General features: G+C 48.4%; 2 protein-coding genes across 2 annotated transcripts in view; one reads left to right on the top strand and one right to left on the bottom strand.

The window, feature by feature from the left end:
* Positions 1-15,220, top strand: part of KLHL40 (kelch like family member 40) — a 17,221-nt gene extending 2,001 nt beyond the window's left edge. The window contains exons 2-6 of the mRNA XM_065399739.1: positions 5,859-6,019; positions 8,815-8,922; positions 11,524-11,709; positions 13,237-13,383; positions 15,109-15,220. Of these exons, the coding sequence (XP_065255811.1) occupies positions 5,859-6,019; positions 8,815-8,922; positions 11,524-11,709; positions 13,237-13,383; positions 15,109-15,220 (714 nt within the window). The remainder of the gene's footprint in view (positions 1-5,858; positions 6,020-8,814; positions 8,923-11,523; positions 11,710-13,236; positions 13,384-15,108) is intronic.
* Positions 15,221-35,953: 20,733 nt separating this feature from the next.
* ZBTB47 (zinc finger and BTB domain containing 47) lies at positions 35,954-62,748 on the bottom strand. Its single transcript, XM_065399888.1, has 5 exons — positions 61,381-62,748; positions 51,266-51,413; positions 48,698-48,813; positions 36,879-37,023; positions 35,954-36,309 (listed from the first exon to the last, which is right to left on the bottom strand). The coding sequence occupies exons 1-5, from the start codon at positions 62,671-62,673 to the stop codon at positions 35,954-35,956; spliced, it is 2,058 nt and encodes a 685-aa protein (XP_065255960.1). The 5' UTR covers positions 62,674-62,748.
* Between the last annotated feature and the right edge of the window lie 9,019 nt (positions 62,749-71,767).

Below are 71,767 nucleotides of genomic sequence, written 5' to 3'. Positions count from 1 at the left end.
AGCAAAATATGCAGCTAACACGAGGAGCCTGCCTCTCTCCCACTTCCTATGCTCCGGGCTTACAGACACCCAGCAAATCCTGTATCCTCCCTCCAGCACTGACCAATCCCTGTAACTACAATCAGCAATACTCTACAGCTGATGCTCCAGAGGAAAGTGAACAAAGATCATAATGCAAGAAGTAGTTGTGTATAATGCTGCACAAAGCAGAGGGTGTGAAACAAGCCCCTCCCTCCCCCCAATCGGGAACCCCATAGGTATAACGGGCCTGATTCTCCACTTGCCTTCGCCATAGACACCTGCACAGGGTGAGTGTGAAATGTTACTATTCTGACCCAATAGGGTTTTACAACCACTGGGCTCAGGTGTAAGTGCAGGGCCGGCTCTGGCTTTTTTGCCGCCCCAGGCAAAAAAGCCTCCGCCCCCCCCCCGCGGGGGGGGGGGGGGCGGGACCCGGGGGGGGGGGGCGGCTGGAGCCCCGGGGCGAGGGTGGCGAGCCCCGGCGGGGGCTCCGCTCTCCCCCCGGCGGCCGGGGGCAGGGCGCGGGGGGGGGGGAGGGCGGCGAGCCCCGGCGGGGCTCGGCTCTCCCCCCCCCCGGCGGCCAGAGCGCCGGGGGCAGGGCGGCGAGCCCCGGCGGGGTCAGGGCGGCGAGCCCCGGCGGGGGCTCGGCTCTCCCCCCGGCGGCCAGAGCGCAGGGCGGGGGGAGGGCGCGGGGGGGAGCCGCGGCCAGAGCGCCGGGGGGAGGGCGGCGAGCCCGGCTGTGGCCCCGCTCTCCCCGGCGGCCCGAGCGCCGCGCCGCCCCCCTCCAGGTGCCGCCCCAAGCACCAGCTTGGTTGCCTGGTGCCTGGAGCCGGCCCTGTGTAAGTGCCACACACAGAGAAGAAGGCAATGAAGAATCAGCCCCATCCTAGCTGAGTACTTGGGGCTGCCTAGCTTGTCCACTGCATACCAGGGCAAGGACTAAAGGTGAAACAGAAGTGGGGAAGCCAAGGAAGGGGGGAAATTCCACACCCATAGCCGTTTACCTCTTTGCACCGCTGTTCACACTGATTGGAGACATTGATAAGCAGAGAACATAGGCAGCGTTTGTGCTCAGCCTGGGAGAACTAATGAACAAACATTCAAGGGAGCACATTTCTGCTGAGCAATGCCGACTAGTACAGTCGCTGGCAAGGTAATGCCCAGAGATCCCCTCCAGAGTGCCCTTCCCTGCAATTAACAGCTACGCCAATTAACAACCTGTTAGTCTGCTGCTTAGGGAATAGAACAACTCCCTCTTTCCAGTACCAGCGAGTGTGAGGAGTGTGAGTCGGCCCTGCATAGCAAGGAAGGGCCTGTTAAATCTTCATGTCTCCCTTGCCTAAAGCCAAACCTTAACAGCAGAGCTTAAGTCTCTTCATGGTCCTGTTGGCTAAATCGCAGGAGACAGGAGTTCTAGATTTCTAGATGCTGCTCCCAGCTCTGCCACTGCCTGTCTGTGGTGCCTTGGGCAAATCACATAACTGCTCAGTTTCCTCGCCCATAAAACGGGGGCACGGCTAAATTCATGTTTGCGATGTGCTTTGAAATCCCTGGATGGAAGGTGCTATAAAATTGCAAAAGTATTCATTATTACTATTGAACTGTTCCTGTAGCTGACGGTGCCCTTATGAATACAAAGCAGTTTCCAGTCTTTTTCAGTCAGACCTAGAGAGAAAGTTATACCTAAAAACATTGTAACCATACACATATTACATATATGTATCCGGGTCCATCAATATAGGGCAGTGCGTCTGCTGATACAGGCTTCTAGGGGCCCAATTCTTCTCACTGAAGCCAATAGAGTTAGACCAGGGGTAGGTTTAGTCATACAAGTTGGACAGACAATGATAAAAAAGGAAAGTTCAGATGCTGATTACAAAAAAAAAGGGTCATAAATCCAGAAGTCTTGCAAATTTTAATATGAATGGTTATTCAGCTAAAAATTCATATCTGGAAGTGCATTGTTTTCTCTTTGCCATTTGTTATTCTCAAGTAAAATAAACTTCAGTCACCCAATCAGGAAGAAGACATAATAGCATGTGACTGGTCACATGCCATAAATAACAAATAAATAGGCTGAAAATGTATAAATAGGTAACATACACAGAAATTAAGATCATGAGAGGTACTCAGATGCTTTGGTGATGTGGGCCATATTGAATCTGGGTAGATAGCTGGATCTGGATATGTCATAGTTAAAGCAGGTCAATATTTTTCCAATGGAACAGTTTTCCATCGGAAAATACTGATTTGACTAAATCAAAATGTTTCATGGTAACGTGTTGATTAAAAATTTCAACAGGAGATTATCAAAAAATTTCATTTTGAGAACTTTGAAATGTTTTGTTTTGATTTTATCATGTTGACTTACGTGCTATGTTAATAGTATTATATCATACCATACTGCAGGTCATAGTGAAATGATAGAGTCAAAATTAAACATCTCAAAATATTTAATTTTGCAAAAATTTCCAAGAATTTTTGACTTTTTATCCCATTTCAGAACAAATCCAAATGTCAAAATCACAGAATTTCCTGCAGAAACAGAAATCCCATGTATTCAGTCAGCTCTAGTCACAATTCACAATGAATATTAGGGGCAGGACCTAGGCGCTCAGGTACTACAGTGATGAGAACATATATAGACTGGAATAAGTATTATTCAACCACCTTTACTCTTGATGCAAAACCCATTAGCGCTCTTTGCAGTAACTAGCATCTCTCCAGGTGTGGTGTGAGGGTCAGCTGAGCGCAAGAGATCCCCTAGCCCCTGGTTCTTAACCCATGGCCCAATCAGGACACAGCTGTGGCCCATGTGACATCCTCAGGGCCATACAGGTATTATATATATTGTGTGGATGCAGCCCACAATGGTAAATAGGTTGAGAACCACTGCCCTAGACAATACTGTCTGCTCACAGGTACCACATTCTGCTTTTGTACATTAATTCCCACTGCTCATCTCCAGCATGGCACCATCTCTTCCCCTCTCACACCTGATCATTAGAAAAAAACAACAAAGGAACAGGGGAAGCCAGTCAACTTATAAAGTGACATTTATTTTCAGTGGCCACCTAATGTATTGGCAGAAACTGGATGCCTTGAGGGAGGTGGGTCTTTAGCTACAGGTCTAACAAAAAGGTACTGGTAACCTTGGAAAGAATGTATACTGGGCTGTCAAGACAGGTCATTCCTGTAGATGGCCCTCAAAGCCTTTAGCATTGTATATACTATGAAAAATAATGCCTTTCCCAGAACACTCTCCCTCTTCCCTACTCTTTATGCCATTATTCCATCTTCTCCTGTTATTTGTTTCCCACAAACTTTAGGCTGTAAGGCCCTGGGACAGGGGTGGGGATGGGGGGGGGGGGGGGGGACTGCTCTGCTCACTACTCGGCAGCTCCTCCTTGTGGCCCCATCTGGGGAATTAGCTCTGCCACCTGTGGCTACTCAGTCTGTTGTTCCCCTCAGCTACTCCATGGCCTCTCATGCACTCGGAGTGGCAGCAGTGTCCTCTTCATAGCTTAGCCCTCCAGCCAAGTCACATTAAAATCCTTCCTGCTTCCAGAGTATCACAAGCCATTTGAGGCAAACTGTCCCAAGGGGTCTGCTCCCCACTGCCTGGTCTGCACCACTCCCCCAGTGGCTGGTAGGGGAACCCGGGCCCACCCTCTACACCAGATTCCAATCCAGGGACCCTCAACCCAGCAGCTCTGGGCTTTGACTCTCCCTGCCCTTACTGCTTTAGTCTGGAGATACAGCTCCATCTTAAGGCTAGGTCTACACTACCCGCCTGAATCGGCGGGTAGAAATCGATCTCTCGGGGATCGAATTATCGCGTCTCGTCGGGACGCAACAATCGATCCCCGAATCGACGTGCTTACTCCACCAGGGGAGGTAGGAGTAAGCGCCGTCGACGGGGAGCCGCGGAGGTCGATTTTGCCGCCGTCCTCACAGCGGGGTAAGTCGGCTCCGGTACGTCGAATTCAGCTACGCTATTCGCGTAGCTGAATTTGAGTATCTTAAATCGACCCCCCCCCCCGTAGTAAAGACCTGCCCTTAGTCTCTCCATGCTTAGTCTGGAGAGACCCTGAAGCAACAGCCCATGACAAACAGGGCTTCAGGCAACAACTAAAGCAGACGCTCCCTGCTGCGGAGTCCCACAACGCTGGCTGGAACAACCGCTGAGCAATGCAAGGTCACTCGCCTGCCCCTCTCTGTGCTCAGCAAGGCTCAGAATAAACAAGCTGCTCCCCTGGTGCGGAGAGAACTGGACGAGCTGTGCTCTAGCACCAGCGTGAGCGAGCGAGCAGCGCCACACTATCAACGGTATCTAGCTGGGCCCCCATCAGCCCCAGGGTCTGGGCACCTCCCAACCTTTATCCTCACAGCACCCCGAGAGGTAGGGCAGTGCCACTGTCCCCAGGGGGCAAGGAGCGGCGCAGTGATTTGCTCAAGTTCACACAAGGAGAGCAGGGAAGTGAACCCAGGTATCCTGCTCCCAGGCTGGCAGCCTGACCACCGCGCCCCGGTTTCATCCAACCCAACACAGCCTGTCACCAGAACCAGACGCTCAGACCCGGGGCCCTGTCATTTTGGGTCCCCTCTTGAGCTGTAGTGAGCACCACCAGCTCCCATTGACTTTAGTGGAAGTGATGGGTGCGGTGCACCTCTGAAATGTTGATCAATCAGCTCTCTGTGGCTCAGTGCCCCATCTATAAAATGGGGATAATACACATCCCTGTCTGAGTCAAGAGCTTTGATCTTTGCACCAACACACCAATTTCATAGAAATATACATTTTTATGCACGCACACGCCCCCTACCCCATGTGTATATAGGATCAATACCAATATCTTATGCTCCCTCCCCCTGGCTCTGCAGCTACAAATAATTAGCAGACATTATTGCCAGTGCAGTGTTGCGATTCCCCCGGCACAAACAGGGAAGCAAGCAAAGAGAGCCAGATCGGTTTCCGATTCCAGTAGAAGCAAAGGACGAGAGTGCAAATTGATCATTGCCAGGCGGGAAAAGCACGGAACCATCATTTTATTCTTACGTTACTCAGGGGAGTGGGCTGCATTACGGACAACACACAGTTAACTCCCATTGCCGAAAGCTATTCTGATGAAATCTCTTTTGGAGGCTGGGAGACGGAGCTAAAGCTGAGGTGGTTGTGGCATGTGAGCTCCTCCTGGCACAATGATTGCTCAGTAACTGAAAAATCCGAGACCAGCTTAGCCCAAGGAGACTGAGCTGTATATAAATGTACCAAGTCATCGTAGAGTGGCCTTCCGTGAAAAGAACAGAGGCCATTCCTACAGGTCACTTGGGTCCTGTTTATCGCCATACATGTAGGAGCCCCCATCATGGAGCAAGACCCCCCTGTGCAAGGCGCTGTACAAGCCCCAGAACAAAAAGACAGTGCCTGCCCAAAGACTTTGCAAGCTTAGTATAAGACAAAAGCCAGCAGGTGGATACAACTGGAGCACAAGGAAACAAGCAAGGAAAGGACCCACAGAGAATCTCCACCCTGGGGCTGCTTGCAGGAGGCTGCAGAACTGGGCGTGCCCTTTGGTACCTGTAGGAATGGGCTCTGCGCTTTGTCACTGCGCACTTGGCCCCTGATATTTTATTTTAATTTAGCAAATTGACAGAGTAAGAGTAAGCAAATCCATTCTTTATACGTCAGCGAGGGACTGGCACATAGAATCATAGAATACCAGGGTTGGAAGGGACCTCAGGAGGTCATCTAGTCCAACCCCCTGCTCAAAGCAGGACCAACCCCAACTAAATCAGTGCATACTGTACCCTCATGGCTATTCGTTTCCTTGCAGTATGATCACCTGGACTCTGACTGGCTGGGCATGCCCCCTCTGCCTTCCCCCCGCTGCCTCTTTGGCCTGGGAGATGCAGAAAACTCCATTTTCGTGGTAGGAGGGAAAGAACTGAAAGAAGGAGAACAGACCTTGGACTCCGTCATGTGCTACGACCGACTGTAAGTGCCTGGGAAGCAAAGCAGCTGGGCTGGGGTGTAAGAATGAATCAATCTATACAGGGCCCTAAAAATTGAAGTAACATCTAGAGACAGTCTCCGAACGCTAGATCCAGTCACCCCAGCAACTGGAATTGTCCCAAATCCAAATCCCTCCCTTGTGGCTCTGATCCATCTCCGGTACCATCTGTTGGGTTTATTGCAATTGAAACCTCCAAGGAAAAGGGGATTGAGGCCATTAAGGGGCAGCCAATCAACACTAATTTTATCAAGGGCCAGACTATGCCTTTGGCTATGCTCACACAGGAACTGCCCGGAGAGCTCAGAAGGCAGGATATGGCCCTTAATGTTTTGGGCGCCGGGGCAGTCTCATAGGTGTAACAGCCCTAAGAGGACAGCCGTCAGCAAACAAGCACCTGGTAGATGGCCATGGGCAACAAAACTGGGCTCTGGTCACAACCGCAGTTTAGGATGATGCCGAAAAAGGGATTCAGAGTCTCTCAAACCCAGACCACTCAAGGGTCCAGATTCTCCAAGGTTTTGTGGAGGATACTCAGAGGATCAGGCCCACTGAGAATTTGTTGGCCTCTTTTTACAACCAAACTTGAAATGAAACGTTTTCTGGAGGACTGCAGCCCCTGCCCCCAATACACCCCATAGTGTGCTATTCTGTGCCACCCAGCTGTTGAGCATCATATGCTCAGAAGCATGAACATCAGTTGCCCTTGCAATCTCAATCCCAGCGAGCGTAGCTGTGGACAAGAATAAGTGATGCAAGTGACTGCTTAGGGCCTCAGGTGTTATGGCGCCGTGCACTGATCTGGCACCAAAAGAACCAGCCTGATTTCCCTCCCCTCTGGCAATGAGACCAGAAAGGGAGAGCCCATGCTACCAAATTCTCCTTTGTCTCTGGGAGCAGAGAAGGTGGCGTCATACCAGTCATTTCCCTGTAAAGCTCGTTGCCTCATTACTATCATGCAGCAGTGAATTCCCAGGGTTAATTATACATTGCGTAAAGTATTTCCCTTTCTCTGTTTCGAGGTATTTGCATTCCAGTTAGGTTGAGAACCATGCTGCATGGTTCGAAAAATTAAAGCATACACCCACCCCTCCGGCTCTTATATTTTCCATAATCCAGTCATCCAGTGCAACCCATTATGGACTCAGCTGTTAATGAGCAAGAAGCAATGAGTCGTCTGGGAAGATGGAGGTTCACCCACTTCCATCCAAGACTAGGATAGCACATAAAAGATATGGTCTAGGTCAAACAAGAATTATTTGGGGGAAGTTCTATGGCCTGTATTATACAAGAGATCAGACCAGATGATTACAATGGTCCCTTTGGGCTTTATCATCTATGAATCTGTGAATCATAACATCTCCATTCCCAATACTTAACTTTAATCTACCCTGCAGAAAGCCACATGTCCCATGTTCTTCTCAATGGAAAAAAGCATCAAACTGTCTTTTCCCACTAATCTAGCAACCACTCCTGGAAATACAGGAGCTGCCCAGCTTCCCCACAGTGGTTAAGACTAATCTTAGCATATGCTTTGTATCGTGCACTATGAACTGCCTGAAGTATTAAATCTCACTGAAAGGCAAACAGAAATGCCAAACAATCCTTCCCCATCTGCCTGCAATAAGCTGGAATAGCTAGTGAGCTGGAGTCTTTTGCTCAGTTTATATTTAGACATGTCTGCACTGTTTTATTTAGGCATGTCTGTTTCATAGGCAGAGATTTCAAACCAATTCCCCTTCCTATCAACCATGGAGTTTATCTAAAACTCTCTTGGGGAGGAGGCTCTCTTTGCTAAGTGGCCTGAAGTGCATTTAGCTGAAAAAGACGATAACCAGGAAGAGCTTTCAGATCCTCTTCTAGGCAACTGGGTTTCAAAGTGACCAGCACAATAATCATACACAGCCCCACTTTATTGACAGCTGAAATTTCAGCAAACAGTCTTATCTATTGATAGATGGATTATTCCTGCTTGAATTAGGGGTTAGACTTGGGAGCTCTAAGGCCAATTCAATCCAGAACTTTTCGGTTTCTATGGAAGTGCCTTCCACTGGTCTTCAGTCTGTGGAAAGAGACATTTGTCGGTGTGTGTGAGGGACTGTTTGGAGTGGTGTGTGCAGTGTTTGTATAGCATGGTCGAGTGGCTACAGGATGGGGTCCAGAGATCTCCATTCTAATCAGGGCTCTGACTGTGACCTGCTCTGGAAATGCAGGCGAGACACTTAGGTCCAGATTTTCAGATGCGGCCTCGAATTTTAGGTGCCGCCATATTTGGGTGCCCAACATTAGAAAACGAGAGCCTGATTTTAAGAAGTGCCGAACACCCAACACCCCAACTGAGTGTCACACTCAGTTACCCCCAAATTAGTGGTAACTTCTGAAAATGTGACCCTTAACCTCTCTGTACATCAGCGCCCCCCCCTGTAAAGTCAGGATAATGCAGGAATAGCTGCCTTACAGCGGTCTCAATCAATGAATGTTTGTAAAGTGTTTGAGATCCTGGGATAGAAGGTGCTGTATAAACATGAAGCCAAATACAACAAGCTAAGCGGCCGAGAGGATGCTACAGAAAAGAACGGGCATTATAGCAAGTATCCCGTATGTCGTTTCTTTTTCTTAGTGGTCGACTATGAATTTGTTAATGAGTTTTTAGACTCCATGCACTTTGGGCAGGAACTCCATCCATCCACCTACGGGGTTGGAAAACACCTCGTGCCTTCTGGATGCTACCACCCAACTAAACAATATAATACCCTTGCTTTCCATAATCCTTATACAGGTCATTTAAATGGGGCGAGTCAGATCCGCTCCCCTATGCGGTCTATGGCCATGCTGTGGTATCAGACAAGGATCTAATCTACGTCATAGGAGGCAAAAGAAGTGACAAGTAAGTGAAAGAACAAGGGATATAAAAGGTGTGGGAGGGGCAAAACATCTCTGATGGCACATGGGTTGGGCTGTTTCCACATCCTAGGTCATGTCTAGAAGAAGGAAGTCGCGGAGGGAGCTCTGTTGGGTACATAAGTAGCGTTCTAGGGTAACCAGCAGATTAAGGAGTGGAGGGGAACAGATGGATCAAATGGGGCTGGGGGGCTAAGACGTGGAACCTTTCACTTCCAGGCCTCTGGTCTGAGTCCAGCCTTGATTGTGTTGCTAAAGTTTCCCTCAGGGCCCTTGGGCCCCCTGTCTAACTCCATTGAGATCAATGGGAGATCTGCACAAGGATCAAAGACGATATAAGGCCACAAGGCAGAAAGCATATCCTCCTCCCTCCCCATATAAACAAGCATAACAAATAGCAGGAGAGGACAGAAGAGACATGAGAATCCCCTTAGCAGGGAAGCTGCCTGGCATCAAACCAAGGAGCTCTGCCCGGGAGAAGGCTGGTCTGGCCCAGCAAGGCCCAACTGTCGCAGCCGCAGCAGTAGTCAACAACCTCACCAAACATTCCCTCAGGCCCAGCTGCCACTTATTATCTGCAGGGAACAAGGCCTCAGCATAACCTGCTGCCTTCAATGAAAATTCCAGCCATTGTAAAATAGCAAAAATAAATATTGACAAAATAAGCCTGGCCTACCACAGCAAAGATCGGCCCTGCGCCAAAGAGATTACAGGCTGGAAAGAGGGTATATACACAGCCAGATACCTCCTAGATTGGAAGCTCTTTGGGGCCGGGACTCTTTTTAATTTCTGGTACAGCATCAAATTTCATCATCAGTACGTAACAAATAAGACCTGCTGCCGGGTGCATGCATGCAGATCCCTGATTTGCATATAGCTAGACAGACACATAGCTAGCAATGATGGGTTTGGGCCCTTTGGGGCGTCACCTGATGTGCTGGGGTGCCACTCAGTCAGCCTATTCTGCCAGCCGGGGTCCCCTTTATCTGGGCAAGGCTCACAAGCCTCTTCCAGCCAAGCACACAGGCAGGGCCATGCCCAGCTGCACAGAGAGACAGAGATCGGCTCTGGAAAGATTCAGCCTTAGGGGCTTGCCCCGACACTCTGGTGCCCACTCCCTTTAAGGGGTACAAACCCAATGGTTTTATGAAATTCGCCCCCTCCCTCAATGTGGAGGGAGATATGCACAACTTCTTGCCCCCCCCCCCAGTTAAAAATTACATCAACTGGGTTATATTATAAACAAGAAATAAGTTTATTAACTACAAAAGGTGAATTTTAAGTGACTAGAAGAGATAACAGAGAGAACAAAGCAGATTACTGAGCAAATAAACCAAAGCACGCAAACTAAGCTCAATATACTTAAGAAACAGGTTATAAAATGTAATTTCTTACCCTAAATGCTATTTTAGGCAGGTTGCAAAGTTTCTGGGGTTCAGAGTTCCAGTTCTATTTCTTTTCAGACTGGACCTCTGTTTCCCTTCCAGTGGAAAGTTACAAGAAGTCCCAGGTAATGTTTAGTATCACGTGACAAGACCACCTGACTGTAGAATCAGAGCATCCATGAGTCAGTGGCAGTATGGAGCGTCCGCAGGAAGGCCAAGCCTTTTCACAGTCCATTGTCCTCTCTGATGGGCCATCAGCCCTGTCTGGCTTTTCCATGGTTGTACCTGAAGTGTTGGCAGTGGGCGTCACCCAAAGTAGCATAGTTGAAATACAGACACACAGTCAATATTCCTAATTTCAGATATAGAAATGATACAGGCATACACATTGGATAATCCCATTCAGTAAATTATAACCTTTCTAATGATATCTTGCAAGATCCATCTTGCATAAAGTACATCTCAGTTATGTCATTCATATCATAAGCATATTTTCATAAAGAATATGGAGTGAAATGTCACATACACAACATCAGGGTGCAGAGGCGCTGATGCCATGGGTGCTCTGGGGCTGGAGCACCACGGGGAAAAATTAGCGGTTGCTCTGCACCCACCGGCAGCCAAGCTCCACCCTCCTCGCCTCCCGCCCCCGAGCACGCTGTGTCCCCATTCCTTCCCCTCCCTCCTAGCGCTTTCCACCCCCCCACTGCCTAACAGCTGTTTGGCGGTGCTTAGGACTTTCTAGGAGGGAGGGGGAGGAGCGGGCACGCAGCAAGCTCAGGGGAGGAGGCGGAGAAGAGGCAGGGCAGGGGCAGGGACTTGGGGGAAGGGGGTGGAATGGGGGTTGGGACTTTGGGGAAGGGGTGGAATGGGGGCAGGGCGAGGGCAGTGCAGGGGTGGGAAGAGGCGGTGCAGGGGCGGGTCGAGCACTCACCAGGCAGAGGGGAAGTTGGCGCCTATGCCAGTTGTGTTCATCGTCAATAGCGTGTACTCAAGAAAGGTGCCTGTTGTACAAAGGAAAGACATCTATTGATGTGGGCTCAACAGTAAAATGCACTGGCCCCAATTTCAAGTGTAGCAGCAGAGTCTGTAAGTTACAATCAGCTGCTGACTTAGATCAATACTCCAGAATCCCTCGGCACAATGGAACAGTTCCAGGTAATAATTCTGTGAGGTTGCTTTTCCCTCTTGCCCTTTTTCAGGAAGTGCCTGAACAAGATGTGCGTCTACAACCCGAAGAAGTTTGAGTGGAAGGATCTGGCTCCCATGAAAACCGCCCGTTCTCTGTTCGGAGCAACCGTACACAATGGCAAGATCTATGTGGCAACTGGCGTGACGGACTCTGGCTTGACTGACTCGGTGGAAGCGTATGACATTGCAGCTAACAAGTACGTACCATGGCTCATCCTCGGGATGAAAATGCTATAGCAGAGGTGGCCAACCTGTGGCTCCGGAGCCACATGCGGCTCTTCAGAGGTTAATATGCGGCTCCTTGTATAGGCACCGACTCCGGGGCTGGAGCTACAGGTGCCAACTTGCCAGTGTGCTACAGGGTGCTCACTGCTCAACCCCTGGCTCTGCCCCAGGCCCCAGCCCCACTCCACTCCTTCCCCAAGCCCCCACCCCCTTCCCCTGAGTCTGCCACACTCTTGCTCCCCCCTCCCCCGAGCCTCCTGCACACCACAAAACTGCTGATCCCAGCAGGCGGGAGGCTCAGGGATGGAGGGTTAGGTGCTGATCGGCGGTGCTGCTGGCGGGTGGGTGACACTGGGGGTGGGGCGGAGCTGATGGGGGGCTGTTGATGTGTTACTGGGGCTCTTTGGCAATGTTCTGGCTCTTTCTCAGGCTCAGGTTGGCCACCCCTGTGCTATAGGGAGCAGCTGCAGGAATGTATGAAACAACCTGCCCCCAATCAGCCAACGATTTGGAGCTGTCTTAGCTCCATCCATCCAGTTCCCTGTGCAACTGATGCACCTCTTCACCTGGTGTTAGTTATTGCCAATTGCCAGTGCTGGGCCAGGGGCATTTGTCTAGCACCAGAGGCTTGCTGCAGTATCAATAGCTTGAATGCACGGAGAGCCTGGAGAGTGGGATCACTCAACCAGGACAGAGGCAGAAGGTCTGAGCTGTTGCATCCCCAGGCATTGGGATGGGGTAGCCTCCCTGTCCAGATATCCAGATATATCGCAACTTCCAAGGGCGACTTTCACTTCTCAGCCTGGCGAGGGTGTGAACGAAACTCAGCTGGGAGGGGAGATTTCGGACTCCTTCCTGCTCACTAACAGCTTGATCCCCACTGGCTTCAACGGGCTTGAGATCAACCGCTGAAAGCGCACCGGGCACAGGCCATGTAGCTCTAGGAACTCGGAAGGGAAGGAATCCTCCCAAGGGCTGTAGTAGTCGTCATACTGACCGTGCTGCCCCTCCATGGTTCTGTGTAGTCTCCGTTGCCCTACCCCAAAAACCCCTGGTGAGTCTGGTGCTCTGTAGTATGCAAGGTGGTGCAAACTCTCCCCTCCTACACACACTCAGCATAAGCCCACCAGTCACGTTGTGTAATGCATGACTGGTAGGCACTCAGATGCCCCAGTGAGGAGTGCAGCATAAGAACCTATACAGATAAGAATAGGATCGATTGTTTCTGGTGGTATCCAGGGTCTTCTGCATCTCCCGAGGGGAGTTCAGCATTCCCGAACATCAGGCTGTGGAAATTGGGCACCCCAAACTGGAGGCTGCTTTTGAAAAAACTAGACCTAAGCAACTTGCCTGAGGGCCACACAAGCCGGCGAGTCACACTACTGGGATTAGCACTCAGAACTCACCAGATTCTAGGCCCACATCCATGCTGAGATAGCTGCCCTGATAGAGCGCGCCCAGAACACTTTGCTAACCAGTCTAACCTTTCTGCCCGGCAGGTGGGAGCCCTTCACTGAATTCCCCCAGGAGCGCAGCTCGGTCAGCCTGGTGAGTCTGGCTGGCAGTCTGTATTTACTTGGTGGATTTGCCACAGTGGAGACGGAGTCAGGAGAACTGGTGCCAACCGAGCTCAATGACGTTTGGAGGTAAGAGACATCGCCACTGCGAGCGAAGGGCATGGCTGGGGGCTGAGTTCTTCTGGAGTTTTAACCAGAGGCGGTTTAAAATCCATTCTCTTGCCTTGGTTTTATTGCTGTCCACTGATTGCTCACTTCTCCCCCGTGATTTTAAAAAGATTTAAAAAATGAAGAGGGGACAGAAATGAGGGCCACAAAAATGATTCAGAGGCTGGCGAGAATGCCTGACAGTGAGCGATTTAAGGAGCTCAGTCGGTTTAGCTTATAGAAAAGAAGACTGAGAAATGACAATCACAGTGTATCACCTTCCTGGGGAGAAAATACCAGGTCCTGAAGGACTCTTTAATCGAGCAGAGAAAGACAGAATAAGAGCCAATAGCTGGAAGTTAAAGCCAGACAAATTCAAACTGTAAATAAGGCACTTTCTTTTTAACAGTGCGGGTGATTAACCACTGGAACAAACTAGCAAGGGAAGTGGTGGATTCTCCATCTCTTGGTGACTTCATATAAAGACTGAGTGCGTTTCTGGAAGATATGCTTTAGCCAAACATAGGTTATTGGGCTCAAAACTGGGGTAACTGGGTGAAAGTATATGGCCTGTGTTAGACAGGGGGTCAGACTAGTTGATCATAAAGGTCTCTTCTGGCCTCGAAGTCTATGAAACTGGAAATTTTAAATCACCCTTTAACCAAGGCCTTGTCTGCACTGGAGAAATTTTGCACAACATTTCCCGCTAGTGCTAACTTTGGGGTTGAGCCACTGGTATGTGCTTAGTCTTGGTGCCAAAAGGCAACTCAGTGTTCCAAGCGCCATGCTGACCAAATCTGCTTTGAACCAAGACAAAATACGAGACCACTTCCCAAGCAGGTTGACTGTCAAAACCTAACAAACTTGGGAGGAGAGGGATCTATGGGATGAGATCCTCAGCTGTGTAAATTCCCTGAGCTCCACTGACTTCATTTGAGCTATGGCATTTTACACCAGCTGAAGATCTGTCTCTATCACTTCTCTGGCATGGGATCATAGCAAAGCTAGGTGTGTATTTACCGAGCGATGGTGGTTGTTTAAGTCTTGGGGGCCTCAGTCCAGTCTCCAGTGGAAAAATACCTACTTCCGCAAGACCTCTCTAACTGGCACCCTCGTCAGCAGTCTCAGCAGAGAGACCACTGCCATTCAGTCCTTGGGAAGTGACCTATCCCTCCCCACTAAATGTGGGGAAAGTTGCTAGTAGATGCCTGTACTGTAGCAGTTCTGTGGAGTGAACTTAAGCCTCCAGAACTGTCAGTCTGGCATTTTTCATCAGCTCTAAGAGCCAAATTCAAAGTCTGTTGACTTCAATGGACTTTAGATAAGGCCTAAGTCCATATTCAAATGACAGAAACTGACCAAACAAGTCCTACCTACCAATCTTGGGAGCTGCCATGATATATGGAATCATAGTCCTTAAACAAGAGGCATGTATTAAAGAAAACAAACTACAGCTACTGACACAATCAAACAGGTCTCCACACAGCTTGAGTTCCACTTCTGTCTCTCTTGTTTACCAGACACCACATCCTAGCTGGAACTCTACACACAGAGACATCTAGTGGCTGAATAACATACTGCAAGTAAACACATCACTAGAGCAGCACTGAATCTGACTATTTGTCATAGCCAGAGCTGGGATAGGGAACACAGTTGGTGAGAATAGAGTTCTTTGCTGACCGTAATATTTTGTCTCCCTCCCTTCAGGTATGATGAAGAAGGGAAGAAGTGGGAAGGTGTCCTCAGAGAGATCCAGTATGCCTCAGGCGCCACCTTCGTTCCTGTGCGCATGAATGTTTTACGGTTAACAAAAATGTAAATGACGCGATGATTTATGTTGTTCCTGGGTTTTTCTAAGTTCACATTTATTGATATAAATGGGGTGGGGAGGGATTGTATTGGTTAAGCCAGAGAAACATATCTGTGATTTGTTGCCATTTTACTTCACCCAGCAGGGAAAGAGGAAGGGAAAGAATTAGAATGGATCCTTATAGGAGTTTAAAAGCTAAAGCACTACTTAGAACCCAGATCTGGAGACCGCAAGGAGCTGTGGTGGCCTGAGCGCTGGACTCATTCTATCTCTAGGAGCAGATTTGTTTCCCTCTTCCTGGTCAGGAAAGGAACAGTAACCACATTTTTCCTTCAGGGCAGAATCCTCTGTTTTCCAGGAATTCACATTCTCCCCTTCCCCATTTTCTCCCTCCATCCAACAAGGCCCTTCATCATCTCAACCACTCTTCTGACTGGGGAAGGCTGGAGGCCGATCCCAAAAGAATGAAGCAAGCCAGAATGGCACAAGGGTCACCCATGCATGGGAATCTCAAACTCAGCTCCTCCCCACACCCGGTAGCCAGCCTTACCACATGGGGGTCAGTTGTCTGCAGCAAGGGAAGCAGATCTGTGCTGTAGGCATTTGGAGCTGGTCTGAAGTATGTAGCGCTAAGCAAGGTGAGAAGCCTTGGCCATTCTTTTGAGCGGAACTCACGCTAGAAAGAAAAGAGTAAGTGTGGGAGTGGGTAGGGGGATTTCGCAGGCTGGAACAGCAAACAGTGCACTAGAAAGACAAGGCTAAAAGGAGTGAGCACTGAAGAACAGGTACAATCAGACCAGACCATGATGATAGATGTCTCAGACAGACACACACCCTCGGACTGACCTCCACACCTGCCTTTTGAGTTTTATTTCCTTGGCCTCATTTAATCTTTACATTCAGGTGCTTTCTGCTCCCTTTGAGCAACTGTTACAGAGGCAGAAGGGGGGAAATGCCTTCTTCATGTCATCAGGTATTAGCTCTCCTTCCCACTAAGTAGAGGACCTACACTTCCCTTCATCTTTCTCTGATTCCTAATGTAATTAAATAACCTCTTCTTATTGTCTTTTATGTCCCTTGCTAGGTGTAACTCATTTTGTGTCGTAGCTTTTCTGATTTTGTCCTTACCTGCTTGTGCTATTCTTTTGTACTCCTCCTTAGCCATTCATCCATGTTTCCACTTTTTGTAGGATTCCTTTTTGATGTTCCGGTCATTAAAGACCTCCTGATGGAGCCATATTGGCTTTTTACTATTCTTCCTGCCTTTCTTTTGCATCAATGGGTTAAAAAGTAAAGATAAAGATCTATAACAAGTTGATATATCTATTTGCTTAAGAGCAGTACTTTGATGCCTGCTCCAAGGAGGTGAGGGCTGCAGCCTGGGAGAAATCCTCTTTTTGTGCTAGCAGCTGCAGAAGCAGCTGACTTGTCCCTATAGTCCTGGTAGTTTTATTTCTGTTCAGTTTGATTCATTACCTGGAGTCTGCATCCCCCCACTTCTTCACAACAACAGAACCAACAAGTGCAATGATCGCACACAGAGTTTTGAAAGGCTTTGTTGCATCAAATTTCATTTTTCATAGGGTTGTTTTATATTTACAATGTCACGGAAATGTGTAATGTCCTTTCCTTGTTTTTTCTTAAATCATAGTTTGCAAAATAGATCAGTAAACCTCAAGATCTCATCAGCTTTTGAATCAGTGGGAGCGTCCTACCAATGAAATGTGCATTTTTTAGGCGCCAATAACAGTTTTTGATAGAGAGAAACACAACTGTACTTCTAGTAGACACAAACCTTTGTTGAAGTGAAAGTGTAAGGACTCCAATGTTACCTGACCAGTGTTTTATTTTACAATAAAAAAAAAAAGTGAAAGACACACTGTGTTTATGAGTGTGTGTGTGACAGAGAGAGATGACCATTCCATAGCAACTAAACATTAGAATCAAATTGCAGCTGCATTGAGCAGGTTTGGAAACTAGTTGTCATGAGCACAGCAAGCCTGGGTGCTAGGCAACCCAGCAAGCTCAGCTGATCCCCCTGAGCCTTCTCCAAATGGTCCTGCTTCCTAACTGGGCGCAGGAGCCAGCAGCCCGCTACTTGAGTCTGGCAGCTTCAGTGGCCGCTCAACGTGTACCATGCCGGCAGTGTTTGCCCTGTTTTTGCCTCCGCTTCCTGCTCCAGCCCTGTTCCTGCCTTGCCCCCTGCCCACTTCAGTCTAGTCCTTCCCTTCCTGCTCCCATTATGACTCAGGCTACATCTACACTACAGGGGGGGGTCGATTTAAGATACGCAAATTCAGCTACGCGAATAGCGTAGCTGAATTCGACGTATCAGATCCGACTTACCCTGTTGTGAGGATGGCGGCAAAATCGACTGCCGCGGCTCCCAGTCGACGGCGCTTACTCCCACCTCCGCTGGTGGAGTAAGCGCGTCGATTCGGGGATCGATTGTCGCGTCCTGACGAGACGCGATAAGTCGATCCCCAAGAGATCGATTTCTACCCGCCGATTCAGGCGGGTAGTGTAGACCTAGCCTCAGGCTCTGACCTTTGGCTTTGCTCCTCGCCCCCGACTCTGGCTTCATCCTCAAGCCGGTACCTGACTCCTGGATCTACCCTCACCATTCCTCCAAACTACCGCCACACCCACCAGGTACGGCCCTGCTCCACCCACTAGGTCGGCCGCCTACACCTGGCAGCCTACATTAGTATTACAAAAGTCAGTTCTGTGCATTGGTTATTGTGCCAACAACCTTGACCTTGATTATCTGAGGTCACCCTTCCTCCATGCACACATTAAGGAAAACACATAATCTAGCTAAGCTTTTATACCAACCTAATTCCTATTATTATATTTATCGTTGGCATCATATGAGCACCTGGAAGCTCCCGTGGAGCGTGGGGCTTGCCGTACATAGTTGGAGGCAGTCCCTACCCTCAAAAAGTTTGCAATCTAAATAGACAAGACACAGGGCTGGAGGGGGAACTAGTAGGTGGAGTATCTTGCTCCCAGACCTACAGGAAGTCAGTGGCTGAGCTGGTGACAGTGTCAGGCCCTGCCTCTGACAATCAGGCCTAGTGGTTGGAGCATGGGTCACAGCGAGGTGTAGGGTTGGGCCAAAACCAAGGGTGGACCTGGAATCGAGATCCAGGGACAGGCCAAAACGGTACCGAAACCAGGGTCCAGATACGTGCCAAAGGTCAAAAACCAGGGAGAGTCCGAGGCAGTGATGAGCTGCCAAAATCTTAACAACCAGTTCCCTACCGGGTCTTTGGCGGCACTTCGGCGGCGGGTCCTTCAGTGAAGGACCCGCCGCTGAAGTGCCGTCGAAGACTCAGAGCGCCGCCCGGTGAGTACAAGCCCCACGTGTTTTTTACGTGTTTTTTTTTTAGTCATCCCTGCCGGGGCCCCGTCGAAACTGTTCGAATCGGGCCCCGCACTTCCTAAAGCTGGCCCTGCACATCCGGGTTGCAAAATTGTATTGGGGGCCGGGTAGGGAAGGCTGTGCCTCCCAAAACAGCCTGTCCCCCCCTCATCTGACCCCCACCCATGTCCTGCCCCCCTCAGAACCTGCAAGGGCCGCAAGCAACCCATCAACCTCCCCCCGCTCCTTGTCCCCTGACCACCCCCTCCCGAGAGCCCCCACCCTAACTGCCCCCCAGGACCCCTCCCCACCCCTACCCAACTCGCCCCGCTCCCTGTCCCCTAACTCCCCCAACCCCATCCACCACCACCCCGACAGACCCCTGGAACTCCCACGCCTACCCGAACCCCCCCATTCCCCATCCCCTGACTGCTCCCTCAGAACCTCGGCCCCCTCCAACCACTCCCTGTCCAGCCCCTGCCTTATCCAACCCCTCCTCCCAGCCCCGGTCCAGCCCCCTTACCATGCTGCTCAGCGCAGCGTGTAAGGATGCCGGGCGGCCCGCTGGAGCTCGCAGTCCCCCTTACCATGCTGCTCAAAGCGGCAGGAGCTGCCCAGAGCGCTGGCGCTGCAGCTCTGAGAAGGGGGGGGAAGTGGGGGAGGGGCCAGGGGAGCCTCCCCAGCTGGGAGCTCAGGCGGGCCAGAGACAGGACGGTCCCGCGGGCCAGATGTGGCCTGCAGACCGGAGTTGTTTGCCCACAACCCCGCCCCTTTAACAGCCGGTTCTACACCGGCTTCTAAATTTAACAACCGGTTCTTGCAAACCGGTGGGAACCAGCTCCAGCTCACCACAGGTCCAAGGGTGCCGGGAGGATCAGGAGGCGGCGGCCAGGCTGGAGCAGGTCGGTGAGGAGCAGAAGCTAGAGCAGGGTCAGGGCAGGGCTGGGAGTCTCTGGAGCTTGGTGTCCTGCAAGGCAGCAGCAGGATGGTTCCTGGGCAAGTAGTGCTGTTGCTCAGACTGAGCCGCAACTCTGCCAGGGCTGTGGAAATACCTGGGCCTGGGGTCACCTGACCCAGGCTCTGCTTGGGGATAGGTGGCTGCTGCCAGCCTGAGGGCTGACTCGTCGCAGCACCTGAGCGAGTAGCTCTGGTTTGGCTGCAAGTTTGTCTCATAAACAGAGCCCAGGTCTCCCGAGTCCTCGTCCCGTGTCCTGTCCACTGAACGACACGTACAGCGCAGTCCGCGGCAGAGCGTTGGACTCCTGTCGCTTTGGAGGGGGGCCTATAAAACGTGGCCGAGAAGCAGCAGTCGGGATTCACCACCTCAGCCATGTCGCCCCTGGCCTAGCTGGCCACGGGGAGAAAGAACGTCACCCAGAACACAGAGCAGGTAGAACGGTGCCTCGCTCTCAACAACCCAGCGCATACCAATGGGTCAGTTGTGGGCCTCTCAGTAACTAACAGCCACTCACCATGGCTCCTGCTCCGCTCCTCTCATCGCCCTCTCTTTTCTTCTTGAAAAACAAAGCCTTTGGAAGCCACTGATTGTTTCTATTCAGCTCCGCCCCTCCCCTTCGATCTGTCTCCCTGCCCAGCCCCATCAAGAGACCATGGGTAGCTTTCGCTGCACCGGTTTCCCCCAACTGGCCAATGCTACACGGTGCCCTCTGCTGAGCTGCATGGGGGTTAGCATGCTGACAGCGCACCAATGGTCGGCAGAGGAGGAGGAGATGAAGATTCTTGGCTACCTGAGCCAATTTCCGCTCTCATGCTGACAGAGGCAGGATGGCACCAGATGCTTGATCGCCCATCAGAGGAACCATGATTGCTCGGTGGCTCCAATCCAATATCTTGAGCTACTCTCTTTGGGCCAATTCTGATCTTACGTCTTCTACCAGCATAAACCAGAAGTGGCAACAAGAGATTTACTTTAGTGGAGAATGAGCATGAGATCGGAATCTCTCCCACGTATCATCTTCTAATAGGATCCAGTGTTAAAATACGGGAAGTGGGTGAAGCAGGGCTAAAACATAAGGGCCCGATCCTGCAAACTGCTGAGCATTGGCAACTCACATCAAGGTCAATGAAAGCGGAGGGAGATCAATTGGGCTACAAGTGAGAAAATCCAGGAAGAAATTGTATGGATTTTACCTAAAAATCCCACAACCACAACAAAATCACAGTGATTTTGCAGAGAAAACTGAACAAATTTTGCCAACATTCTCAGCGGTTTCTTGTTGTCCCTGTATTCAAAACAAGAGAAAGAAAATGAGTCTTATTTGTGGCCATATTTACACTACCTACCCAGAGGATAGGTTTAAAAAAAAAAAAGAACAACAACAACAACAAAAAACCCTGAAAAAACTATTTTTGTAACTTTGTGACTTTTAGTCCTTACCTGGAGTCAAAATGAAGCTGAATCAAGGATGAAAGAAAGGAAAGAGAGCACTCCATTTAACGAATATACGGTCACTGGTTTCATTATTTAATGCTGAAAGAATGTATTCAGTTTCCGTCTCATGTGAATGATAGCTGCTATGCACTCAGCAGTACTATCAGAGGAAACGGATCGAACACAGACCACTAGTAATTATTAGCACCAGTTGACAGAGATGCCTTCCCCCACTGCTCTTTGTCTAAGCACAGCGCCAGGAGTCCAACATAATGCTATGTACACAACTCTGTGGTTATGAAGGAAAATTATTAATCATGGATACATGCATCCGACTGGCTTCTTTGTTAAACTAGGGACGGGCACTGTGAGATCCTGGAGCAGTACAGGGCGTGACTGCTTGCTTAACTTTAAGCACATGCGTAGTTCTATCTCTATCCAGCAAAATTACACTGAACTCCATGGAAGTTAGGAGCCTAAATACGCTTGAGGATCTGGGCCTAAGAGCCTGATTCAAAGCTCATTGGAATCGCTGGGAGACTTTCCATTGACTTCATGGCTTTGGATCAGGCCCTTGGCCACCTGCTCAAAATTAAGCATATGCTTAAGTGCTTCTTCTGCATCCTTTGAAGCAAATGGCAAAGCTCTCACTTGTCTCTGTGGTGGGAGATCAGGTCCCACGTGACTACGTTGATCTGGTTTTGTAGCCATTCTTTAAAAAAGCAGTACTTATGCGGGTGTAAATCACGAGACGAAGCCGCTCAGGCTGTGTGGAGTCCCAGTAGATGAAGATCTGGGCCAAGGTGCAGATTTGATTTACAAAGAGAAGGTAAAATCTGCTAACGTGAAACAACTTGCCCTTTCTTAATGTGCACCCCCCAACCCCCAAAACAATCTACACACAAATGGTTTTCAAGCACTTGACACTGAGGATGGACAGTTTGGTACAAAAGGATGGACTGAACCCAGGGTCCTGAAGGCAGCTCCAGGCGAGGGTTCAGGGAAGCCATCTCCTTCCTCATTCTTCTTCCCGACAGTGGTGTGGCTGATTCCTGAAAAACTCAGATCTCTGGTCTATCTCCCCCACCTTCCACACCTATTCTTGGTGGCTAAGACTCTGTTAAAGAAACTGGGGAAACAAGAAAAGTCTGGGAGAGCATCAGTGACACATGCACACAGGAGCGTGTGCTCCTGTTCGGAGGTTGTTCAGTAGGACACAGTTAATAAGCACAGTTAATAAGGTATAGACTCACAGATTCCAAGGCAGGAAGGGACCATTGTGAGTATTTAGTCTGATTTTCTGTATAATACAGGCCAGAGAACTTCTCCGAAATAATTCCTGTTTGAATTAAAGCATATTTTACACAGGAATCCCACCTCAACACCTTGAAATCAGGTGCAAAATTTCAGGTGTTGTGGCTACAAATTTGGGAGAATGGGACAAAATCAACTGCCAAAAATTGACAGCACTAGTGGTCAATTCAGTCCTCTGCTATCTCCAATTGCAGCATGTTCACGCCAGTCTCCTAGACAGTGCTTCTCAAAGCTGGTCTGCCGCTTGTTCAGGGAAAGCCCCTGGCGGGCCGGGCCTGTTTGTTTACCTGCCGTGTCCGCAGGTTCAGCCGATCGTGGCTCCCACTGGCCGCGGTTCGCCGCTCCAAGCCAATGGGGGCTGCGGGAAGGGCAGCCAGCACATCCCTCGGCCCGCGCCGCTTCCCGCAGCCCCCATTGGCCTGGAGCGGCGAACCGCGGCCAGTGGGAGCCGCGATCGGCCGAACCTGCGGACGCGGCAGGTAAACTAACCGGCCCGGCCTGCCAGGGGCTTTCCCTGAACAAGCGGCGGACCGGCTTTGAGAAGCACTGTCCTGGATGATCATTTGATACAATGCTCTTTAAACTTAACAAAATGAAAACAGTGACAAATGAGTCTTTAAAGTCTCAATTCATCCAACCGGTGTTGGAATGTTGGATGTACAAGATAAAACAAAACCATATTACAAACTATTTGTAATGGGGGAGAGAGGGGAGGAGAAGGAAAGATGTACTAGACTTTCAGATCTTCACTAATGTGTTTTACATCCAGCTGAGCAAATGATTTGCAGGAGCCGAGAACAACCGCAGGGTGTCCATTTTGAGGTGTGCAAAATATCTATTAGCAAATGAATATCGTCAACGTTTGGGTGGGAGAGTTCTCTTTTTGTTACAAACTCAAAAATCATCCCATATTCCTGGAAAATCTTACTATAGAATACAAAGCTTCAAGAAAAAAACTTTGTAAACTCATTTTCCAGTGAGACTAGGGATGGTGCCCAAGCAAATATACAACCATTGGTGAGCAAGAGCAGCCTTTGTATAAAAATATATATATATATGTTTTTAAAAGCACACACTTCTTTTGAGTTTTTCATGCAAAATTTTTCATCCCCATGTCTAAGTGAAAACAAACCCTGTAACTAAAATAGAACTTGAAGGGCTATGAAATTGGTTGAACTGGAGAAAACTGTAATGTGAGATTCTGCAATCAGCAAGTGTGTATTTTACAGAGCTCTAGTGTATGTGTGTGTATCAACATGTACATAACACACACCTACTACTCTACATGTTCATTTTATTGAAAGTAAAGGATTCTGAAACCTTTTGTTAAACCCTTTGTAGGTGGGGATGGCAGTTCATACCCTCCACTAGTTGTATTATAGAAGCAGTCTAAAACTGAACAGTTGACCCTAACCCAGTTCACTCTTCCCCTGAAATTCTGGACAGTGAGTTAAATTACTACTCTGCTGCAAACCATCCCTGTTTTGAAAAGTTAAAACTGGACTGAGGAGGTTATGCAATATTCAAACTCAACTGTGATTTCCCCCCTTCTCATGTGCATCCATGACTGTCATTTAAGATGTGTTTGGACAGCACTTAACACAATGGGGTCCAAGGTGGTGTGACCTTTAAGTGTTACAACATATTAAATAATAATAATCCCCACTGACAACACAATGCGGGTTACTGGTGCACATGGAAAAGGGACAAATGTACCCCTTAGATTTTGCAAGCTACTGATAATTGCAGCTGTTAGTCTAACTCAGATTTTTAAGCAACAAATTATCCAGGCAGACATGCAAACATAAGGACCAATGCACCTAAAAAATGGGACAGAAGACCTGGAGCTTTATTATGGAACATCCTACAGAATTTAATAGTGTCATGAAGAGGACGCTGCGATCCTGGGAGTGACGTGGGTGCCTGGAGCAGAAGTGATGGCAGCGAGACGTCACCAGAAGAGGGCGCACTGGCTAGCAAAGCTGATTCCCCGGGACATCCAGCAGAGGGCGCCACGGTGGTGAGTCCCACCCTATCACAGGCCCCAAATCAGTAGAGCCTTTAAACTCCATCTTAAAGTCTGTCCGTAGTCAGAACAGCACTTACCTCTCTTAAGCCTTTCCCAGTCTATTTACTTCAAGAAGATTTTGGCTTAAGCGCTTAAATAAATCAGAGGAATAATGGGGTTCTACAGAACAAAAGCCAGTAGAATTCAATAAAGAATGAAATCCTCTGTATAGGCTTCTTTTAAACCCAGCCTACAGCAAGGGTATCATTTATGTTACGGGGGAAACTTCAACTCAGAAAATCAAGTTCTTTTTGAAAATGTGGTACCAACTACTTTTATAGGTAACACCTAATCTACTATCTCTGATTCAGTATCAATAGGTCAGCTCCCACCTCTGATTGGCCCATGTCATCCTCCATTGGCTACGTGTTATATTTCAAACAAGCACCTTCACACTTTCTTTTATGCTGCCCTTATGCTTGGGAGGAGCTCCCCATAAACATCTGCAAAACTAACTCATTCTCTTCTTAAAGCCCTCCTTTCCCGTGATGACTGAAAGGGTAACAAGAAAACATTCTACAAATACATTAGAAGCCAGAGGAAGATTCTCACAATCATGACAGTGGGACCAAAGACTTTAAAAACAAAACAAAAAAACCAAACAAATATCACAAGGTTCATGATAAAAACCACAAGAGTTGGCAACACTGAATATCTTACTCCAGATATAATCTCTTTGAAATCAGTGGGGCTACCTATGGAATAAGATACTACTCAGCTAGGGTGACCAAACAGCAAATGTGAAAAATCAGGACAGGGGGTAGGGGGCAATAGGAGCCTATACAAGAAAAAGATCCAAAAATCGGGACTGTCCCTATAAAATCGGCACATCTGGTCACCCTATACTCAGCATGTGTAAGTGTATCAGCATCCGCTCCCTGATTTTCTTCTAAGGACATCCTTAAAACATTACCCGACAGTCTACTTAAAGGAAAATCAAATCAGAAAAACAAATATTTTTCAAACAAATTAAAAAACAAACAAACCCAAGCTGACTGGGTCTTTTAAACTGTTACAGGATGGTTAACAATAAAATTTACAGAAAGGTTAATTTCTATTAAATTCTACAGGACTTTTCCATAGAGGACACAGAAGGCTTCCAAAGCTAACCAGAGAAGAAACATCACATATACAATAGCTTCCTGGCAGGAAAGAAAAATTCCTGTGCATAGCGTAAAATAAATCAATCAATCATTGCCTGGGATAGCGAACTAGCACCTGCAGCTGTGGGGGGATTTGGACACAACCACTCACTTTTATTGCTGGGCTCTCAAAACCAGTCCGTTGGCGATAAGGTATAAATATATATTTAGCTCCTTATGTTGGAGGTTACACATACATGCGAACCATCACTGTGATGCTGTGTATATACAAACAGATGATCAGAGGCCACCAGTTAGCGTCACAAGTAACACGTACCCCTCAATAGCAACTCTACTGATAGGAAAGGGTTAACATAAGTAATATGTGGGGGAGAGTCACATGAAGCACCCACAAGCCAACCAATATGATAAATGGATTAGAGACCATCCCAACATTGTTCCCCCATCACTGTCCCAGAGTTAGTGGGTCTGATTCTCAGCTCCAGTGAGTAACTCCATTGATTTCAGTGTAGTGACTCCAAATTTACATGCTGGCAAGAGATTCGAAGCAGACCCAGAATTTTCTGCACTTATCCCATTTGTTTGTTGACATAACCCTTATCGCACGTACTGGATCGTTCCCCAAGGAGGAAAAGGCAGCTCCTTCTCCTCGGTTACCCATTCAGAACTGCCGCTGTGCCCATGACAAATGACAGCTTCCAGAACAGATTGCACAGCAAGGAAGCGTCCAATGTAAAGGTCACACATTGGAACCCGCTATGCCCAGCTGGGAATTGCACATGGGCCTCCTGAAAACTGCTGAGCATAGTTCTTACTAGTGTGAACACTACATCGAAGTCAGTGGCTCAGTTTTCCTACCTGTGCTCATGCAGATACCTGACTCTGCAAGTCTTCCTGATGAAATCAACGAGACGAGGCGTGGAGCAGGGTAAAAGTGGCCGAACGAGGCTCAGTGGGATGATACTACTGTGCTTTAGCAATGGCTGAAGGATGAGGCCTTTCAAGCACTGTCCATCACCCACTGACATTAACGGAATGACTTCCATTGACTTCAACAGGCATCAGATGAGGTCCTTAGTTCGTAAGAGCCTCCACAATCCACGTCCCCGGGACAGAACTGAGGCCTAGCATGCAGCTCACATGCTAATTTCTTGGGGCCATGACTCCCAGTGACTCTTTCCCACAGCCTGGAGCACAAACAAGGCACCTTCTCCACCCCACCAAGGCGATACTTAGAAATCTGGAATGCAGTCCGGGAGAGATTCTCAATGGCTCTGATCAACAAAGCTCAGATGTAACTGAACAACTTTCCCGGTCCTCAAACGTAACAAAAGGGAACACGGCAATGGCTGCGAAGCGGACTTTTTCTTCCTAAATATGTCCCACCAGCTGGAAGAGGCAGCCTCTGTTCAACACCGGAGGGGGTCAGGAGTGTTCTGCGTTATGGAACTTTCAGCTATTCTAGTTCTCCAAAGAGCAGAACAGTCCTGAATACTATACAAAAGCATTCAGCAACGTCCTGCTAAGGGGCCACTTGTGGGGAAGTCCTATGGAATGTACTAAGGCAGAAATCAGTAGGGTCTATAGAAACAACTTCGGAAATCCTATAGATTTTAATGGACAGCGAGGTCCTTCCTGAAGGTTATGTTTAATCAGTCCTATAAGCACAGACAGAATTCTCCATTCAATTCTATAGGGCTTTTCCATGGAAATAGCTTAAGAACATATATTCACAGGGACAAACCATTGAAGCACTAGCAAATTCTAGAATCACTGGCATTCTCAGGTCATTACTTTACCAGCTGTGCAAAAGGTGCAATTTCTAAGTGTTACCAAAAATTCCTCACATTCTCCCAAGCCACCTCATCTCATACAGATTGTCTTCAGCCAAGGCCAAAAGATCTTCACATACCTCCTCCAAGAAACCCTGCCACATGAGCCCATGTGCAAATCCATTCCAGAGTGGGGCTAGAGGTGTATGTAGAACACAGGATCCCAAGTTTCCTGCTGGGACAGCTGGATTCCAACCAACTCCCAGCCACTTTCTGCAATATGTATCCCATGCTTTTGGCTGTGGCGGTTCACTTGAGGCTTCCTCTGGTGGTACAGGTGGTCTACACAGAAACCATCAAAAACACACAAAACTACAGTCAAAGACAGCATGACAAGACAGAGTGCAGGCACTCCTTCTCTCACACACACTGCTAATCCCAGAAGGCAAGGTTGTGTCTAGAGAATATCTCCACCTGCCATACACAGATACACTCTTTTCAATGACCGACATTCTTGGATTCTGTCTCAGCTGCATTCCGGTGCAGCATCAAGTCTTGGCTTCCTCCTGCCGTTCCCAGCCCAGGTGAGTATGTTTCCATTCAGAAAAAAAGCCTTTAATCCCATCTGGGGTCCCCATACCTTGGTGGATCCAAACACATGTTGAAGTATACGTTAGCACAAGCTGTTAGGGCCTCCAACATAAACAGGGGAGTACTTAACACAGCTATAATTGGCAGAGAAAAAAAGCAAAAGATAAGTGAGAATCAGACTCCATTAGTAAGAGCTATTTGTGGGCCAGTCAAGCCAATCTCCTTCCCCTTCCCCATGCTATTAGCTTAGATCAAGCCTGGTACATGATATTAAGTAGATCTCTTTGCAATACTTTTTTCCTTAGAAGAGGGTTAATTCCCACCAGCACTTTTCTGGCATTGGGATACCAAAGACCATTTAATCAGAACCAGATGTTTTGAGTGACATCCAGAGCCAGTCAATTCCACACCACTTGGTTCCCAAAATATTTCATCCCTTTGGCTCACCAGTGGTCCCTGGATCACTACTCGAGAATCACTGAGTAAGATAGCTTCAGCAGCCTCATCTGCTCACCCTGTAATTCTGTCCTGCAATGGAAACTGCTGATGAGTGCCGAGCAGATTCCCTTGCTCTTTAAATTCAGTCCAGGAGTCAGGGCCAGGGGCCATAAAGGAGACTAGGGCTTTTCAGCTAAGGAATCAGTCCCGCCCCCCCAAAAAGAAAAGAAATTCTTATAGATAAGAGGGCCAGATCCTCAGCTGGTGGAAGCCAAGGTAGCTCTACTGAAGTGGAGGGATAGCTCAGTGGTTTGAACATTGGCCTACTAAACCCAGGGTTGTGAGTTCAATCCCTAAGGGGGCCACTTTAGGGATCTAGGGCAAAATCAGTACTTGTCCTGCTAGTAAAGGCAGGGGACTAGACTCAATGACCTTTCAGCGTCCCTTCCAGTTCTATGAGATCGGTATATCTCCATATATATTTTTTATAAATTAATGGAATTATGCTTCTTCGCATCGCCAGCTGACGACATGGCTCAACAAATATTCACAACATGTGCATTCTCCCCAGAGGTGCTAGGTTCCTGGTACCAACAGGCTGGGTAAGGCCAATGCCGTTATTCAAATAGGGACATTCTGACTCGCTGGCTGGATGGGCAGACTAAATAACTTGCCTGGTCTCACTTTCCATCTCCGACACGATTCCAGTTACAGCTGCACACGGAGACATAAAATGAAGCCACTCTGCAGCAAGACAATGTGCCGGCCCCATTAGTACAACTCCACCCACTGTCCCCCTGAACAGCCACTTCCAATAAGGCCCCAGAAAAATATGTCCGTATGTCTCCTTCTCTCTCAAGCCACCAGCTAGAATTACACACTATTCTTACAGGGCCCGACCCGAAAGTTCTGATGTGGGAACAGTAGGATTCGGCCACAAAGTACCAAATGGGCCAGTCCTCCAGAGCCCCTCTCCACCACAGGGCTTCCTGAAAAGGGGGCAAGAGATCGAAAGTGATGGGCTTGAATGACAGCTAATGTTTCCTTTTATAAAAGGCAGATCATTTATTGGTTCAGGTCTTCCTCTTGCAACCTCTTTGATAACAGTCAGAATATTACTGTGCTGGTAGGATGTAGACCCAAGGGCCTGATTCTGATCTCACACACCAGTACGACACCCTTGACGTCAATAGGTTTACTCCCCATTTGCCCTGGTGGGAGGTCAAAATCAGGTCTCAAAGGTGACCAAAAATTCAGCCCATGGAGATGCGCAATTCCTCCGGAGCAGCTGGCAGCTACCAGAACGCGGTGGTGCACCTCAATCTGAACAAAAGACCACCTGGATGGAAATGCACACTGGGGTCTTCTCCACAGGTCTCCCTCCAGTGTGACGGGCAGTTGCGATCTGCTCCATTTAAGGCAATTTGGTGCAACCCTTGGCGGTTCCCAACAACTTGCCCATGTGGCTCTCAGCTGAGCCATATTGGCATGCGCCTGCGGTAGATGCTGGCGCTCTTCCAATGGCCATCATGATCTCCTCCAACATGAGAGAGGATAACCTTGCTTTCCCACCCTCCCCGGACATCAGACCATCCCAAAGAGAGTGCTACCGTACTTGGAGTTAAAGATAAACATATATTGATTACACATGGTCATTAAAAAAAATGTAGTAATAATACATTTCCTAGAACATTACTTAAGATGCTTTTGGAAAGCATCTGAACTCCCCCGACCCCCTTCCCCGTATCTACACAGAATAAAGTGCTTCATTTATTTTGTTCACAACTAGTAGAGCCACCGATACACTCTTTACTTGGCATGTTTGGGCAACAGATACTGAATGCCATAAAATAATACACAGCCAAACGTCAGGCATTAGAAACTAGTTTGAGGCAAGTGAAGTGCTTGTGTTTCTTTTTCTGTTAGTTTGTTTCCTTCAAGTTCCATGCTACTGAGGTTGTTCTTTTATTAGGTTCTACCCACCCCTTCCCTTCATGGATGATGTGTCTCTAGGCAGGGCTGTGGTGGAAAGCTGCTTCCATTCATGTGGACCAAAGGTGTCTGTCTGTAAAGAGTTAAAAATCAAGGTTGTCCAGCAGCTGATGCCAATTTGCTATTGCACTGCGTCACAGCCATCTCAGTCTGTCACCCCTCTGGCTGCGTTCTCATTATGGCTGTCGGCCAGGGGGCCAGCCCTGCTTTATGAACACTATGAGGCAAACCGGTCTGGGCTACCAGGTTCCTGGGAAATTGAAAACAAAGACCATCCCCACCATCGCCCCCTCCCTGCAGGTTCAACCCAAGAAAATGAGGCTGGGGGAGTGGGCAGGTGTGTGTGTGCAGAGTTGTTTGCTGAACGTTCATTAACTGCTAGTGGAAATGAAGCCCCTCTCAGACTCGTGGCGCATTGAAGGAGGGATGCGAGGGGTTAAGGTGCAAGAATTCAAATAATAAAAAGATTGAAAACAACAGGCCGAATTTCTCCCCTGGTCGAACTCAAGAGGCTTTGTAGAAGTTCTACCAGGGACGAACATGGGCCAATACGCTTCTGGAGCCATTCGCTTCAGCTCTTGGTACGGTCACAAAAATACCCAAATCAACACATTTAGACTCAATAAGGGTGTAGACAAAAGGGTTCAGAGATGGCGCAGGAGTCCTGGAGGTGTCTCTCCATCCTGGCCTTGGGAGCCCCAGGGATCTGGCTCCCCAAGTGTTCGTGTGCATGCCCTGCTCTGCTGTCTCCAGGCTGCTGTCTGGGCAACATTTTAAAATGAATCCAAATGGGCAAACAGGCGTGGATGGGTTCTTTATGCACCTGTGTCTGCCCGTATCACCAAGTGGCTGGATTCTCCTCCCGCTTACACCTGTTTAACGCTGGCTTTAGTGGGGTCACGGCCAGGTCCCCTTGTGGCGCGCTGTGGCAGCTTTAGTAAGACACGCAACAACTCACCTGCACATCTTAGGCAATCCAAAATAGTGTCCTCCATGCGCCGTGACCTTGCATGTGCGGCGCATGCGAGGGCAGGCGGGACAGAGGATGCCATTTTGTTCTACAGAATGGGGTCCTCCAGGGGGTTGTGCCCAGCCGGTTGTGCATGCAATGCACGTTTTGTGTATACAGAAGGCATCCCACTGGATTTACCCCAGTCTGTGAGGAAGAACAGGCCCCTGAGACAGGCACACTGAGAAACTGCAGCAGGCTGGGGGAGAAGTGAGCGATTCCGATTGGATTCTAGGCAATCAATGACTTTCCTTTTTGGGAAGTGCGCGTTTGTGGGAGTAGATTCAGTGCTGGGGAAAGGGACCAGTTTCTCAGCCCTGGAGGTTGACATTTTCTGGCCATGGAACAGCTCCATTACGGGCAGTGCTACCTATTCTCACGGCGCCCTGCTAACCTGCCTCAACCCTGACTTGGAAGAGTAGGAGTGGCAGGGGAAATTGGTGTGCATGGCCCTTTCTTTCCATGACCTCTGTAGAGTCTGCCCGCAAGGGCTAGGCAAGAGGGATAACGATGGAGGTGGCTTTTAATGACATGGGATGAGACCCCGCCATGGCATAGGCCTTCGGCCGGCCATCCTCAGAGGGTAAGACCTTCCAGTCACGACCAACTTGGGTTGGGTTCACACCAGTGACATAAATGAGGGTCTCTAGGGCCTGAGGGTCTCTAGCTCATTGCCAAGCTGTTGAGACATCAGGTCTCCTTGCAGACACATGTGATATCTAAAAGATGCTGGACAGTCCTAATAACACGCAGGATGCTGGACCTGTGGAAGCAGCTGAGTAGGACACCCTGTCCCATGGGATATCTGCCACTGATCTGAGGTGCTCACAGCCATACCGGCAGCCCATTCACCAGCCGCCTCACTTCACATGAAGCAGAACCAGACTGTTTGCGAGCACAGAATCTGCAATACAAGACGTTAACTGATTGCAGTATAGAGGCTGCGGCTGACAACAGGCGAGAGAAGGGGTCAATGGATGTGAAAAGCGATGTGCCTTTCAATGCCAGCTGGTGCTCTAACGAGGAGGTGCCAGATGTGGGGGGCAGCACTGGACGTGCACTTGGTGTGCCAAGCAGGAGTGAAGTGGATCAGTCATTAAAGTCACAAGTCAGCAGTCTAGCCCTAGTCAGCAATGCACTTAAGCTCACGCTTAACTTTAAGCACATGGTTAAATCCCGTTGACTTCAATGAGGCTTAAACACATGACCGTTAAATAAAGATGGCCGCCTGCATGTGTTAAATGCTTTGATGAGTTGGGGCTATTAAGACACGCCGTTGCAGCTTCTGCCTTAGCCAGCCGCGGCTCAGAATCTCCACGCATGTAGGTGTCTCGACTGAGGCTATAAAGCCAACAGAACAAATTGCTAACGAGAAAGGGCTTCTTCAGCTGACTACGTGCGTCTTCTCCCTCCTGCTTCCTTTTTCATATCCCAGTGGCAGTGCTCGCATGGCCAACTATGAATCTGGCCAATGTATTTCAGTATAGCCTTTTCTCCTAGATCCTGCTCCACCACACATCGGGACCAGAAGGAGATACATAAGAGGCAATAAAATGACCTCAGTCAGCACTGCCTTCTGCCACTCTGCAAGGTGCTGAGCAGCTCTTAGAGCAGTGCAAAACACCCCACACACACCAATGGGAGTTGAAGGTGCCTCCTAGGAGGTGCTTAGAGTATTGCAGGATCTAGCCTTGAGGGCTTGTTTGGACTAGGGAAAGCCTCTAGACTAGGGTAATTACATCAGTGTGGTTACACCGTTGCAACCTTCTAAAGTACAGACACCACACTGCTGCAAAACGGGGCTTTTCCTAGGGTAAGTCACATAAGTGCAAGCCCCATTTTAGGCCATGGGAGGTAACAAAAAAGCCATTCTAGACAGGGCCTAAATGAGCTGCCATTCCCTGACCATGGCACGTGCCAGCCACATGACATCAGGGTTATAAGCTGTACTCCACTAGTGTGAAACAGACCTTAATAAGTGAAATGCAAGATGAGAGTTGTCAGTGTAAGAGACAGAAAAGCCCACCTACATGATACCGCTTCAGACAGAGCCAGCAGAGGCCGGGATGGGTACTGTTCTGCTGCACTTCAGTGACCTGAGCTATCCCCCCCAGAGGCCAATGCAAAAAGGCTTCCCTGGTCTGAAATAGCACTCTAAGTAACGTGGCACAACCCCACATCAGTCAAGCAGTATCACGGAGCCAGGCGAGGGAGTTAAATTTGCCGGACCTGAAGCTCACATGGGCTTGCAACATTTTATAAGGTGCTTGTCCGTCTTGCCAGGCCCCTTCACCAATAAGGCAGCCTCTGGCTAGAGGGCCACTGAATTCTAGTAGCCAACTCCATGCTAAAGCCCTCAAATGCACTCCCTCTGTACAAAGGCTCACTGTGCTGTGACTGAAGGCAAAACTGGACTCCTAAAGGAGAGTAAAGTAGTGGGGCTGGGGGGCATGAGACATGAAAGGAGGAAAAGGAGACGAACCACTGCTCTTCCTTGGTACTACAGGCAGGTTATCAGAGCTGGCGTGCAGACTTCACGCTAACCAGACTCCCGAGCACACACTGGGGAGCTTACTTTCAATAACTGTAAGGCACTATTATGACAAGTAACTTCCAGGGAAGTCCAGCCTAGGACTAGATTTTATTTTATTTATTTTAATTTATTTATTTTTCTAGATCCTGCTGCGCCGTTCAGGCTGGAGTGGAACGACTTTCCAACCTGCTTTTTAGTCTAAAGACCAACAGAGAGCTCACCACGGGAATGCTCCAGCTCCACCAACAGAGCCCACACACAGCTCCAGCCCACTTCCTAGAAACATGGGGCTCATTTCTAGCATCGGAGCTGGGATTATCATGGGTCTTAGCCCCTTTGGAGAAAAAATCATATCGAGCTAGTGAATCCTTTCATTAAACCCAGCTGTCCGAGTTGGGGCTTTAGTCTAACAAATTGCAGAGGAAGTGGGGGGCGGGGTGTGGAATCCCGGTTGGGAAGGAAGACATAACAAGGGCTGCTAACAAGAGCAGGCTGGGATGGTGGGTTTTGAGAAGTGGGCCTCTCTCCACTAATACACAGCCCCCTAACTCATAACTTAGTTGGGGATTGGTCCTGTTTTGAGCAGGGGGTTGGACTAGATGACCTCCTGAGGTCCCTTCCAACCCTGATATTCTATGATTCTATGTCATGTGGGCCACTGGAGATGCCAGATAGTGGTGACGTCTCATCCTCCCTAACCTGGCTTGGATTTCAGCCATGACCAGGGGATTCCTGTAATGAAGTGGTGAACTCATTGAAAGATCTCTCCTGCAGTACTAGCCTTTCAGGACGAGGGACGGGCTCAAGCACAAATATGCTAGATTACATATAACAGCCACTACCTCTAATCTGTGTAGCTGCCATGAAATATTACCATCCTTTGTTTTCGTAGCCTGTGTCACTTAGAAATCCCCCTCCACCATGCACAGAATAACATAGCATCTCTGCCTTTCCTTGTGACTGTTCCTGCGGCTGACTCACTGTGTGAAATAGGCCCTGGGCCAATCTCACAGGGATTCTAGCTCCCGTGCATCTTTGCATCTCTGTGTGCCCATGTCTTGTGCAGTTTTCCCAGAGAATGATGATTTGGGCTGAAACACCCATTATGGTGGCTAGAGCAGGGTTACCAAAGGGTTGGTCTATGCTGCAATCAGAGGGGTGTGATGGTAGCACATGTAGACATGCCAAAGGCTAGCTTTGATCTAGCTAGTTCAAATAACAACAGCAGTGACGCTACGGCAGTACAGACTAGCTGTTCAAGTACGTAGCCAGGACCCTGGATGGGTGTGCATGGCACATGCCGTTGCAGTTTCAGTGCAAATGTTCTTCAAGCTAGCTAGCTCAGGTACGTCTACAGGTGCCGCAGTGACACCTCTGACAGCAGCACAGACCCAAAGTGTGCAATGTGGCAACCCTTATCTTTACCACAGCCAGCAAAGACTACAGCTCCCAGCATGCTATGTTCCTTCCTTCGCCCAGCAGAAAGCCATTCGGAACAGCACTGCATGCTGGGACATTTAGTCTTTTCAGGTGGTTTCAGTGGCATATTAAAGAGGGGCGCAACCCTGATTAAACATTTTGCACAGGATGCATCGCGGACAAGTTCCTGACTAATAGCCACAGGCAAAGCTAAAAGTGCTGCCTCACGAGACAAAAACACCTAAAAAAACCTTACTGCTGCCGTGAGGAACTAGTGGAAATGGCTCGATGGGGCTGAGCTGAGCTGTGCACTTCGTTAGTGTAACGTAATCGCACGGAACATGGAGGAACACGTGCAAGTGGGAAGACACTGTGGCAAGGGTTACCCCGATACAATAGCGGACTAGGGGGCAGAGGTAAACCATCTCAGCAACAATGCCTAGTGAGGCGGGAGGAGGAGTCTGACCGGGGCTTGGGAAACGCTAAAGCCATGGAACAAGGAGGGAAGGAAGAGCCGTTTGTCTACACCCTGATTGAACGCCGGCACGCCAAGCTGCCTGGGAGCTTGCTGTGGCCCAGAGCACCTCTCCTTTTGCCGGAAGGCTGACGGGCTCATCATAAAACCAAGGGAGGGTAAAAAATCGAAAGAGAGAGAATTAACCGCCTCCCTCCTTCTCCCTGCGTCACGCGACCGAGCAGCCCACTGGGCACTCCCTGCGTGGCAGAGCAGTCCGTGCGCACGTTGGCCTAGTTGTTCGAATTGACCCGCCCGGCTGGGAACAGGGGAGGCGGTGGCGGTAGGTGAGGAGGAGGGGGGAGGGGGTGGAGCAGTGGCAAAGTGAGTGAGTGAGGCGAGGGGGCACCCTGGGGAGCGGAGAGGCCGCCGCCGTTGTTGGCGGGGTTGGTGGTGTCCGAAGCCAGGGGGTTGCTGACCCGGAAGCACTTCTCCTTGTGGGCCTTGAGCATGTTGGAGAAGCGGAAACGCTGGCCGCACACGTCGCAGGGGTAGGGCTTTTCTCCCGTGTGGGTCCGGCGGTGGCGCTTCATGTTGGGGCGGCTGGTGAAGCTCTTGCCGCAGATCTCGCAGATGTAGGGCTTCTCACCTGGGGGACGAGGGGATGGCTGGTTTAGGGACCGCTCCCACCGCTGCTCAGGGGTGCCCATCTCCCCGGCTTGGCCCTCCCCACCGATAGCCTCCCCCACTTAGCTCAGGAGTGCTGGAGTTCCTTCCAAACCCATCAATGCCATTCCCAGCTCACCAACAGAGCCCAGACTGGGGAGCTCCCTCCCCGGCTTGGAGGTGAGTTCCTCCCCTCAATAGGGTGGGGACCAGTAATCCCAAACTCCATCTCCCACCTCGAGCCAGATTTGCACTGGGCCAGCTCACAATCACCCAGCCCTTCAATGGAGCAGCAGGGCTATACATCTCATCAGCTATAGCTCCTAGGCATCACTAATGCTCCCATCCCATTATTAACCAGGCACCAATGAACAGCCCGTCGCAGAACAGAACCTATCCCGACACACCAGAATGGGGGGCGGAAGGGGAGCAGCAGAGATATTCCCTGCTCCACATCCCCAGAGGTTCTCGGGGGAGGCAGAAGCTAAAGCAGGGTGCTCCCGATGCCTTGTAGCTGGGGGTGAGGAAACTGGACGTCGGGAGAGTTCTCACCCGTGTGCGTTTTCATGTGCTCATCGAAATACTGTTTCATGTTGAAGTCCTTCCCGCACCACTGGCACATGAACTGCTTGTGTCCGATGTGGATGCTCATGTGAGAGCGCAGCTGATACTTGTACTGGAATCGCTCGTTGCAGTTCTGGAAGGGAGAGGATGAAGTGAGAGACAAAGGCAGGTGGCTGAACAGAAATAGCCCAGAACAGGAGCGGAGAGGGTTTTCAGCTGCAGCAGTCTCTCGCTCGTTCAAGCTCAGTCATGGGTAGCGAACTCTGTTTTACAGAGGGGAAACTGAGGCTCTGAGAGGTTAAGTGACTTGCCCAAGGCTCACAAGGAGTCAGTGGCAGAATAATGACTCCTAGCTATGAACTCAATGTTATTATGAGACATTCCAAATAACTAGGCTTATGATTAGGGGCCAAACCCTAATGCCTTTACTCAACTTTTATTAAGCCCTTGCTCGGTTTTTATTAAGACCTCTCCTAAAGACTTGAGGATTAATAGGTCAAATAATAATTCAGCCATGCATATTGCACTAAAACCTGAAAGAGCTCCAGTTTCCCAGAAAGAATCCCTCTTGGGCTGAGCTAAAAGCTTGTCTAATTTAGGAAAAACTGATTTTATCTTCAGTGTCCTACATGGTGCCTCACAGAACAAAGTTGTTATCTGAAGCGCACAAGCCTTCCCTTACAGGGAGAGGAAGAGGTGGGGGGGGTGCAGACAGTAAATGGCTGAGAGGACAAGCAGTCCAGGGCGGTGACGGGGGAACATTCAACAGGTAACCTAGCACTTTACATCCTTTTCACTAGAACAACTACTTACCAACTCATCACCAATTCTAAAAGTATTTTAATCTGCAGGACTAGTTAAAAAACATTTCTTGGGCTCTAAACAACAAAAATAAAATAAATAAAATAAAAGCAAAGAATTAAATTGATACACTTTGCCTCAGGAATTTGCTGAAAAACTATCACACAATTTTTTTTCATACTATATCCACATCATAAAGTTGCAGAGTAAGCGCATTAATAGTAGGTCAGGATCAGAGCTGGTCAGGAAACAGAATTTCTATGCCAGGCGAAAGTTCAACATTTCAACCCACATCAGGACGAAAAGTCGAATATTTTATGGAACAGAAATTACAAAAGAGTTTGATTTGGAAACATCAAAACAAAATGTTTCAATAATGTCAAAATTATTATATAACATATGTAACAATAACATGATTATAATATAAAAATATAAAGTTAACGAAACAAGAAAATTTACACAAATTGTTTGGAAACTTTTGCATTGAAAATTTCATCAAAATCCCAGGAAACATTTCCATGTTGACAAAACAGCATTTTCTGATGGAAAAATGTTGACCCCCCTCTAATGATAACGTTGTTCACTGCATCCCAGAAGATCCAGGAACACTTTACACGCTATGGGCCAACACCAGCTGCTGTGAATCAGCCTAGCCCCATTGACTTCTATAGAGTTATGCTGATTTACACCATCTGAGGATCTGGATTGATCCCAAGCTACTGTACTCCAGGCTAGGGTGAACGGCAAGAGCCAGCTCCCAGATGCATGATGCCAGCAATGGGAAGGGGACACATATTGCCCAAGGACAACAGATCAAAATCCTCCTCTTATGAAAAGAATCATGGGATTATTAGTGTCTGAGTGGTGCAGATGGAAGCACAGATATTGGGTCTCATCCTAGAGAGATCTCGATGCTGTCAATGGCATGGACTGCACTGTATCTACCTTGAAGTGAGAGAGAGAAGGTGGGTGAGATCATATCTTTTATTGGCCCAACATCTGTTGGTGAGAGAGACATGCTTTCAATCTCCACAGAGCTCTTCTTTGGGTCTGGGAAACGTACTCAGAGCATCACAGTTAAGTACAAGGTGGAGCAGATTGTTAAGCATAAAGAGCTAACACACGTTGCAAGAAACCATTCAAAATGAAGTCTGCAGTCATAGGACAAGGAGTTAGTGGGTTACAGATTGTAGTAATGAGACATTAAACCAGTAGCTCTATTGAGTCCATGATTTTTGGTGTCTAGCCAAGTTATGAATTTAAGCTCCCAGGCTCGTCTTTTGAAGGCGTTGTGCAGGTTTCCTTTCAGGATGAGGACTGAGAGGTCAGATATGGAGTGATCACTTCGTGGAAAGTGTTTGCCCATGGGTGATAGGGTGTTTTTGTCTTTTATCATTTTACTGTGAGAGTTCATTCGAGAGTGTAGTGATTGTCTCTGGTTTCATCCACATAGTTGTTGGGACATTTGATTCATTGGATGAGGTACACCAGATGTTGTGAGAGGCATGTGTAGGACCCCCGGATCTTGAATGGTGTGTTGTGGGGGGTATTGATCATCGTAGCAGTGGAGATATGTCTGCAGATTTTACATCTGTTGTTCTGGTGCCATGTTCAGTTGGTGTGTCCTGGTCTGTGGGGAGCTTGCTTTTGATGATAAGTTAGGTGAGGTTGGGGAGTTATTTGAAGGCCAGAAGAGCAGGTTCAGGAAAGATTTATTTCAGGATGGAGTCCCCATCAGGCATGGATTGTAACTGTTTGATGATACCCCGTATGGGTTCCAGTGTGGGGTGGTAGGCATGTAAGGTGGTAGGTGTGTGATCAGTAGGGTTTTTTCCACTGTATTGAAGCAGGTTCTCTTGGAGACTCAGAGAGACCTATTCCATGATGTGATCCACTTCTCTGAGGGAGTGTCCTTGCTTGGTGAAGGCAGTTTTAAGTGTGTTAACAGGTGTATCCCGGACTTTCTCCTCAGAGCATATTCTGGGGTAGCTAGGTGCCTGGCTGTAGATAACTGATTTCTTGGTGTGTCTGGAGCAGGGCCGTCCTTAGGCATATGCAGAATACGCAGCTGCGTGCTTCATATGCGGCAGTGCCGGCAGACAGCCCTATCCCCCAGCTGGCCCCTCTGTGCATTCCTAGGGGGGTGCAGGGCCTGGGACAACTCCCTCCGCCCCGCTCCGCTTCTTCCTGTCCCCACCTCGCCCCCATTTTCCCCCCTTTCTCCCAAGCCCCCTCCCCCAGCGACAGACGCAGCCCAGGGGATTAGTGGGGAGGGGGCCTGGCGCTGGTGCATTGCTGGGGGGGGGGACCAGGAACTGGGGGGTGTTGGGGTCACCCTGCAATAAAACCAGGCTGGTAAGAGCCAAAGTGTGGCTGGCTGGCTGCAGCACACACAGACGTATCTGGGAGTGATTTACATGCTGGAAGCTGTATGGGAGCAGTCCAGACTGGAGGGTACAGCAGCAAGGCATTGTACAGGGAACCCCAGGTTAGAGGGCAAGGGGACACAGCTACTCACTAGTCTGGATTGTACCCTGAGTATGTCACACTGTCCCACCATGATGGTTAAAGAGATGACTTACGTTCACACAACACCTTACAGCCTGGAGAACCCACAAGTGCTCACAGTCAGGAATCACTTGCCTATCCTGAGATGCAGCCAGCTCTCTCTGGGGTGGATTGCCGTGGCTATTTTGCACCAGTAATGGTGCAACATCTTTGTAGATAGGGAAGAGACTTCCTAAGCTGACGATGCAGGGGGAATTTCAAGAGGTGGGACATGTACACAATGGAATTTGTCCGGGACCCTGGGGCTCTCACAGAATGCACGGTGGGCCTTTCGATGACCACGAGTGTCAGCGCTTTGGTTTTCTGTCTCATCCGAAAGAGTGCACACCTCACCTCAGTGCTCCTCAACACCACGCCGAGGTGCTGATCCAGGGCTGACTCAGAGGGAAGAATGCCACCCGCTCAGTCAGCGACCCTCACTCCCGTGTAAGAACAATAGTGTAACTGCAAAGTCCCAAGGGCTCCCATTCATCCTGTTTCATGCTTGACGAGGATTTAGTAGCAGGGTCAGGATAAATTACTGCACAATTAAGTGCTGAAGTGTGGCTTCCCACCTTCTGTTGAAGCACATGGCTTGGCGACATAACTATAGGTTCTACATTCCTAAGCAGGGTCAAGGGGAACAGAAGGATCAATAGATGGACGCTTATCCCAGGCTACAAGAGTGGTTAAGACTCCTTATTCAAATGCATTAGAGCAAGAGGATTTACTGTATTGCTGCTCAGTTCTGGAGGAAGCAGAGAAGACACCTTGCTCTATGTAGTTGAGGACACTGGAAAGCAAAATGGTCATTTTCTGCACACAGGCTTGGTGCTAAAGCCACATCAGGTCAGGAAGCGCACATAGCTAGGCGGCACAGGGAACTTACATGCATGGCCAGTGGAACCCAGAAGATAAAAAGAAACAGTAAAACAGGTGTACTATTCGCAGCCTGCTGACGAGGAACTTTCACATGAGCAAGCTTGTACCTTGCTACCTTCCAGGGCCAGAATACAAGCCAAAGCTCCAGCGAGCTCACAGCTTCACATGGTTCCCTCCACCAACTCTGTGGCTTGGCGGAAGTTTTTGCATTCCTACAAGGAAAACAGCCAGATTATTCAGCACTTTCTTTTTGACTGTGCAGTTTTCCAGTGGTGAATTTATGCCCCAGCAGCAGTTGTGTGGCCATTTAGGGAAATTAGATAAAAGCAGATAGTGACCCTGCATCTGTAGTGGCTGGAAGAACCATGGAATTCAGAACGATTGTAGCTGCAGAATACGGGATTCTCTGAATTCACACTCGCCATTGTTTTAATGTGTCTGTTACATCAATATCCTGTGGATGGGTGATGTACTAGTGCCAGGTGGAATCCATGTGGCCCTGTAGGAGCCCTGAAATCAGGCACTCCCATTAAGAAACATTTTGATATCTATTAATCAGACCAGATGATTACAGTAGTCCTTTCTGGCCTTGAAATCTACAGCAGTTATCCAGCCCCTGTTACCATAGTGTTTGTGCACTTCACACTCTTTAATATCTTTATCCCCATGGCACCCTTGCGAAGTAGGGCTGTGCTATTGTCCCCATTTTACAGAGGGAGGAACTGAGGCACAGTAAGATCACATAAAGAGTCACTGGCGGAGCAAGGCCTTGAACTCAGGTCTCATGAAGTCTGAGGCTAGTGTCTTAACCACTGGACCATCCATCATGCTCTGGAACTCATTAAACCTCTGACTGCCAGAAGCTGGGACTGGATGACAGGCGATGGCTCACTCAATAATTCCCTCTGAAGAACCTGGTATTGGCCACTGTCGGAAGACAGGATACGGGGCTACATGGACCATTGGTCTGACCCAGTATGGTCATGCTTATATTCCTCTCCTCTCTGTACATTCACCAGCCTCTCCAAACCAGCAGTGTGCTGGAACACAGCATAATTCACTCCCCACCTAGGGGCCAAAATAACCCTAATCTGTTGATCTTCAGTGTGTACTGCAAAGCCCACCTCCTCCTCCAGGCTTTTGGGGGAAGGGAAGGAAAGCCAAAGGCTAGGTGTAAATGCGAGTCTGGGAACCAGTTGCCAGATTAAAGGATTTTCCTCCTTTTTCCCTTTTTCAGCTTGAGACACCTGTGGACCAACAACAATGGCATACGCAATGCCCTCCCAGCCCAACCCAACTTGGAGAAGGCAGCAGAGAAGGAGTTACAGTCAGAAAGCCAGTTTTCCCAGACAAAGTGGAGTGTGTGGAATTTCTTTGATGTAGTGCTACTTTTAGTATCCCTCCGCCGTTAAAGCCAGGTGGTCAGTGAACAAGAGTCCAACTGGACAGGCCTCGGAGGGAGAGAAAAGTTATTTGAAAAAAATACATCTTACAAACCTGCATGGTAACATTTCTCACAATATACCAGGGCTGCAGACAAGAGACAGGTATCAGAAATGGGGATTCGTGGATTTGTAGTGGAGAAAATAGTTCCAGCTCTGATAGTTTGGGAGGTACTGGACCTTCAACCAGTGCTTAATCTGTAATGAAAGAGGTGCCCCCCAAAAGGCTTTAGGGAAATATGCTTATGAATGTATATATATGTATATATGACACAACTGGAATATGTTTTATGCTACATATGCCATGTAACATATCTATGTAAAGGTTATGATCTACTGAATCGATTAATCCTATTTGTATGCTTGTATAGGAGAGAGGAGGGGGTCTCCACCCACAAGGGAAAGTCTATTTAAACCCAGGGGAAACCCCTCCATTTTGTCTTCAGCTGGCTAAAGAGAGAGCCTCTCCACTCCCAAGGATACCTGAAAGGAACTGGGACAAAAGACAGTAACTACAGGGGGTGTGAGTGATTGCTGGACCCAGGCTAGAAGAAGACTAGTCTGTAAAAGGAAGCTTACTCTCCTATGCAAAGTCCAGCTACAAAATGGAGTTTTGGCGTCCCCTGGGCAAGTCACATGTCCATGCGTGACTGAGTTCCTTACCAGCCAAGCCACATTCCTGGGAAAGCCCAGATGTGGATTGGCGTTTCCAAGTTCATTGTTGACTTAAGGGCTTCTTGATTGGGCACTTACTGAGAATGGTCTTTTCTCAGGAAGCTGACCAACTGCTTCACTAGAACCTACTTAGAATCAAACAAGTATGCAGCCAATATTCATAACTTTGAATACAAAAAATGATACATGCATACAAATAGGATTAATCGATTCAGTAGATCATAACCTTTACATAGATATGTTACATGGCATATGTAGCATAAAACATATTCCAGTTGTGTCTATCTATCTATCTATCTATCTATATATATCATTCATAAGCATATTTCCCTAAAGCCTTATGGGGGGCACCATCACACAGGGCTCAAGCAATTTTTTTACTTTCATAATGGATGCGGCAAGCCCAGAGGTGCCGGGGCTATGAACTACCAAGCCTAGAGTTGCCGGGACTCAACCCTGGCAAGCCCAAGCACAAATTAAGCACTTGCCTTCAACCCACACCCACTCTAGGGCTGGCTATGGCCATCTTACATCAGGGTCGTTTTCTGGGGCTGGGGGGTGAGAAGGAAATACATTTCTAGCAAAGAGCTTTTCAAGGGTGGCTAAATACTATTATCCTCATCTTACAAATGGGGTAACTAAAGCAGTGGTTCTCAACCAGGGGTACGCGTACCCCTGGGGGTACTCAGAGGTCTTCCAGGGGGTACATCAACTCATCAAGATATTTGCCTAGTTTTACAACAGGCTACATAAAAAGCACTAGCGAAGTCAGTACAAACTAAAATTTCATAAAGACAATGACTTGTCTATACTGCTCTATATACTATACACTGAAATGTAAGTACAATATTTACATTCCAATTGATTTATTTTATAATTATATGGTAAAAATGAGAAAGTCAGCAATTTTTCAGTACTAGTGTGCTGTGACACTTCTGTATTTTTATGTCTGATTTTGTAAGCAAGTAGTTTTTAAATGAGGTAAAACTTGGGGGTACACAAGACACATCTGACTCCTGAAAGGGGTACAGTAGTCGGGAAACGTTGAGAGCCACTGAATTAAAGCACAGAAGGCCAAATCTTCAGCTGGTATAAATCACTGTAGCTCTGTTGAAGTTAGTAGAGCTACGTTAATTTACATCAGCTGAGGATCTGGACCAGAGAGTTTAAAGGACTCACCCAAAGCACATCACAGCCAGGGAGAGAACCCAGCTCTCTTGATTTCCAGCCCTTTAGGTAGCCACTAGATCAGTGGTTCTCAAACCTTTGTACCGGTGACCCCTTTCACATAGGGAGCCTCTGAGGGCGACCCCCAGCAGTTTGTAGCATCAGGGATAATAAAAGCAGTGGCCTTTTGCTCCAGAATACATTGACCTCTGCTCAATGAGGTCAGCCAATAAGTCTGCTAAGCTGATACATTTTATAAGATTCCATGTCTGAGGGTATGCCTGCCCTGGAGGGGTAATTCCCAGCGTGGGGAGACCCCCCCCCGCACTTGCAGGCTAAAAACAAAAGCGTCGCTGTGGCAGCGTGAGTGGCGGAAGGGGCTCGCTGCCCCACGTACGATCCCGTCTGAGAGCCTAGGCACAAACTCAGGTGGCTTGCCCCTTCTGCCGTTTGTGCTGCCACGGATATACTTCAATTTTTAATGGGCTAGCTCCCTCGGAGCTGGCATGGCGATGTCTGCTCGAGGTGGACATTACACCTTCCAACTCCAGTGCAGACATACCCACGGAGGCTGTTGACGTGCACCTTCCTAAATCACCATATCCAATGATCATAGGGGAAAATATCCTGGGGGGCGGGGAAGAGGGGGAGGTAGTTTTAAGAGGTGGCGGTGGATGGAAGGGCATGTAAATCCCATTTCCAAAGCAAGATTATTATTCTTTCAACTCACACTGGTATCCAAATAGCTTAGTCTGGGCTGGCTGTAGAGTGGTTTCTAGGCTCCTCAGAGCAGAGATTTTGTCTGCTTATTGGTTTGAGCAGCCATAACCACATGGAGAAGCAGCGTTTTACTGATGTCAAGACCATTTAAGTAACCGTTGGGTGGGTCATTGGCAGGGACTGAACCTAAGAGCTCTGGATCTAAAAGCACTAATCTCTAGTGCCTGAGCTATTGGACCTGGTCCATTAACTTGAAGGGAGGAGTCCATAAGTGCCTATATGTCATCCAGCCACTAGAGAGGGACAAAGATCCTCGTATCAATGTGGGTTACACCAAAACTCCTAAAACAGAAAGAGGGCAGTTGCACTAACCTCTGTGGATTGTTCCATTTGATGGGATTGTATTGGAGTACCAAAGTTGAGATCAGAGCAGTAATAGAATCATAGAATATCAGGGTTGGAAGGGACCTCAGGAGGTCATCTAGTCCAACCCCCTGCTCAAAGCAGGACCAACATAGGGAAACATAAGTAACTATTAGCATAGCCACTCCAGGCTAGAGCAAAGAGAAAGCCCTGCACTAGGACCCACAAGTTCTTAATTCAAACAATGTTATGTTTATTACCATTTAAAAAAACAAGTATAGAAAAGCAGGGGAGAGCACCAGAGCAAAGAGGCCTCCAGTGCAGGGCTCTCTTTGCATCCATTGAGTAGCAACTGCAGAGGCAGAGGTGGTGCAAGCTACCCACAATGCTGCCTTTTCAATGTGCTTCAACACACAGCCTGGATGACCAACTCAGTGGGCGAGACGGTCATTCAGTCTCATGCCCATTCAATCCTTGGCTCCCTCTGCTTATTCAGGCAATGAGAACATAAGAACATAAGAACGGCCATTCTGCGTCAGACCAAAGGTCCATCTAGTCCAGTATCCTGTCTTCCGACAGTAGCCAGTGCCAGATGCCCCAGAGGGAATGAACAGAACAGGTAATCATCATGTGATCCATCCCCTATCGCCCATTCCCAGCTTCTGGCAAACGGTCACTAAGGACAACATCCCTGCCCATCCTGGCTAATAGCCATTGATGGACCTATGCTCCATGAATTTATCTAGTTCTTTTTTGAACCCTTTTATAGTCTTGGTCTTCACAACTTCCTCTGGCAAGGAGTTCCACAGGTTGACTGTGCGTTGTGTGAAAAAATACTTCCTGTTTGTTTGTTTTAAACCTGCTGCCTATTAATTTCATTTGGTGGTCCCTATTTCTTGTGTTATGAGAAGGAATAAATAACACTTCCTTATTTACTTTTTCCACACCAGTCATGATTTTATAGACCTCTGTCATATCCCCCCTTAGCTGTCTCTTTTCCAAGCTGAAAAATCCCAGTCTTATTAATCTCTCCTCATACGGCAGCTGATCCATACCCCTAATCATTTTTGTTGCCCTTTTCTGAACCTTTTCCAACTCCAATATATCTTTTTTGAGCTGGGGCGACCACATCTGCACGCAGTATTCAAGATGTGGGCGTACCATGGATTTATATGGAGGCAATATGATATTTTCTGTCTTATTATCTATCCCTTTCTTAATGATTCCCAACATTCTGTTGGCTTTTTTGCTGCTGCACACTGAGTGGATGTTTTCAGAAAACTATCCACAACTAGATCTCTTTCTTGAGTGGTAACAGCTAATTTAGACTCATAATATTACATGTATAATTTTCTAATGTGCATTACTTTGCATTTATCAACACTGAATTTCATCTACCATTTTGTTGCCCAGTCCCCCAGTTTTGTGAGATCCTTTTGTAGCTCTTCGCATTCTGCCTGGGACTTAACTATCTTGAGTAGCTTTGTATCATCTGCAAATTTTGCCACCTCACTGTTTACCCCTTTTTCCAGATAATTTATGAATATACACCTCTACCCCGATATAAAGCGACCCGATATAACATGAATTCGGATATAACGCGGTAAAGCAGCGCTCCGGGGGGGGGAGGCGGGGCTGCATGCTCCGGCGGATCAAAGCAAGTTCAATATAACGCGGTTTCACCTATAACGTGGTAAGATTTTTTGGCTCCCGAGGACAGCGTTATATTGGGGTAGAGGTGTATTGAACAGGACTGGTCCCAGAACAGACCCCTGGGGGACACCATTATTTACCTCTTTCCATTCTGAAAACTGACCATTTATTCTGACCCTTTGTTTCCTCTCTTTTAACCAGTTACCAATCCATGAGAGGACCTTCCCTCTTATCCCATGACTGCTTACTTTGCTTAACAGCCTTTGGTCAGGGACCTTGTCAAAGGCTTTCTGAAAATCTAAATACACGATATTCACTGAGGGTAGCAACTAGTGCCAGTTGCGCTGCTGATTTTGTGGCATGGATGCCTGTCCAATAAGAACTGGGCTGAGATCCCTCATAAAAGAGCCAGTGGTTGTGGATTGGTGACCTGGGAGGTGTAAACCTCTATCTCAATGCCAGTCCCCAAACCAACCCGCTGCTTTCCTCCACGAAACACAGGAATTGCCGCGCTGGATCAGACTCATGGTCCATCTAGTCCAGTATCCTGTCTCCAACAGTGACCAGCACCAGCTGCTTCAGAGGGTGGTTCAGATAGGTACTTTATGGGATAACCTGCTCCTTGGGACAGTTTCTTCCTGACCCCCGATAGTTACAGGTTGGCTTAAGCCCTTAACTTGCTCCGCAGGACAATGAGTGAAAGCTGGTAGCAGACAGAAGTAATGGGGTTGTGGGTAAGATGTAGTACTGAGAGCTAGGACTCCTGGGCTCCTTCCCCAGCCTGGCTATTTACTCATGAGAGTCTGGGCAAGTCAGAATCTCTGAGACCTCAGTTTCCCTGCCTGCAAAATGAGCACAGTACTAATGTAACTAGTCTGCTGCCCGCTATGGCTACTGATGGCAAGAGCGGCCATCCACAGAGACCACGGGGGACAGAGCTCTGCTCCACAAGCACAGTTTACCTGGGCTAGAAGGAGACTGTTGGCTATTCAAATTACACCCAAAAGGGGGCAGTGATGAACACTCACACTAGTGATGAGCAGGGATCCTCGAAATCCGTTTGCTGCGGAAAAACACGGAATTTGCATTTTTACAGAGAATCTGACGGGGCTTGGGCTGTCAACCCCGGACGGCGGGGCTCAGGCCATCAGATTTCATTTTAATCGCGGGAAAACCTGATACGTATGGGTTCCTTTTAATTACAGAATTTCGGGGGCGGGGAGGGGGGTTATCACGGAAAACTAGGATCCCTGGTGATGACTAGCTGGTTCGTTAGGTATTATCTCCTTCCCAAGGGCCTTATGGAAGGCTAAATTAGCCTTTGTAAAGCATATGGCAAGGCTTGGATGACAGAAAGATCCTCTGGGTTACAAGAAATGGAAGCAATTAGCACGAAAGAGTTCAGATGCAGAAGGGCTTGTGGTGGGGGCCGGGCATGAATGTGTGCTAATTTGAGACTGGAAGTCCCAAGCAGAAAGCAGGTGACTCACCATGTTGAGGGTGTGGGGGGAGGGATTTTTTTTGCGGAAGGGGTGTCTGCAGAATTTCTTCTCTTACCTCACATTTAAAAGGCTTTTCCCCGGAGTGCTGAAGAGAATGGACTTTCAGGGACATGCTGCGTTTGAACGACTTCCCACACGTCTCACATGTGAACGGCATATCCTTGGTGTGAGCTACAAATGAAGACAAAAAGGCAATAAGACTCGAAGGGGAAGGGGATACAAAGTGACCGTAATAGTGAGAACGCCCCGGTGCTCCCTCCAGACGGAGCCCATCGCTGGCACGCCAAAGTAAGGCGATCCGGACTTTGTACCTCAGAGGGCTGCCATGGGAATGAATGAGAAATGGAGCTACTTAACGTCTGTGTTAGATTAACAGCTGAGCTAGCTCGGGAAAGACGGGGCAAATGGCATGAAGTGATTTTAAATAAACAGCGATAACTTTTATGAAACAATACACACACCTCTCATAACTCACTGGCCGCGCTGCCTAGCCGCCAGTGTATTCTCTGAACTTTTGGATTTATCACCCTCGCTTTTAATATTTTGAAACAAAAAATTGTGCTGTCTCCTATTTTGTTTCTCTTTAATAAAGAGTAGTAACTACTGTCTTTCAATAAATCCAGGTGAAACTTGCTCAGTAAAGAGAGGCTTTTCCCTAACCAACAGCCCTGCAAACTCATCCTGGGATCTCAGAGTCCAGCTGGAGTCTTTCCTTCTCATGCATATAACCAGCAGGCCACATGTTGCCTGCTCTTACTCCTTTCAAGCCCCACCGTCCTCAATAACTGAAGAGCAGCCTCTGACCATGTAACTTAATTAACAATCCTGTCGATCATGCACAAGGAGGAAGAGACCCTAGCTCACCCTCCCATAGCTGGGTTGGTTCTGCAGGGCTAACAAGCACCAAAAGCTCGTCCTGCCGCAGTTTCCTCTGACTCTGATTGAAAGCCATTGAAAAGACAGGGTCATTTTTATATAGTCCCTTTTCTGAGCAGACCCACACTTAAATTCTGTCACAAGCCACTTGAGACCTGTGACAGATATTGCAACTATACGCAGCATCTTTGGGGCGGGCATATTGTATTTTATGTTTAAATCAGGAAAACCTCAAAAAGCCATTCTTTTGAGACGGACCAAACAGTATGAGCTGTAGACTATTCATAGCCCTCTGCACCAATACGGGCGACGTGTATTTGAGTGTTCTTGGCTTATTGAGTTGGTTTCCTGCGGAATATGGAATTACCAGAGGGTGATTTATGCAAAATCTCAAGGCTGGCTATGTAGATTCCCAGCCTTTGAAGCCTGAGCTCCTGGGGCACTGGGGGAGCGACTGATTTTACCCATTTTCAGGAGGCTGGGAGACAAAGCAAGACTTCAGGTATAAAAGGTTGAGTTTAAATAGGCTTCCTTTTGATTCAGCAAACAGACAGGACCTTTGGAAGAGCTGTGTGGTCACCGGTAAAAAAACAATGACAAGTTGTCTTTGGAGAGAAACTAAAGAGCAGGGGGCTAGGTGTCTGTCAGAGCTGCTGGAGATACCATAGGGTGTGGCAGGGAGCTGTGCAGCCATAAACCGCCAGTCAGAAGGGAGTGGGACAAGGGTCTCTACCCAGAGACAGGTGATGGCTGGAGGCCAGAGACCAGACTGGGCACTCCTGAACTGGATCTCAGGGCTTGTCTTCACTACCCGCCGATCCGGCGGGTAGCAATCGGTCTATCGGGGATCGACTTACCGCGTCTAGTGAAGACGCGATAAAATCGATCCCTGATGGCTCTACCGTCGACTCCGGAAATCCACCACGGCAAGAGGCGGTAGCGGAGTCGACGGCGGAGCGGCAGCGGTCGACTTGCCGCCGTCCTCACAGCCAGGTAAGTCGACCTAAAATACGCCACTTCAGCTACGCTATTCACGTAGCTGAAGTGGCGTATCTTAGGTCGACCCCCCGCTGTAGTGTAGACCTAGCCTCAGAGGGAAAATACAGGTGCAGTTACCCTGAAAGTGTGACAACGACAACCTGCCAATGGTAAAGATTCACCATAAGAGTCGCTTTCTTCTAACGCTCAACAAGGAACTTTATTAGCAAAAGGAAAACAGCATTGTCTCTAAAGCGTCCGTCTCTCATCTCCTCCATAAACTAGTTCCGGAGAACACATACATTTCATTTAGGGTGAAATTTTTCGGCCAATCTTTTTTTTCAAGCAAAAAAAAACGTTTGACAACACCCAAACGTTTCACGAATTCACATGTTAGTTTCGCTGAATTGTTCATTTGACAGCAATTCAGAAAAATGAAAACATGTTGTTTAGACATTTGTTAAACAAACCGTTTCAATTTTTTGGCTTAAAACGAATTTTATTTAAAAATTTCAAAAACATTAAAAATGGTCAGAATTGAAATGGTTTGATTTTGTCTAATAAAACATTTAATTCAACTGGAACCTATTTTTCCCCGTTTTCCAGAACTGCCAATGAACTGAAAAATCTGTCATTTGACCAGCTCTAATTTCAGTTTTTTAAGAGATATGTGGGAAACCTCTTCAGCGCAGTCTAGGGATAGGGTTAAACTGCATCTCCATTAAGCGTGATGCCCCCGCAGCCCCAGCACAAACACCCATGCACTCACCAACCATGTGTTTCCGAACATGTGCCATGGTGTAGAATTTCTTCTCGCAGATTTCACAGGAGAACTTCTTCTCCGCGTAGCCATGGACAATTTTATTGTGTTCGTGCAGAGACCAGAGTTTCTTAAATGCTTTCCCGCATGTCACACACTGCAAGGGAAGAGAAGAATAAGACAGGGGCTGAAATACGCCAGAGGGGGAAATATACAGGGAAGGGTCCCCAGCTTACAAAATTAAACGTAGCATCATGGGACAAACTGTCGCCTTACAGTGGGTGGGCATGATAGGGGGTCCACACTAGGGTGACCAGACATCCCGATAAAATCGGGACTGTCCCGATTTTGAGGAGTTTGTCCCGCATCCTGTCCAGAGTACGGTCGAGATGCCATTTGTTCCGATATTTTGTTTCCTGGTCTTCGGCGGCAATTCGGCGGAGAGTCCTTCAGTGGCGGACGGTGCTTCTGTCTTTGGCGGCAAGGTTTATTACCCGCCACCAAAATACCGCCAAAGACCGTCCGCGACTGAAGGGCTCTCCGCCAAATTGCTGCCGAACTCCCAGACGGGTGAGTGTAAAAAACAAAAAAAACGCTCCCCCTACGGCAGTCCCGATATTTTCCCCTTAACATCTGGTCACCCTAGTCCAGACAGAATTTTTTCACGCTATGCTGCTCCCCTGTGCACTCCTAACAATCACACTCCTCTTGCCCACTTGAGTTCTACAAGGTCAACCGTGCTCCAAAGGAGAAGGAGAGTGCATGGAGAAGGAGAGAGCAACGCCCCACCCCAGCCCTTCTGCACCAGACAACAGAGCTGGCTACCCCAATGGGGACCACATGGTTGTCGCAGAGCAGGTCGGGAAATGGGATAATCCCGCGCCTGGAACATTTTGCCAAAAATGAAAACAAACTGAGTTTCTTTAAATTTTCTCTCAGAAAATGGTGACCTTTGGTCGAAAAGCCCCAAGGTACTCGTTCAGCTTGAGCGGAATATCCAATTTGCTGTCACAAAAGTTTTGAGGGAAAATTCTTGACCAGCCCTAGTTTATAGGGTGCAGCGCTGGCTGCTCTCAGCCTAGCTGCTGGCTGCTGAGGGCCTGTGCTGTAGATCCACTCCAGTTCTGATGCATGAGGGCTGGATCCCAGGCAGTGGGACATGTGTGGCGGTGAGGCTGGGCATCTGCTGTTGTGCAGATCCTCTCTTTCCTCCCCTGGGCAGAGGATGCTACCATCATTACTTTAGCAAGCCGAGAGGCAAACAGAGTTACGGTGAACGGACTAAGCAGCGGCACATGGGTAGGAGGATGGATATCCTAGACCCCAGCAAGCCTGGGGTGTCGTTCGGAACGTAAGCCATAGGCTGTGTGTCTTCAAACCATCAGCAACGCTGGAGGGATCGACCCAAAACCCAGTGGTGTTTGCAGGATTGATTAGGATCCTCCTGAGCTTGTATCCCCTGGAACTTCGCTTTGGATTCAAATGAACAGAAAGACTGAGCAAACCTCAGCCAGAACCTCCTAGACTGGCCTGGCTCAGCCTCTCTCTCTCGTCAGCTTCAGGCTAGTGCTGTACATGCTCTAGGGAGGGGGAAGGCACAGGGCGGAGAGAACCTGGAGACGCCCTCCCAGCTGCTAGCTGCACTACAGTGTGGGGTCTGCGCCAGGACCGCCTTGTCCTTGGGCACTAGATTCCCTGGGCTGCCTGCCAGCTGGGGATGGTGGTATCCCAGCATGCAATGTGTTCAGCCAGTGCTCGTCTGCCGCTGCATGCAAGCTCCTTGTATTCCCCCCGAGGCCATACCAGCTCCCACACTGGCTCAGGCCTAGCACGAAAGCAGCAGCCATCCCAAAGGAGTCCAGCCAGACATCAGCATCGGCTGGGCGCAGAATCGCCAAGACCATGGGTTCTCTGGGGCAGGGACTGTCTGTGTTACCTGCCTGTACAGCACCTAACACAATGCGGGCCCTGCTCCTTGACTGGGGTTCCAGGGCACTACCGTAATGTAACTAATAATGCTCACATGGCATAACCGCCTATAGTCTCGCAATCAGAGCCCAGCGCATGCCCAGGTTTCCTTCACTGTCTTTCCAGCTAGCACCGGATCACGAAGAACCCCACAAAGTCCTAAATCTGCCACTTACCACACGCTGCCCTACAGGTTACAGCCCTCCTGCAGGAGCAGGCACTGCAGCCCCAGATTTCATTAGCTCCGGGGCTCGGCTGGAACTGACCTGTCAGGCACCATGAGCGAGGCTTCACCTTCACCGCTCCCCTGACGCTCTCGCTGGGAGCCATCACCGCGAAGGGGAATGACAGCGGGACTGAGCGTCACTGAGGGCAAGAGCGAGCAGGGGAGTCGATACAGCTTCACCAAACTCTTGCATGACAAGCTCCACTCATTGCTACAGTACACACAGGGAGCGCTTTGTCCCCTCACTGAATTGCAGCCTTCTCTGGGGGGCGGGGAGTTTAACACAGTATAACACCAGAATACTGATCCCACTTGTCACTGCAGGAGGGATTTACGGAGGCTGGATATAGTTATCCCAGGGGAATCTGACCATAAAGCTGCCATGGGATCGTTAATGGCCAGTCGGCCAAAGCTTCAGTTTTATGTCACATTCAGAAGAGGGCCTCTCTCAGCACAATGCCCTCTACTGCCAGGCTTGGGCGCTGGCTCAGCACCAACCGCCCAGGGAAGAGTGCCCCTGTTGGATTACCACACCACTCCCTGCAGCACCTCTGTCTCTTGCAGATCTGCTGCTGCTCAACAGCCTCTTGCAGGGCCTAGGGTAAGGGATGAATAGGAGCAGGACGCAGGGAAGAGCCAAGATGCGAGCTGCCCCACCACATCAGCTGCTCAAGGTGCTGCCCCCTAGAGGCACTAAGCCATGCACAGGCATATCACCTTGCTCCACCCTGCTCAAGAACTACATGTGTTTTCCTACTAGCCCTAGCCAACAGCCAGCGGCTCGCAGAGCCATAATCTGGCTCTAGCGCTCTCTGCTCCACTTCCAGGTGATAACTTTTCGGGGGAAAAGAGCTGCCCCTTGGAATAGGCAAGTCACAGGATTGCTAAGGAATCGCTGACTTCGGATGATCAAGCATCCCAGCGTCCTGAACACATTTTACCGTGAAGGAGTCAGAGACGGGATAGTGTCGCTTGCTATAATCCCTGAGCTGTGTTTACCCAGCAGCAATGAGACACAGGGACACAGCGCCAATTCACATTTCACAGGCAACAGTTATCTTTTATTGGCCTCCCAAGACCCTCTCCTTTTGCTAATCCCCACCCCCACCACGTCCCTAAGTTTGTATCTGTCACATTCCCTGAAGAGACTGACAGCAAATTTGGTTTCAAGACCCATTTAAGGAGCACAGCTCACAGCACGGGAAGAACTGCAGGGATTAACCCACTGTCTGCTTCTCATGGTGCCAGCTCAATAGGCTTCCGCTCCGCCGCCACGCCACCTCTGGCCGCCAGGGCTGGGGAGAACAGAAGCTAAACGGGGTTGGACTTGGCCAGCATTTGGATGGGAAACCCCCAAGGTCTGGAGACCGCTGAAAGACGTGACAAATTACTGACTCACCAAGGTAAGCCCGGTGTTGAATCAAAGCCCCAGCAGAGGGGGCACTGCCCTGCAGCACATGCTGTAATCTGGATGGGGCTTGTAAAATCAAACCTATGTGGTCACTGAAGACCCCGGGGCACTTTGTATAATCACCAATGTGTTAAATCTAGCATCCGGGCTTAACTCCACTTTTGGCCATTTTATTCTGTCAATCCCAGTTTATCTGCATTCTCAGTGTGGAGGGAAAACTGTTCTCCCTTGCCTGCCCAAATCGCTGCCTAGCCTTGCTCGACATCAGTTAGCCATGTGTGTAAAGTGTTGTGGGATCCATTCAGGGATGGGATCAGATGTGTCTACTGCTTCCGTTCCCCATCTCTCTCCCAGGAGCTGCACGTTACCAGAGTGCTTTCAAGCCTTGTCTTCAGAATTCAGCGCTGTGGCTACAACGCATAGCTCAGCCCTTCTGGAAAATGAGCTTTCCTTCCCCTGCATTAGCTAGCGCAGGGGTAGGCAACCTATGGCACGTGTGCCGAAGGTGGCACTCGAGCTGATTTTCAGTGGCACTCACACTGCCCGGGTCCTGGCCACTGGTCCGGGGGGGCTCTGCATTTTAATTTAATTTTAAATGAAGCTTCTTAAACATTTTGAAACCTTATTTACTTTACATACAACAAGAGTTTAGTTCTATATTATAGACTTATAGAAAGAGACCTTCTAAAAAGGTTAAAATGTATTACTGGCACGCGACACCATAAATTAGAGTGAATAAATGAAGACTCGGCACACCACTTCTGAAAGGTTGCCAACCCCTGAGCTAGCGCTTTATATGTTCAAAGCAAAGCTCCCACTGACTTCAGACTGGGAGTGCTCAGCACTTCAGCAAGTCACACCCCAGGTGTCTGAAGTTCGGACAACCCAGAAAGAAAGAACTAAAGAAGACACAATGGCCACCTGGGAAGTTTGGTTTAAGTGACTTGCCCAGCATCACGTAGTAACTCAGTGGCAGAGGCAGGGACTGATTCCAATTCTTCAGGGCAGCATTTGCCTTAGCCACGAGACCCTCCTTTCTCTTCCTGCAGTCCCCTCCTTCATTCACTACACACCTTCCAACTTCTGCAGCTTCTGAATGTCCCACAGAGAACCACCTCATTAACTACACAATCCCAGTTATGCTCTGAGCACTGTCCAGCACATTCGTATTATTCAGAAAGCCATTTCGTGTTGAAAAAAAAAAAAAAGTCATCCATGTGTTTTCAACCAGCCCTACTCTCTAACCTCCTTCAGGTTAGATACTTGTACTTTCCCCAAGCCGGCACAATGTCACAGCACTCTTCATATTCCACAATGCTATTCCCTCACCACACAGATCAAAGAACTGAACGTCTCACTGCCGTACAAGCTTAGCATCACTGTCAGACGCAGAAAGAACATAAATTCGCTCATAATATTTATTTTACCACAAAAATGCACAAAAAACTTCTATAGATTTGCACTGAGACTTTAAAAAAAAAAAAAAAGGCTCAACTGTACAAGAAAACAGTACCAGGCAAAAATCCTTCACAGGCACAATGATTTGTATGTAGATTTATAAAATAGATTAGTTTAAATTCAAACCAATCAAAATATTTGCCTGAAAATTCTCAGAAAAGTTGCAATTTTGGTTGAAGTCCAGTACTCAAAAGTTAGGAAATGCCAGAATTAAGGTTGTCTGTACAAGTTTAATTCTGTTCCCTTGTGCATATACATTATGATACAATCTTTAATTACATGATCACCTACCATTTTTTCTGCGGGACTCCTGCCTTGTTGAGTACGTCTACACTGGAACAAAAGACCAGCAGCATGGCCATTGCTGACCCATGTCAGCTGACTCAGGTTCAGGGCTCAGGCTGTGGGGCTAAAAATTGCTGTGTAGACATTTCGGTTCAGGCTGGAGTCTGGGCTCTGGGACCTGCCCCTCTCGTAAGAGCCCAAACATCTACACTGCAATTTTACAGCCCCGCCGCCCAAGCCCTATGAGCCTGAGTCAGCTGACACGGGCCAGCTACGGGTGTTGCAGTGTAGACACACCCATGGTTACAATATTAAGGCAGTTGAATGCTGCCCTGGAAACTGGATTCTATCCCTGCTTCTGCTGCACAGTGCCTATGTGATGCTGGACAAATCACTTCAATCAAACTTTTCACAGGCAGTCACTAATTGTGTGTCCTCATTTTCTGGGTGCCATCTTGAGACCCTGGGGTCAGATTTGCAGAAGTGTTGAGCACTCACGGTTGCCAGTGAAGTCAATGGGAGCTGTGCCCTGAACACATAAATTGCTATTTAATGCAAAGTACTCTGAAAAATCAGGTCCTAGCTGCCTCAAACTGGTTGCCCAAAATCACTGAAAACTTTTAACCTTAATCTCTCTGTGCCTCAGTGCCTCTTCTGTAAAATGGGGATAATACCATCCCTGCACCTCCCCGGGTGATGTGAAGATAGACTGGTGACTGTCTGTGCAGCACTTGGATAGACAATGATGTGGGCCACAGAAAAGCCCATAAGGGCATTAATGATTCCATCTTCATAGCGGGGTTTGAATAGTGTGCAGTAAAATAACACAAGGGTGCACACTGAACTATGAGGAGAAAACCAAATACTGAATAACTATCCTGTGCACTGAATGAGGCAAGGGTCCTGTGAAAAAAAACAGTATCTGATCATCCAAAAAGATTGTACCATAATGCATACATGCAAGGGGCTGAATTAAGGTTGCACAGACAACCTTAATTCTGACATTTTTGAATGATGGAGATTGCAACCGTAATATTTCAATATAGGGTTTTTGTGTGTGTAATTCATTCAGTACACAGAAGTTTAAACTCTGCTTTAAGTTCAGTCTCAGGACCTTAGCACCAGATTCTGATATTCGAACTCATGTTGAGCAGTGCCTTACCCTTACGAGTGGATGCAAATGGGTCTGAACCTTAGCTGGTGGAGCTGATGTATCTATTGACTTCAATGGAGCTATGTTGACTTACAACAGGTGACGATCTGGCCTGCTGACTTCAATAGGAATGCTTGGGATAAAATACTCTTCAGGCTGAGTAAGGATACCAGAACGTGGCCCATAACTAGGGCTCTGTGTCTGTCACGGAGGTGGCGGAAAGTCACGGATTCCGTGACTTTCCGTGACCGCCATGACTTCTGCAGCGGCCAGTGTGGCTGACCCCAGGGTCGCCCAAGCAGCTGGCTCCGGGGCCAGCTGCTCAGGTGGCCCTGGGGCCAGCCACACCGGCTGCTGCTGGCGCAGCCCCAGGGCCAGCTGCACCGGCCGCTGCTCAGGCGGTGCGGCTGGCCCTGGGGACCACCTGAGCAGCGATTTCCAGGGTGGCCGGAGCAGCTGCTACTCCGGCAGCCCCCAGCAGCTGATGTCATGGCTGGTGCCGCCTCTCCCCACAGCAGTGACTCCCCAAGATTTAGTCAGGGGTGTTTATAGTATAAGTCATGGATAGGTCAGGGGCATGAAGTTTTGTTTATTGCCCATGACCTGTCCATGACTTTTACTAGAAATACCCATGACTAAATCGTAGCCTTACCCATAACTATGGACCATTTTTTTCCCCTTCTTATGTGGTTTCTCCATTGTGGGAGATTCGCAACCATGGTGGGCCTGTACTGTGCCTCCCTATTTCCCCCAGAAATAGCGACACAAGAAGTTGGTTATAAGCAGTGTTATTTATGCTTAGAGTGAACCTATCTTATTTGAAGCCTTCTGCATTCCTATACTTCCTGCGTCTTTTACGCCCAGTCCTTATCCCTCAGTATCCCTCACACGTGGGTAATGGAAGGGCAAGAGTTCGAATTTTACGTGGCTTCACCAACCTCACTGCCCATAGCTATAGTTTTAGGGATAACCCACACAAGATCACAGCTGGATTAATTTAAAAATAAATCACTCAAGCACTGGAAGGATAGCATGGGACTATCTAGGATATATATATTAGTCATGACAGCATCATATAAAACAGTTCAACATGGATTAGAAGATTTGTTGGAGAATTTTTTAAAAATTCACTTTTACTGATTAATCAATGCAGCTGCAGCATTCAGCATTATTAAACTTTTCCTGGATTCTGATTGGTTCATGTCACCTGTATTGTTCCATTGTAGCAGCCAGCCAATAAATTACTCTTAAAGAAGACTTGGTCTATGTTAGAAAAGTTGCATTGGTTTAACTGAATCTATTTTAAGAATCCATTAAAACTAGTTAAACTGGTACAAACCTCTAAAGCAGACATACTTAAAGCGATTTAAGCAAGGATTACACTAGTTTAATTGAATTCAGAAATTCGCTGACACAAAAGCTAAACTGATTTAGAGCAAGAATTAAAGCTGTTTTATCTCACGCAGCAAATTTCCAAATTAAGCTAAATCAATTTAAGACAGGGTTAAATTGGCTGAAGTGTGTCTATGTTAAGAGTTTGTATCAATGTAACTGGATTGATTGACTGATTTTTAAAATCGGTTTGGATAAGCCAGTGCAATGTTTCTACTATAGACAAGGCCTAAGTATATGTATGAAAATGACAAGAAACATTAGATAAGTACCTATATACAGTAGCATCATGGATTATCCGAACTTGGGTAAATTGGTAGGGAATATTGGAAACAGACCTGCTAGCTGTTCCTTGGATCAGGGCATTTGGATACAAGGGTTGTGCTCTGTGTGTGTTGGGAGAGGGTTGTGCTCTGTTTGTGGGGTTATGCTGTGTGTGTGTGTGTGTGTGTGTGTGTGTGTACACGTAAATATACACAAAGAAATTAGCTTTACTTTTTCCTCTCGTCTACATACTAAACAACCTTGATAAAATCCTTGGTCATCATTGCTCGAGATTCTAATTGTACCAGACAACCCTTGTTGCCAAGACACTCACACAGGTAGATAAGGAATTTCCTTGTGTCTCAGTGTAACACACTGGGAGGCAGGGGGCAGTGACTGCAGAACAAGAGAGCAATGCTTGAGTGGTTTGGGGTCACAGAAACCCAGCGTTTTCCTTGATTCCCTGTTGCTCATATTTCACGTTTACACAATAACACGAGGATGCATACCACTGTCCACTCGCTGCAGTGCTGCAATTTAGTTTCTTTCCAGCAGTTGGCACTGCAGTTCTACAACTGACATTTGTCAACACCCTAAAGCAGTGGCTCTCAACTTTTTCTGACCACTGTCCCCCTTTCAGGAGTCTGATTTGTCTTGCGTACCCCAAGTTTCACCTCACTTAAAAACTATTTGCTTACAAAATCAGACATAAGAATACAAAAGTGTGACAGCGCACTACTACTGAAAATTGCTTACTCTCTCATTTTTACCATATCATTATAAAATAAATCAATTGGAATATAAATATTACTTACACGTCAGTGTATACTATACAGAGCAGTATAAATAGGTCACTGTCTGTATGAAATTTTAGTTTGTATTGACTTTGGTAGTGCTTTTTATGTAGCCTGTTGTAAAACTAGGCAAATGTCTAGATGAGTTGATGTACCCCCTGGAAGACCTCTGGGTACCCCCAAGGTATGCATATTCCTGGTTGAGAACCACTGCCTTAAAGTAAGAGAGCTCCTGTGGGTGTGATGTCAGAGCAGTGGGATGTTTTCTGGTGGGAAGTTTTCTGGTGTCAGAGCTATGGACCTGCAGTGCTACTGTTAACACGGGCTTCAAACACATTGGCGCCAGCCATTCATCACAGCCTTACGTCACCTAGCTTTCTATGCCGTGTTCTCTCTGTGCCCACATCCTGCCCAATATAAGGTGCCATGCCAGTGCGCTCTGACACTAGGCCAAGCCTTTAATCCTCATGATGAGCCCCTTTAATAGCATTTGAGCAGGGGGTTGGACTAGATGACCTCCTGAGGTCCCTTCCAACCCTGATATTCTATGATTCTATAATTTCGGGGCATGTAGCTTTCAATCCAGGATCCTTTCAATTCCCTACCCCCTACCCTCACCCCCATGTTTACATTTTTATTCCTGCCTCTCAAAGACCCTGTTATTTAGGGACAACCCTGCCCCCCAGCCCTCCCAGTCTTTCAGTCAGAAAAAGCGGGACAGAGCCCCACCTGTGCCTGTCTTTGTTTAAAATACAAAGCACTCCAGCAACACCTCAGAAGGCTATAGTGACCCCACAGGACACAGCAGTATTCTGGGCCATGCCTCTACTGTACCTCAGTGGTTTTGTTCCTGTTATAAGGCAGTCAGAGCCACGCAGTGTAGATCACTTATTGCCTCTCCTCCCCACCCACTAGGGATCGGGATGTGCGGGGTAACTGGGAGCCAAAGTAAGATCTGGTATCATTAGAGCCCCAGGACAACACACACACACCTCACTGCCATAAGGAGCACCAGCCGCAATCTCAGAGTACTCGGAGCATCACTCGTGGCTCTGCTGGGAGAGTATGATGCCCAATCCCCGCAGACCTCTGGCGTGTCACCAGGCGGTGGCCCAGAGTGCCCGGGCCCCTCTGCAGCGCCCTGGGGCCAGGCGGGCCAGGACTGCGGCTCACCTGGATGTTCTTCTCGCAGTCCGTCTGATGGTGCAGCAGGAGCTCGCTCTCCAGCAGGAAGCGCTTGCCGCACTTGTCGCAGATCTGCATGCGGCTGTGGGTGACGTTCATGTGCTTCTCCAAGTACCAGCGGTTGTTGAAGACGCGGGGGCACTTCTTGCAGGGGTAGTGCTGCTTCTCTTCCAGCTTGACTTTCGGGCCCAGCCCATCCTGCTCCTTTTTCCTCTTCCTCCCACGCTGGCCCTCCTCTTCCTCCACCACCTTGGCCAGATCCTGGGACCGGGTGGACATGGTGGACTTGGTGGCCTTGGACGACCTGCTCCCCCTGCGGGGCTGCCCAGATTTTTCCCTTTTCACTTCGGACGCCTCTTCGTCGTCTTCCTCTTCCTCCTCCTCCTCGGTGGTCTCCTCCAGGTCTTCCTCTTCACTGTGCTCCTCCTCTTCCTCCTCCCCCACCTCAGCGTCCTCCTCCTCCTCCCCCGCTTCCTCGTTTTCCTCCTCCCCTTCCTCCTCGGTGTCACGTCCATCCCCGTCCGGTCGGCTGATCACGGCAGCAGCTTCGTTGGCGGTGGGCTTCCCTTCCATCCCCTTGGAGACATTGAGGGTTTGGTTGTTGAGGTTCACCTCCACAATGATCTGCTCCCGGTTGTAAGAGCTCTGGCTGTCCAGATCCTCCTCAGACTCCCCGCCCTCCATCTTACACATGGTGGCCAGGCCACTGTCCTTCTCCTCCTTGTAATACTGCTTGGCAGCCACAGCCGGGAGGTGCTGGTTGCCGTCTCCACCCATTCTGTCCTCTACTCGCACTGAGTAGGGATCGTTTCCTTCCCGGGCGTAGATCTTGGGGTGCAGAGAGTCCACCTCTTGCTTAATCTCACAGTAGTACTGCGGGGGGACAGAGTTGCCACAGGCGTCGGGGGGCAGGGCCATGTCGCTGGCCATGGCCAGGCTGAGGGATCTGGTGTTGATGAGCTCCTGGCAGGAGGAGGCGATGTTGTTCATCTGCAGCACGGCAGCGGCGTTCAGGACGTCCTGCACATTGCAGGCGTTCACCAGCAGCTTGGAGGTGTAGATGAAGTTGAGGATCTGCTGGAGGCCTTGGGAAGTCAAGGCCTCCAGGGAGAGCTCTACCCGCTGCAGCTGTTTGTTCTGGGTGAAGAGAGAGTGGAAGAACTGGCTGTACGCGGCAAGGACCCCCTTGTGGGCGGGGAAGATGCTCTTCTGCTGAACTAGGACGATGTCCACGTCGCACAGGTCCGGCTGAAACAGGCGCTGCTCGTTCAGTCTGTCCATCAAACACGTGAAGTGGAGGGCTACATCCTCCACCAGAGAGTATTCAGCGGAAGGGTAGTCAGTTGTCTTTTCAACTATCAGCTGCAGGGAGAGAGAAGAAAGGAGATGCAAGAATTCAGGAGTGAAAAACCCTTTCCTTTAAATGGTCCCTCACTTCCCTCCCTGACAACAGAAGCTAGATGCCAAGGGAGGCAGCTTAACCTAGTAGTCAGACCACCACACTGATAACTAATACGCCTGGCTCTACTCCATGACTGATAACTTCTCCGTAACATGGCCCTGGGCTCCACCACCTCCCACGTCTGTCCCCCCACAATTGTGAAGAGGGAACAATAATATCTGCCCACTTCCATAAACTGCTTTGAGATCCCTGGATGACAAGCCCATTGCAAGCATCAGGCTTTATTCTTATCTGCTGTGGTGGGTCTTTGACTTGAGAGAATGGGTTGTCCCTATGTCCTTACCCACCCACCGTGCTCTGATTATCTCTGCAGACCTCTGGATTCAAAAGAACGAAGCTCTACTGCCTGAGCTGAAAGCCCAGGTCCATAAATGCAACAGCTGACTCAAACCTCCTTACAAGGTCCAGCCACTAGAGGGAGACAAAGCCCCATGTTGATGTTAATATGAGTTCTTTAAGAATTTGGCTACACAGTCTCATCCACAGTGTGAAAGGGAGTTCACGCCAGTTCAAACCTTCCTCTGTCTGAGGAAACTGTCAACAATTTGTGACAAACGCAATTTGTGGCTCAATGGATACCTGTTCCCTGGGAACTGGATTGAGAACACCAAACCTACGACACCACGAACGGCGAAACGCCCTGCCCATCCTCACCCCATCAACTGTCAGTCATTACCATTCCAACGCAGCGCTGAACGGGCTTAAGTGATCGTTTGAAATGGAGACCAAGGAGCCCCTGAGCCACTAAGCAAAGGGGCAAAGTCACTTCGACTACGACTGCAAAGACGCGGCCAGAGCTGCCTGGTCCAGACACAGATCAGAATGCCCCCAACTGGTGGGGGGGATTTGGGTTCGGATTGAGGTCCATCTCCACTACAGCACATTAGATACTAGTATCTTCATCCCTGATATGCCCCAAATGCCCAGAAGGAATGGGCCCAACTCCCAGTTGCTCTCTTGCGGCACTTGAGGGAGGGACAGAGCATGCAGATAGGGGATAAAGAGGACTTTAAGCTACCTTTGCACTCCCCATTATGGCTGGTCAACGTTTTTCATTCAATTTTTTTTTCCCTTCCTATGAAAAATGGCTTTGTGTCAAAACGGAAACCTTCATGGGACGTATCGGTTGCCAGCAACATTCTTCAGGTTCTCAATGTCAAAACACAACCTGAAAGTTTCAGCCCCAAAATCAAAATATTTCTGTAAAACATTTGAAAACAAAACAAACAAACAAAATCCAGATTTTGGCCAAAAATCTTAGGATTTTCCAGTTTTTTGATGAAAATTTGGGGAAAAAGTACTTTTGCAGAAAAATTTCAACAACAAAAAATGAAAAGAATTTTCATCATAATGTTTTTCAGGAACAAAAGATCATTTCCCAACCGGCCCTGCTCCCTGCGTTGTGGGGCTGTTCAGGGACCTGCCCAACACCCACCGTACGGCACAGCAGCCTCGGGGCTGTACGAAAAACAGAACAGTCTTGGGGCAGTGCTCTCTGACCATGCCCCCAATCTGCCTCCTAGGTAAGAGCTAGTCAGAAAAGGGGCTTTTTTTCTACAGAAAATTTTGGTGAAAAAAAAGAATCATTTTCTCCAAAACCCCGAATTTTCAACAGAAAAATTCGACTCCTTGGAGAAAAAGCAACAACTCAAACTATTTTAGCCAAAACCAAAAATATTCCACTTCGGATACGCTGCCCTGGTGCCTCATGGGAGTTGTCGTTCAGGTAAAAATAACAGGAGTACTTGTGGCACCTTAGAGACTAACAAATTTATTTTGAATCTATCTCCCCTTGTAAGTATTTTCACACTTGCTTCTTATCAAACTGTCTGTACTGAGCCATCTTGATTATCACTTCAAAAGTTTTTTTTCTCTTACTTAATTGGCCTCTCAGAGTTGGTAAGACAACTCCCACCTGTTCATGCTCTCTGTATGTGTGTGTATATATATCTCCTCAATATATGGTTCACTCTATATGCATCCGAAGAAGTGGGTTGTAGCCCACGAAAGCTTATGCTCTAATAAATTTGTTAGTCTCTAAGGTGCCACAAGTACTCCTGTTATTTTTGCGGATACAGACTAACACGGCTGCTACTCTGAAACCTGTCGTTCAGGTAACTCATGCTCCTATTTCTCCTCTCTAGGCCAGGCTGCCTGGTCTAATGACATCTCCCATGATGCCATTTGTGGCTTTTGGTCAAAATATTTCAATGTTTGAGTCTGAGTTTTTGACCCCAAAAAAAATTGTGTGTGGAAAGCAGACAGTCTCTGTGAAAAATTGAGTTTAGCTGAAAACCCAATTTTCCAGCTAAACAGTTCTGATGGAAAATTTCCCACCAGCCCTTTCCTCCGATGCTGGGGCTGTGAGCTGGGCTGGCGGAGAGCTACTACATAGCAGCCAGGCAGCCTCGCTGCACCGGAGAGCTTGTTCCAACCACTTTAAGGCTCCCCCTATGCTCCTGGAATGGCTCAAAGCATCCTTAGCGTAAGTCAGGCCAGCTGTCCTCAGAGCACTTTATAGCTTTAGCCCCTTGGTTCTTTGTTTCAACTGATCAAAAATCCACCATAATAAAGTCATGAGATAAGAGGATGCCCAGGAGAATCTAGGCCTAGCTGCTAGAGAGGCATGCATGCCAGATTGCTGGCCTCCCCCACCCCAACACGCAGCACTAACTAATCTCAGTTATTAGAACGGTTGTGCTTTTTATTCGCAAGCCGTGGATTAAAGACGCCTCCTAACAACTGCGCTGAGAAACGCAAGCAGCAATGGGCTCCCAGCGAAAGTAATTCCAGCCGTATCTGTGAGCGGCAATGACCTTCCCGCTTCTTGTGGTCCTGGCAGAGGGGCAGCGGGGGAGAGATTTAGTCAGAATATGGAAGTGACCTAGAACTCTGGATGAAGATTTCAGATGCTAGAAAGATTAACCCTTTCCCTGCCCCAGGTACAAAGTATCACTAAGGTATCACTAAGGCACTGATCTCCCTGGTACCCAGGTGTGTGTGTGTATATATTATATATATATATATATATATTTGGGCTGTTTCAGCCCAAATACTCAATTCAATTAAGAACTGGTGACTTTAACCCTAACAAAAATTTCTAACCTGGGCGGTTTGAAGTTAGGCCCCTAAATTCTTATTGCAGACACTTGATTTTCAGTCACACGCATGAGGAGCCAAATCTCTGAAAATCAGATGTCTAAATAAGAATTTAGGTGACTAACTTTAAATACCCAAATCTGAACATTTGGGGTAAAACTGCCAAAGGAGCCTATAAGCCCCATTTTCCAACGTGACACAGAAACCTAAATCCCATAGACATTTTCAAATTTTACTCGTTAGCCTTAGGACAAATAAAGGAAATACACACACAGGCGTGCCACCTACTCACCCTGTGGAACTCACTGTTGCAGGAGAAAGCAACAGAGAGTCCCTGTGGTACCTTTAAGACTAACAGATATATTGGAGCATAAGCTTTCGTGGGTGAATACCCACTTCGTCAGACGCATGACCCACGAAAGCTTGTGCTCCAATACATCTGTTAGTCTTAAAGGTACCACAGGACTCTGTTGCTTTTTACAGATCCAGACTAACACGGCTACCCCTCTGATACTTGTTGCAGGAGAGCAAGTAAAATACTGCAGCTAGTTTGTTTTAAGGAGGGCAAAGTCATTCTTACGACCAACAACTTTTACAATCATGCAGGAGAAGATCAAGGTGATCAGATTCCAAGCTTCAGGATGGAAGCTGTTCTCCACCAGGGTCAGGAAGAAAATATTTCACCACCACGGAGCACAGCACTGCACCGCTGGCTAGGCGCCTCATGCAGTGTTCTTGCTTTTGGAGAAGCACACAGCTCTACCTGATCCTTCACCACCACACCACTGCCACCAAGAAGGCCCAGTGCTTGGACAAAATCAGCTCCGGGAGGAAGAACAGCTGACTGAAGCTGAAACTGAGCAAGACAGAGGCCATGCTGGTGGGCAGAGGAAAGCATTTTGAAGAGCCAGCTGCCAGCACGGTGCAGTCTCCTTTGGTTAAAAGTACACCCCCACAATTAGTCAATTCAATCCGTGGTTTGGGAGTACCCCCGAATTCCTTGCTGATGCTGAGCCCTCACAGAGCAACATCCATGAGTAATGCTTTCTATCATCTCTGGTTGGCTCTGAGACTCGGTCCTATCCTGGCAGAGGGTGACCTAGACTCAGTTATTCACGCTCCCATCACCTCTCAGCTGGTCTATAGCAATCTGATATACCTGGGCATGAAAACTTCAGTGCTTAGGAAACTCCAACGAGTACAGAACGCTGCATGTTTCCTCAGCAACACAGACTACCATGAACCATCCAGCTTGTCCTCTGCTCTCTACACTGGGAGAAGAGCAACTCAGTCTTCAAGGTCCCAGTCCTTATCTTCAAGGCGCTCAATGGCCTGGGCCCTGGATATCTAGAAGTCCATCTAAAGCTCCACGATGAAGACCATGGTCGACAACGCTGCCCCTCTGGCATAGTGGAACTCTCTACGATCAGGGTAAAGCTTGTCTGCAGGAGATAGCTTTCTGAGGGGCTCGTTGGAGACTGTGAAATGAACTCCCCCAGGAACTAAGGGCCATTACAAACCTCACCACCTTCTGCTTCCAGTGCAAGGTGCATTTCTTAGACCTCGCCTTCTCTAATATAAAACACAGAGCAACAAGTATCTATATTAAAAAAAAAATTACAAAAACTGCATACGCTTCTCCCCCGGGGAGAGGCTGAGAGAACAAACAACATGTGACAGATGTTAGTCACTTAATGCACAACTGTGATAAGCACACAGATACTACTGTGATGAGCGCAGTATAAGAACCTATGTAGAATAGAAGAGACTGAATGAACTGATACAGGGAAAATGCCTCCAGATCCAAATTGAGGCACATTGGCCGTAAAGCAAGGGGAAAACCAAACCAAACCAAACCACAAGAGATCCAGAGGAAGCCAACGGCTCACGTTCACGGTGGAAAGGCCAGAAGGGATCTTTGTGATCATCTAGGTTCACCTCCTGCATAACACAGGCCACCAAAGTTCGCCCAGTAATTCCTGAATCAAGCCCAGTAACTTGTGGGTGTGCTAGAGCGTTACTTTTAGAGAGATGTCCTATCCGGATTTAAATAAAATAGTAACAATCCCCAGCGCTGACACAGTGCTTGTCATCAATGGACCTCAAAGCCAGTATCAATATCCACCTTTTAGAGATGGGGAAACTGAGACGGACGGAGGCGAAGCGACTTGCCCAAAGTCACTAGCAAGCCAGCCGCAGAGCCAGGAATAGAAACCCAGGTCTCCTGATTCTCAGTTCAATGCTCTATCCACAAAAGGCAGCACCGACCAAGACTCCAAGTAGTAGAAGATCCACCACGGCACCTGGTGAGCTCTTCTAAGAGTTAGGAGTTTTTCAGCCACCAGTTCAGTGACGCATCAATCGCATTGGGAGGCTAAAAAGAATTAAAATAAAACCTCTCTCCATTGGGGAGCAGCACATGATGTGGCCACATTCCCAGGTACACCTCTACCCCGATATAACGCGACCCGATATAACACGAATTCGGATATAACGCGGTAAAGCAGCGCTCCAGCGGATCAAAGCATGTTCGATATAACGCGGTTTCACCTATAACACGGTAAGATTTTTTGGCTCCCGAGGACAGCGTTATATCGGGGTAGAGTTGTATATAGAGTGCCCGGGTATGCAAGACCCTCCCTGCAGAGGAAAGAGTCATCCAGAGCACCGACCCTTGTCAGCAGTTTCAGCAAAGCCTCCAAGAGCTGAATGGGCCCTGAGGACTGAACACCCCTCCTGGCTTCTCAAGAGCATGTTGGCTGGCAGGGCAGCGGGGGTGCAGTTTGTTCTGCATTTCGCCATTCCTAGTCTGTGGCCAGCTGAAAGAACTCCCACTGCAGGGCCTTCCACACAGCTCCTGGAGGGTACATTTATAAGCAAGGTTATATATAAATGGTTCTGATGATGGACAGACGGGAATTATTTCCCCCCTGACTCGTTAATCGCTTGAGCAGGGGCCAGCGTGATTTTCCAGCTGCGGGAGCACAGCCCCTCCAGCTGGGAATTAACAGGTGTTATGTGGGCGTATGGAGAGGGGAGACCAGATTCCACACAAACCTCGTCTGTTTCAGAAGCAGCTCTGAAGACCAAGGGCACAATTCTCATCTACACGATCGCCCTCTTGGCCCCACACTGGCAGTGTAAACGGGGCCTTACAGGGAGAGTAAACTTACACCCACCTGAAGGCGCCTATACCCTGCCAGAGCGGTGCCAAGGGGCACTGACGTAAATGAGAATCGGGCCCCGAACGACTAGACAAGAGCGGCAGCATGCAAGTGCCATGCTCCTTCCTCCTCGACATGGGCTGTGACACTGCAGGATCCAGGGGAAAGGCACCACCGGGCACACACCACGTACATCTCACACTAAGTCTGGGGAAAGTCACAAGAGAGCCAGCGTGCACTCGGCATCAATCACCGCAGGCATGCAGCAGGCACAGCGTTCCTCCTGCTCAACCCAAGAGCTGGAATTTATAGTAAAAGACTTGAGGGTCCATTTGGCTTCTTTCCTCAAACCACAAAAGGAACCAAATGAGCATGTAGGCTTGTAGTGATTTCAGCTGCTTCCCTCCCCTGCTACCACTTAGCGTCTCTGAGCTGAGCATGATCAGAACCTCAGCGGCGCTCAGTGTTCGCTGCATACTGCAGTGAAATACTGCACCGTACACACGCCCACACACAGACACACATTACAGTGAGATAAACCCAAAGGTTGCAGACAAGAAACAATTATTGTCTAAAACACACACACACACACACACACGGGGAGCTGGGGCTAGAACGCTGGTCCTACAGTTCTAGGGGATAAAAATTACAGCCCTTTATTACTTCAGAGCGCCCTTAGGTGAGAGTATGTATCTCTCTATCCATCCCTGGCCGGTCTACATGGGAAAGTTTTTTCTATATAACCAAAGGTGTGAATTTAACCAGAAATAGCCATCCTGGTGTAACCCCCTGCACACCACTTATTCTGGTGTAAGAGTACCTTTTTTTTCCGTTTAGCTCATGCTGCTTGGGACAGCGTGTAAGTTAAACTGAAAACAACCCTTTTATAGCAGAATAATAGAGCAGCCATACGCTGGAGGGATTGTTCTATACCAGTAGAACGATACCTGGATAACTGCTAAAACTTTCCCACGTAGAAAAGCCCTTAGGCACTTATGCAGCCCTTATCATCGGGGTATCTGAGAACCCCGCGCTATTTACTGTATTTCTGCTTACAACACCCCTGTAAGGTAGGGAATGTATTATCCCCTCTAGTGAATATGGAACTGCCCTGTGAGAATTTATTACTGCTGCATGTTGGGCCTGGCTATCGGGATGGTGTTTTCTGTGTTTGGGTTTAAGTATTTCTCACTCAGTCGAGAGTAGAGGGAAGAAGGAAAGGATGACCTAGACAGCTACCACCTGACACGGAAGACTGTTAAAGGGACAACGCAAGGACTATTAGTCCAGTGATGCTAGCTCAATCCCCGACTGAGCCTACCGGACTGGATCGACCAGCACAGGCCAAAGCTCACCAAGACTTGAATAAGACTCCTGTAGGACAAAGAAGGCTGGCAAGATTTAACAGGACAGAGAGTGTCTTGGGGAGTGCAGGGGAAACCAGACGGAAACCAGAATCAGACCCAGGAACGCACTGGGCGTGTCTGGAGAATCTAGGCCAGGCAGCCCTTCTGGGATGGTAGGCCTTTAGGTAAGTTAGATGTGTACAGGCTGTTTGTTAATGTACAATCATTTTCCCTCTAGTGCTTGTTCCTACTGTTAAATAAAAATCACATGGTTTTATGAAGGTCACTGGCTCCCCAAGGGAAGAAAAGCGGGTGCCTGCACCCAGTTGGACCTGCAGAGCAACATTCAGTGGTGTCACCAGATCATGGTCTGACAGGGGAAGAATGGAGAACTCCACCCGGACACAGGAAAAGGGCAAGAGACCCAAGACTTGAGGCGCTACCCTCAGGGGGGCCAGAAGTGCAGCTTGCCCTGTAACCATGACATCCTCACTTTCGTCATCGATTCCTAGATTTCAAGGCCGGAAGGGTCCACTGTGATCATCTGGTCTGACCTCCTGCATCCCATAGGCCAGAGAACGCCCCCCAAAAAATTCCTAGAGCAGATCTGTCACAAAAACATCCTATCTTGACTTAAAAATTGCCAGTGATGGAGAATCCACCATGACCTTTAGTACATTGTGCACCTTGTCTATTTAGAGGTGGGGAATTGAGACACTGAAAGACAAAGCGACTTGCCCAAGGTCACTCAGCAAGTCTGTGATAAAGCAGGAAGTTGAACCCAATTCTCCCAAGTCCCAGTCTAGCCCCCTAACCACTGCACTGTGCTACCTCAGACAGAAGTAATATATCCCTTGTCTACAAGTAGCCCACAGGATAACATCACTCGCTCATACACCCAACGCTAGTACGTCACAATGTATACTAGCTTCTAATTTTTACTGGGCTACGTTTCCCATTCCCCCCCCCCCCCACTTCACTTCAGTGCTAAGTTACGTGGCTACTTTATCCAACATGGTTTCTCTCACTGTTATGGAAGATGGCATTGTCTTCTTGACCCCCTAGCCATAAGTACATACTTTGCAGAATGAGAGGGCCCCTGGCATGGTGAAGAGTTCAAAACCAAAAGTTTGGTCTTTTTTGCATCCATTAAATGAAGACTCAAAAGAAAATAAAAGCTGTAAGCAGGGCGGTTTTCCTGAATGAAATCTGTGTTGTTAAGCAACTGGGATAACTCATCCTCTCATCCCCCGCACCTCTGCCCAGCAGGGTCAGCAAACCATCGGAACAAATCAATAGCGACT

The sequence above is a fragment of the Emys orbicularis genome, chromosome 2 (assembly GCF_028017835.1).
Source record: "Emys orbicularis isolate rEmyOrb1 chromosome 2, rEmyOrb1.hap1, whole genome shotgun sequence".
NCBI classification, from domain to species: Eukaryota; Metazoa; Chordata; order Testudines; family Emydidae; genus Emys; species Emys orbicularis.
The sequence above is the reverse complement of the archived record's forward strand: the minus strand, read 5'-3'. Positions and strand labels throughout refer to the sequence as shown.

Excerpts from the sequence above, each read along its gene's own strand:
- ZBTB47 (XM_065399888.1), bottom strand. The coding sequence starts at position 62,673 with ATGGACAGACTGAACGAGCAGCGCCTGTTTCAGCCGGACCTGTGCGAC. Across the intron at positions 48,814-51,265 it reads TGTTCGGAAACACATGGTTG|CTCACACCAAGGATATGCCG; the intron begins GTGAGTGCATGG and ends CTTCATTTGTAG. Across the intron at positions 36,310-36,878 it reads GCACATGAAAACGCACACGG|GTGAGAAGCCCTACATCTGC; the intron begins GTGAGAACTCTC and ends CTCGTCCCCCAG.